The sequence below is a fragment of the Colias eurytheme genome, chromosome 1 (genome assembly GCF_061535395.1).
Source record: "Colias eurytheme isolate Ceu_HAF_F1 chromosome 1, ilColEury1 Martin Lab GWU primary, whole genome shotgun sequence".
In the NCBI taxonomy this organism is placed as follows: domain Eukaryota; kingdom Metazoa; phylum Arthropoda; class Insecta; order Lepidoptera; family Pieridae; genus Colias; species Colias eurytheme.
In genome coordinates, this window is record NC_142980.1 from 11,927,103 (window position 1) to 11,985,694 (window position 58,592).

Sequence of the window (58,592 nt, forward strand, 5' to 3'; positions counted from 1 at the left end):
TTACTGTTTCAATGTTTGTAGTGACATCCTTACGAAGGAGTTTGTATGTAGTTGTACGTATTCGTCTTTAGTACTTTACGTCCAGATTTGTTGGTCAACTAATCATAAGTTGCCGAGCGCCCAAGACAACGCACGTGTCGTTTTCATAGAATACGTCAGTGCAGCGCCATCACTAATAATAATGAGCGATTAGAGCGTGACTAGTTGAGCAACAAATCCGTGGATTTGTTTTTGTTTGACGGCCGTCTCATTACGCACACATGCGCGGCGTTGTGAATCTTGGTGGTGCATTGTAAATACTTTCACAACTTTCAAACGTTTTGAATTTTTAAGGGGCGCGCCATGTTATCGTAGTTTATCTCTAACATTAATGAACTTCCCCAACTCCTTGGTAGTCTGAAAATTTTCTCTATGTGGATTCGAGAACGGTATAAACTAGGGTATAAATTTACATTTTACATCACTTTAGTGATAGTTAATTCACTCCACAAAAAACCCTCAATTACTGGACATAGGCAAAGTCCCTTTACTGGGTGGGGCCATAAACAAAGAAAAAGCCCTCAACTTTCTTGTTTATTTATTTATTTTATTTATAACACTTCATTGTACAAAACAATATAGGAAATTTGGTACAAATTAGTGAGGTACAAAAATTTTGCACAATAGGCGGCCTTATTGCTACACAGCAATCTCTGCCAGGCAACCTGGTAGGAAAGGAAATGTGAGAAGAATAAGGATAGCGCAAAAAAGAAATAAAAGAAAGAATATATTTAAAAAAAAATGCCTACATACTACATAAACTACATATACTGTACATAGATACCACATAGTCATATAAATATACTTGTATTATACACTACATAAACTAAAATATTATATTTAAATACAACAATATATACAAAAATTATAATTATACATAAAATAATTACTAATAAAACTATTGCATGGCTAGATAATGAGCTTTCAATAGGGACTTAAAAGAACTGAGCGTTTGTGCACGTCGGATACTTTCCGGCAAGGCGTTCCAGAGCTGAATGGCACGAACAGTAAACGAGTTGTCATAAAAGTTTGACCGATGGACAGGAGTACATAATAATAAAAGGTTGGAAGAACGAAGAGTGAGAGTGTGAGTAGAGCTAAGATAGTTAAAGTTGTTTTTTAAATAGGACGGTGTTTTAGGATGAAATAAAATACAATACAGGAGATGAAGAATGTGAGTATTCCGGCGGAAGCGAACGGGGAGCCAGTTTAATTTTGTTCTAAACTCAGAAATATGATCAAATTTACGTAATCCATAAATAAATCGTATACAAAAATTTTGAAGCTTCTCAAGGGTGTCTAGTTGGTATTCATGGAGATCTGGATAGGATGAATCGGCAAAATCAAGGAGAGGAAGGAGTAAAGAATGAGCTAACGTAATTTTCGTAGCGATCGGTAAAAAGTTTCGTAAACGCCGTAGCGAGAACGCCGATGAGAAAACCCTTTTACGGACTTGTTTTATTTGCTCATCCCACGAAAAAGTTTGGTCAAGTGTCAAACCAAGATTTTTTACTTGTGTGCTATATGGTATAGATCAGTCAAGATCAGTATAGATACACCATCAACAACGATACTTGGTAAATCGGCCCAGTCGATTTTTGATACGAGCTGCCTGCTTCCGAAAATAATAGCTTTTGTTTTAATTGGGTTAACTGTTAAACCGTAATGTTTACTCCATGAGACGATTGTCGCAAGATCAGCGTTTACTTGAAAAATCGCTTCAGGTAGTTCGAGTAGTGATGCGTGTTTATATAATTGGAAATCGTCTGCATACATATGGTAGGGTGACTCAATATTTTTGGAAATGGTGTTAATAAAAATGGAGAAAAGGAGGTTGTTGTTGTCTAATGTCTGCGTGTGTAAATGGGGGCTCGAGTACTCGACTGTTTCTCTTGCGACACCAAACTTTCCTATGAGCGTGAGCCATTCTATATAGATACGAAGAGTAGAAACATAGTATAAAGAGAACAAGTGGGCCGTCTCCCGGCGTTTAGGAGCGCATGGTACCTAAACTCACGAGGCGCAAGGCTGTGTCACGTTGATATTTTAAATAATGTTCTATGCAGACACCGACCGCTCACAGCAATTGCGCGGCCCTCACGAGAACGCGATCTAACGCAACGGTCCATGTTAAGGAACCGAGCGGCGTTGTTTGCGTGAGTCAAGCTTGCGTACGTACATGAACGGGTGCGTGGCCAAGCGCTCCGTGTACAAACAAACGACGCGATGTACCTTTGTTCTAAAATAACTTACTTGTTCTCTTTATACTATGGTAGGAATCGTTCTTACAAATTATTAAATATCTAAATAGGGAAATAAATTTAAGCTTTTTTTTAAGTTTGAAATGTTTTATTTTAAATCACATAGAGAATGTATAATATTAATAATACTGCTTACTTTTATTTTTACAATCACTATTAAACTTCTTCCTTACAGTAAATTTAAGTTGTTTAATTTTATAAGTAGTAGAATTATACATTCTGATCACACAAACAGTTTTATCAAATAGGGGAAGTACAATCAACTACACATTAAGTATAATTTATCTAAGGAAAAGATTATATCAGCTAGGACAGACTGTAGTCATTACATATAGCATGTTTCTAAATGCTTAGTAGACTATAGTCTTGTTTTTACACCGAAATCTGTAATATAGACATAGGTAGCTTATCCGATAATTCTTAATACCAACAAAATAATGGCAATTATCTGCCTCTACTCACTTAGTTAAATAGAAATATGAAAGATTTTCTCTTACATCCATGAACAACGGATAAACTTGCAGTTGACATCAATAAAAATTAAAAAGCGTGCGATGCCGAACTGTTGGCATCGCACTGCGACAAGGACCGGCCACGGCCCGGCTAGAGAAATAAGCTCCACAAAATTAATTTGTAAAAACACAATCCCGTTTTTACATTAATTTCATGGAGCTTAAATAATACACTGCTTACATGTTAAGTCTTAAATTTTTATTATAAAAATGATGAAGAAAAACATTTACTTATCTTATAAACTTAACTAATACCACAATAGTGTATTCTTATTTTATATTCGCACTAAACAATATCGCTATTATAAAATTTGGAACACACTATATAAGTCTTTAATTGATAGAAATTTTCTGCACTTCTTGAGAAAATTTAATACAAATCTTTAGAATACAACAATAGTGACACATAGAAAATCGCAAAAGTTACTACAATCTCTAACGAGATCTCATTTACGTTCTACACATATTATGATATTTAGTAAGACCATTTATTTAAGTCCTCCTTATTTCAACATTTACATGAAGAACATTATGTTGTTTGATTAAATCATTGGTTCTTTGTCTCCCTACTAAAATTGAAATAAATCAGTCATATTAAAAAAGGAATAGGAAGTAAGTAGTTAGTATAGTAAGTAATTTGTGTCAATCTGTGCATGAGCACCAAGTTTTTTATCTATTGTGAAACAATGAAAAAAAAAGTTCGAAAGTATCCTTTCGAGCACTATAAGGCCTCTCAGAAATCCGCTATAGCAATCGAGTTTATTGTAATTATGTTTTAAGTCTCTTTATTCTTTTCTCCTCTCTAAATTTTTTGATCAAAAATTGCTTATATAAATGCTATTTAATAAAAAGAGAAAATATAATGAATATATTTAGTTATTTAAAATTTAAGTCAAAAATATTCCCTACAATTTGAAATATTCTGTGCGTGTCTGTAACTGGTCATTTTATTTTAAAATATACTCTATGGCATATTAAAGTAAAGTTTAGTTTAGTTAGACTTATGAAATATTGACTTATGCACGGACGTGAAACATGGCAAGTGAAACACATTTACTCAAATGTTTCTTTAGTGCGAATTTATTTACACTTATCTAGCGAACTAACATTGAGATCACAATAATCATGAATAATAATAATCATCACAATAATCATCCTAAACTTAACAAAATATATCAAATATGATCAACACATTTTTATACTAATAGACGACGCAATCATAATGGTCGTATTATTAGAGGTAATCATTCTCCTACATGTATTTTAAATAAAAAAATAGATTAAAAAATTTATAAAAAACAGTAACTGGAGTTCTAAGCTGCACAAAATGTTGCCAGCAACAGTACCATGAAGGGTGTAGTGATATAGAATACAATCGACGTCTACAATCAGACACATACAATATAATCTAATATACTAGTACGGGATCCCTGGTACATTTTTCATCAGTTATTAGTTATTACTAACAAGCTGATTTTTTGTTAGTAGCTTCCTTTTGACTAGACGCCCAACTTTTTTTGCTTACGGTAAATGTTGGTAAATGGTAGCTTTACAGAGATAGCAAGGGTAAAATGTCTTGAATTGACGAATTTTAAATATTTATTACTAACCGAATCTTTATTTTTAAATTATTGAGATAATTATCTAAATAACGTGAAAAAATATTTATTCCTACAAAATATAAGGTTTTGTTAGGGACTCCCCTCTCTCGAATCTCCAACATGTATCATAGACATTGTCATGAAAAATAAGTACTATCCAGATGATTTTTATTTATCAACATATTTTATCCTTGCTATCCCTATTGAACTACCATTGACCAACTTTACTGTAAGAAAAAAAGTTGGGCGTCTAGTCAAAAGGAAGCTACTAACAAAAAATCAGCTTGTTAATAATAATTAATGAAAATGTACCAGGGATTCCGTACTATACAGAATACAATCTAATTCAGGGATGGCACGGCGCACTAAACGCCAGCATTAAAAATACAAGACATCCATTAATGAATGAATATATAGAATAGGTATACAAATATTGTAGCAAAAAGATAACTATAAAACTTTCTCCATATCAACAAAAAAACAAATCCTAAGTAAATGTACATCATTATAGTGAAATTCATTTCACTCTCATTGTCTCATATACTCAAAGTCCTATGCGACCGAGTCGCTTTGTATTTTTGCAGCTCGATCATGATGGCCTTTTTGGTCAAACGCTTAACCACTGACATGCGAACTGAGACACTCGTCTCGCCTAGCAGCAGGTACTGAAAGAATAAAAAAAATGTTGTGTGGTTTTATGAAACCACGGTAAAAGTGAAACTGTTCGAACGGTTCCGAACACTGCTTTGTGTAGCGCATGTCGCGTGTATCGCGGCTGCCGAGTAGGTATACCTACTCGGCAGCCGACCGTCACGCGACATGCGCTACACAGACCAAAAAGTTTGAGACGATGTAATAAAAGTTTCACTTTAACATGAAACCCTAATTCACATAAAGAGAAGTTCTTGGAATCTTGAACAATTCCACACATGTATTTGTTAGTTTCTTTATTCGCAAGTAGGCTATAGGACTCATAGATTATCATAATTAATAACTGAAATACAACATAGGACAAGCTTATAAAGCTCCATAATATGAAATCAATATACCTATGTTAATAATGCAATTATTAATTTAACTTATGAAATAAGGCTTTCCTTATCTTATTTCCGGGTCAACAAAAAGATGTTGACCCGGATATAAGAAGATAAAACCCACTATGCTTTATCTGGAATAATGTTTTCCATCCAAGCTTAACAAGTTTGAAGAACATAAACTATTTATGTAAAAAAAATGTGAGCACAAAATATAAAGAACTCACCAGCAAGCATTTCTTAATGGGCAAAACATTGATGAGCCTCCATAGCCAAGTAGGGCCGTTCTTGTTGAAACTGTTTCGTATATCAATCTGGTCCAACGTCGGTCTGCCAAAGATCAGTTCCACTCGACGACGCATCTCGGGATTCATGATAGAGAGCCAATCTTTAGCCATGGATATAATGCACTTGGCCGATTTTACCAATTCTTCAAATCTGACCCCCTTTTCCTCTATATCATAAATGTTTACAACCCGGGCAAGGGCAAATCTGGAAAAAATTATGCATTTTTATTAAAGAATTCCTGTAAAATACGATTTTTGAAGTTAGCCTGTGATTAGATCGAGCTAAAAGAGGCGCAGCACAAACGCAAATCGTTTTCTTTAAACATTAGTGTCTAGAAATAAAATTTCTTTAACCAATATCTTTATTATGCAAACTTCATAACACTGTAGATCTTCACTAAAATATAGTGAAAGTTAATGGTTAATTATAGTTGACAATTATTAAAAATTATCTCATACTCACCTAGTATTTCTGTATTTTCCCAAAATTCTGAAGCGGCGCACACCTATTCCAGTAACGTAGAACGAGCCATTTGGCAGTTGCACGCAATCCCTTATTTCGATCACCTAAAAAATAATTTTTTTTTTTATTTTTTATGGAAATTTGAGAGAAAAATCTCGCATAATACTATCATAATTTATCTCAAAATAAGTAACTAGAATGTGTATGAAGAAGAATAGTCAATAATTATGGGTTATGAAAACATTGGTTATTCCTAACCATTGTTCTTCACAAAATAATATGTTTAGAGGTGAAAACTTGCGATATTAATTACAAACCTAATTTTATACCCAAATTACCGACAAAGTGAAAAAGGTTCACTTTAATTATCAAAGGCAAAGTGTACATAATGCTTACTGTGCCATAATCTTCATCGTCTTCAAAATCGCCGATTATACCAAATACGGGTTTCGAAGAATTCATTAAGTTGTCCAAAAATTTTCTAGCATTTGGGGAAAACACAATAGCACACAGTACTCTGAAATCAATAACATATATTAAAAACATAATATATATTCTCCAGAACTCTTATAAGAGTGTTAATTCTTTATCTTTCGATCTTTGAATAGAATATTTGTATAGCCTTTTAAGCGTAGAAATTAAAAAAAATAAAAAACAAAATTGGCTTGTTGTGGTAAAAAACAAAATTAAATACTTACTCAGGGTATCCTGAACCAACTGTAACGAGTGGCAATAAATATTCCTTTTCCACAGGTGGTTGGTTGTAGCAGCCCAATAGCGAAAGCATTATCGCCATATACCTGGTCTGGGATGACTGGAAACAGAAGTTTTTATAAATTCCCAATAGAGAAGCATACAGATAAGATAATATTATTATCTTTCTTTAATTCAAGGGCTTTACTTCCGTATATTTTACATTATAATAATTGCTGACATAATGTTTATAAATATAAAACGCTAAGCTTAAAACTCGAGAGCCACTCGACCAAATTAAAGCCAATTTGGTCGAGTGATTTTTAACATTTTTGTGAAGACACAAGGAAGGTTCGTATCCAGAGAAAACACGAAAAAGGGGCAATAGGGTTAATGTCTTAGGCAGCTAGTGCCTAGTCCAACTAATATAATAAATGAGAAAGTTTGTGAGGATGTGTATGTGTGTGTTTCTTACTCTCTCACGCAAATACTACTGAACAGATTACAATGAAATTTAGCACACATATACAGGGTAACTTCAAATTTCTTTATTTGCATGTAGATTTACAAAGATTAACACATAGGATAGGTTTTGTCCCGGAAATCCCACGGGATCGGGAACTATGCGCGGTTTAGGAAAACGCGGGCGAATCCGCGGTCGGAAAGCTAGTAGATAAAGCTCACCTCATCAGCATTAAACTTATTCAGCGGCGCATTGCACAAGGGGCAGGTGGCGCTATAGAACAGATGGCACTCAATGCACAGCTTGCAGAAAATGTGCCCGCACGGCGTGGTTATCGGCGTGGTGAACGTATCCTTGCATATCGAGCACTCCATGTCGGCTCGGTGTATGAAGTCTTGGAATTTTGACAGTTCCGGATCTTTTGTCGTCACAATGCGCACTTTGATCTGGAAATAAGAATTATGGACTCGATTTAGAAAAAAAAAGACGGGTTGCACTCCGGGAGTGCCGGCAGAAGTGATACTTGATTATTAACGTTGAGCATGTTTGATATCCATCCTTCTTACGCTTTTTCGATCAGGTCACGCGTTCAAAATGTTTTAATAGAATGCATTGGAACTCGCAATGGGATTCGAATCCGCGTGTTTCGCTTGCTGTTGCGACGCCTAGCCTCTCCTACCCGTGATTCAGCCTGAGCAGTCTATTTTATTCAACTGATTAACGAATATTTCGCTTTTCGATTTGGAAAATTTCTCATTTATAAAGAATTTGAATAATACAACTAAACATCAAATTGTTAAAATGTGTATATATTGCTAATAATATTGAAGTTGATACAAAAAAAAAGTACTTCAAGTTGGAATCGTATGTATATCAGTCAAATATTTCCTACGCATTGCTCTATGAGACATAATTGATCGAATAAAAAAGAAAATATTTATAGCAATAAAAGAATTGCTAATACTTACTGGATTTACTTTGACTCTTACGACGTATTTAGACCTTTTAATAATTCTTCCCGTCGCAGTAGCTAAAAAAAAACTTTAATTAATAAAAAGAACAGTTAACTTATCAATTAATTATTATCCCATACACCGATGACGGTGATAATGATATCATAATAAATAATTGGTACTTAATATAAAATATTCCTCAATTATAATAATATAATTAATACGTTTAATAATTACATTAAAGTATTCAAATTAAAAATATTATTATCGTATTAACTTCCGGCAATGTTAAAAACTTTTAGGGCCGATTTTTCAATGCTGGATGTGGATAAAACTTATTCGTCGAATAATGTATAAAACTACCATTTTAAAAACGTATTTTAATTGCCTTTATTTGACAGTTTACGTGACATTTTAATATTATCGTGTAATACTTTATTGGACGGATAAGTTTTATCCAAGCATTGAAAAATCGGCCCTTAAATAAATACAACTCTAATTAATAAATTATTTAAAAACATTTTAAAAACTAAGAAGCCCTAACATTTGCAACAGTAACACAGAAAATTTGACCTTCGACTTAGCGCTCTCCATGATATAACAATACTTATGTAACTGTATTGCAATCAAACAACTACAATCGGACATTTTAATAAAATTAAGGCTTTGTCAGACAGGACGCGTACTTAGCGCGCGTCAGAGCGTTAAGTTGACGCCGCGATATGACGCTAAGATGTGTTCTACTACCACCGTAGAATACCGTCAAACAGAGCGCCGGCGCTAGCAGTACGCAACGCTCTGTCGCGGCGTTAGGACGCTTTAACGTCGGGTGTTGTATTTTTTACCCGACTGCCAAAGAAGGAGGGTAATGTTTTTCGAGTGTATGTAAGTATGTATGTATGTCTTTTCCTTTGTGACCACCTGTAGCCTAAACGGCTTGATGGGTTTTGATGTATGAGGTATCGTTAGATTTGTCTTGATTACGGGAGTGTCATAGGATACATTTTATCCTAAAAGTCCCACGGGATAAAGACATAATAATATTTTTTCTAAATTTCCCTTTATTTAGTGTGCAGTCGGGTATTTTGTTTTTTTAATAATAATCTTGTTTACAAATTTTATTTTAGCGTCGGCGTTAATAGGCGTAAAATAATAATAAAATACTGCATAATGACCGAAAATTTGATAGAATTGGTTAGAAAATATCCATGCTTATATAATACGAAGGATAGTTCATATAAACTATAAAGATATATCAATTAAGGCAAAATTGTGGGCACAAATCGGAGAAGAAATTAATGAAACTGGTAAGTAAAAAATTCTTCCGACTCCGGAGTTAATATCGCTGTACCTTGTTTTGTTCGTAAGTAATAATTATGTAAACAACATGCAGCTTTAATAATATCAAACTGTTTCCTAACGCGCGCTAAAGGGTTCTGTTTGACGAAGCCTCGCGCGACGTTAAAACAGGAAGCTGCAGCGCTACTACGCAGCGCTAAAATACGCGTCCTATCTGACAAAGCCTTTAGTGTCCTTACCTACTATTTTTAGTACAACCATAGTTAGTAATTTTCAAAGTTTACTTCATCAACAGGGTATAACTATAACATAATATATTATTATATCGTAAAAAGTACCTACTCCTCAGAAAATATATGACCACATTAACAAACTTGAATGTTCAAACAGCGTTACCCAATGAGCAAGAGTATATAACGTTAAATTTAAAAAGTAACTTATGTCATTCTGCTCTTTAGGTAACAATCGGCATCTGTTAGGCATTAGTTAGGTATTAATGTCTCGGTTTTACAAAATTGCCTTGAGACGCTCGATCCCATTACATCTTGTGTTATTACGGGAAATGGGTATATTGCCCATAATTTTTTATTCAAAACTAATAATAGCTAGGCATATAGGTATCTGTCAAACCAGACTTATAAAGCAATAAAATGATCGAATTACATAATAGCCAGTTGTATCCAACGCTACACCCACGCTATGCCAGCGTTCAACCGACTGTGGTTCAACTGTGACATTCATAATCTAGTAATCATAACATTATATAACATAACCTAATTTTTACGATGTCATGGCCGAATGCTGGTCTAACTCCGCACACCTCTGGTACTCGAAACCAACACAGAAATTATTTTCCCAGCACCCAATATTAATTATTAATATGTAGTTGCAAAATAATATGTTGATCCTAATTCAACCTATTTTTGATAATATAGGTACACTCATAAAAAAACCTTATTACGTATGAATATCCTTTTTACCTTTGCCGACGTATTTTAACAAAAGTACTAAAATAGCAACCTAAATAACAATAAGGATAAATTATAAATAACTTTAATTTCAGTATTCAAGTTCATACTTAAAATTTCAAAGTTATTTTTGACGACGACAGAGAAGCAAGCAATTATTACTTACGACGCACGTCACAGAAGACGATCAACGACGGTGAAGTATTAAAACGGAGGCTATTTCTGTATTTCAGAATAATTGTGTTGAAACTAACTAAAATTAGGTTACATTAAAATAATAGATAGGAAAAAATAAATGTAAAATGTAGATACATAAATTTACAGCTAGAATTTGAAGTTATCTAATTTATACATATAAAAGAGTACCTGCACGGTAGAGTTCGATCTTTCTTGGTCTCGATATTCGCATTTTGTAAATCCTAAAAATAAAAGGAAAATATTACTGATTTGAAATATGTACTAAAATCACCTTCTTAAAAATGCATTTATTTAGGATCGACGGAGATAATTATAATGTCATTCTTTAATTGGTGGCAAGTCTGCACTATTTCTGACCAATTCGTGTACTTACCATTTTTCTCTGAAATGTAGTATTTCTTTCATGATATTTTCAATCACTTTATTGATTTCTAAACGACAATTGGTCTTAAAACCGCAAATGCATGGTTCTGTTCTTGTGCACCTGTAATTATTTTAAATTGTTCATTCGAAATTAATATATATGCTTTTTTTATTTAACAAACAAATGTTATTATAATAATAATTAATAAGCTTACCTAGCGCATCGTGTGTGTCCACAAAAATTTGTGGTTGGTTGTTCGAGAACATTTTTGCACGTGGGGCAAAACATTATTTCGGGAAATGTTCTGCAAAAAAAATGTATTAATGTAGTAGGTAATAATAAACAGACCAAGTGCGAGTCGGACTCGTGCAACGAGGACTCCGAACAAACTTATTTTTTTATTATGTTGTGACTTTAAAATTTATGTTTTTAGAATTTTTTTCCTTTACCTGTGCTATAAGACATTGCTTTTAACTAAATTTCAGGACTCACTGAGTTCACTTGAAGTATCTTGTAGGAGTTGTAGGTTTTGATTCCCTTGCAAGTTGCAAGCAGTTGCGAGTTTCAGAATAAGCGGCATTAAATGTGTTAACATAGAAATTTTATTTTATTACAGCTTAAAGGTATTAATTTAATATTATATGTTAGCATTCGGGAGTAAAGGGGTTGTAACTTGTAAGTTTAAAATTATTAAAAATATTTTTTTTAATACAGTAATGTAGGTGATTCAAAATTCATGTTTTTCGCAATCTTCTTAAATCTGTGTAACAAGACGTTACCTTGTACTAACTATCAAGACTTTGTAGGTTTTGATTCCCTTGCGACTATCGAAATTTGCGAAAATTTTGTTTATTTTTTATAAAATCTAATTATAAATTCATATTTTACGGAATTATTCCGTAGACAGGAGTATTCGATAAAAGGGTGTTGACAGACAGACAGACAACAAAGTGATCGCCGTTCAGCGCCGAGACAAACGTCAAAACGCAAAGGAATAGAATCCGCTATCGATACTAATTGACATAAGCGTATGATATTTTGCTTAGGATTTGTTCACCCTACCAACGACGACGACGACCACGAACAAAATTTTTATACAGTCGCAATTTAACAAAATTGTGCAACACAATTAAAAATACAATATTTAAATTTCCTGTCGTTCTGGTGATTGCAATTTTTTTTTTGAGAACAATGAATGAAAAATACAGATTTTTCGTAGAAAAGGTGGCTCCTAGAAAAAATGTATTTGAAGTTTTTTATAGATAATTTTATGATCTACAATTTTGGTCCCAGGTGATTCTATGATTAACTTACCGTCTCGGCGAAAATCGCAAAAAACCTATCTTTTTATTGATTGACCACGAAATTTTTTTGCTTTCCGAGTACCAGTATGACGGAAAATGATTACCTATATTTTATTTTGAACATGAATAATAAAATAAAATTTTCAGGGTAGCTACCTGATAGATAGAGCAAGTTTTTAAAAGCCAAACGGAAAACTTTTATAGGTGATTTTACGGGCCCTTTAAGTGGTGAACATACTGGGTAATTTTATCTTTCTTGGCATTTAATTCTTTTTTTTATTCCATTCGAAGATCTAACGATAGTAAATGTTACCATACTGAATTGGCCTCTCTTTCAGCTTAGCACACATAAAAAATCAAGCATCTAGCGCAATAATTCACGTCACCATAAATAAAAATCTCATCGTACTCAGAGATAGATGAAAAATTGAAAAAAAATGTCATAACTCCGAAAATACGAAAAATCGCATAACATGTATGGGGGTGATTCGGATAGCCCTCTAGGTCCTCTACCTCCTAGCTTCAATATATCATTACTTTTTGGGACACCCTGTACGTATGTATGTACTACGCATATGAGATTTTTTTAAAGAATAGAAAAAATCTATCACGAGGCGAGATTCGAACCCGCGTCTTCGCCTGCGTATCAAATGTACGTTAAGCAAGTTATGTGAGAAACGACTATCCCAAGAACAACCCCTATAACATTAAAACTATTTTAACGTTAATATAGATACTTAGCAGCTATATCTAATACACCTATATCAAATTACTTCGAAGTCTGTCTATTTGAAGGTAAAATATATCATAAAAGGTAATAATAAAATTCCGACCTTATTCTATTCACTGAAAATATAATTCAATGTACATCTGCATATCTCACAGAAATCAATCATTTGCGACTTGCGTATTGCATAAACACGAATAGAATATGGCGGGCATACCTGATCAAAATATTTTTCCACTATTCAAAATATTTTTGAGCACAGATTCCTAAACCTATTTGATTAGGTGGTATAATATTATATGAAGAAATCTAATATTTCTAATTTAATTTAGGGATCGGATTTTTTTCCAAAATTTTTATATTTTACTAGGTAATTATTATTAAAATAGTATATTATCATTACTTCTTGGGACACCTGTATATGTATACACAATGCATGATCAACCTCAACAATTGCTTTATGACATTGATGAATTGAATAACATAATAATAACTAGGTGGGTAAGTAGACAGCATAACCAGCAAAATTATATAAGAGACATTGAGATCTAAGTAAATGGCTCTAGGCGATCGTATCGTCTGTGACGGCCATCAAGACCGTCGTCACGCAATTACGATTCACCTCTATTAAGTAGCAGTAATATTAAATCCTTATTTTTATATAGACCAATTATTTATATGTACTACATAATACGAAATCAAAAAACGGCATAGCCACTGGCCTGCAGTATCATCTAGATTCTAGGCCATAGTGCCTAAGCACAACTCTATGTTTGCCATTTCAAAATAACTGCTTTTTCAAGTGTTTTTATATATTACTATCACTTCATGATATAAAACAAAGTCGTCGTCGCTACTTATCCGTCCATAAATCTTTAAAAATACGTAACGGATTTTGATACGTACGAATATTTATTAAAGTCTGTCGTTCTGTTTCTATGCAGGAAAAATCCCGTCGCCCTATATGCATTCCAACCTTCAACTAAGAGCTATTACGCACTGTCGACCAGTCGCCGGCGACTGGACTTACTCCTGGACGACTGACGACTAAGTGCGCAAGCCCCTATTTAAACTATAGTAAGTCACAGTCGCCGGCGACTGAGTCGCCAGCGACTGGTCGACAGTGCGTAATAGCTCTTAACGATTTATGGCCGGGCTCACGATTCCTGGTATTTATGTATAGAATATCTGTCAGTTAAATTAATCGAAAAAGAATGTATGAAACTATCAGTGATTTTATATGCAAGTGATTCTGCCACTTTATGGGTGCTCTAGTCAATTATAATCGAAGGAAGACATTTTCAGTTGTAAGAGATAGTCATTTGATAAATATACGCATATTCTATCGCAATTATCATTATAGGTATGCATAATAACTTAAATACAACATAACAATACGATGTACCTACTTGGTTCTTTCTAAATTATATTCAATATAAAGATCCAATCTATACTTATAATCCGGTTATTGACATTTGACCTTCGTTACCCCTAACAATATCAAAGTAATTATATCGTAGTAGGTACATTTATTCCTTTATGTATATTTTATAACGTGTGACTGAATACGTGTGGGTGTAACTTATTAATACTATTTAGTATTTACATAATCAAAACGACATGTTCAAAAACATCCTACATATACTGTCACAATAGCTTTCCGCTCGCGATATTACTTCTACCCACGCAGGCTTTTCATCATATAAAATTATATCCAATACTTCACCCTTCAATTATTATTAAAGTAAAGTAAACAGTAAAGTAAGAAAATAAATTCAAATATTGCCGCGAGCTGACACGAAATGTAAAAAACAGAAACATAATTTGATAATTTGTAGGTATCATCAACATCGTCATCATCATCAGCATACGTTCCCACTGTACTGATGGGACACGGGCTTCCTATGTGGCTACAGGCCATAATCCATCACGCTGGCGCTGGCCAAGTTTGGTAATATGGATTACGTAGTAATTCAAAAATAAAGATAAGCGCGGATTAGAAGGTGTAGTGATTCAAGACTTATAGTCTAGCGCTAGACCTATTTTGTGTATTTTCGTTTGCTACTACTGTAAACAAACAAATGGCTATAGTTTTTTGCGACTGATTATAACCAGAACGCAATATAATTAAAGCGTTCTCTTATATAACACTAGTTATAAAGTATAATTTATTAATTGGCTGTGATCTTAATAAAATGATACAGACGACTTGCAGACGACGTATATTGTGACATTGAAGCTATGCATAATCAGCAAAATTCCTATTTATGTCACGGTTTAATTTTGGACCACTGCAATTAAAGACAAACGCCAGTAAAGCCATGTTACGTCAGCGTCAAGCTAGAGTATTGCTTACAAATACGTTCTTACGCAAAGTGAGGCAAGCGTCAAACTTATATAACACGACCTACTGGCACATTGACTTTATAATACTTAATTGTTAATGCAATCCGTTTACAAAGTTTCTCATGTGTATTTTTATAAAAAATTAAATATATAACAATTTTACATCTGTTCAATAACGCATTATAGGTATTTACATAGACACACGTTTATATGAGATTAAGATTTTGACTTTAAACAGTTGTAGGAACGATTAAGTAACACTGATATACCTCATGTTTGCACGAATTTGCAATATATTAAATATTAATGATAATACTTAATGATTCCAAAGTAAACAAGCGAACATAGACAAAAGTAAATACGCGAAGGCCATGATGTATGAAAATGAACAATGCAGTTAAAAAAGTTTCGCGATATTTTGCGGACATCACAAAAAATAACTGTAAGAAAAAAGAGACATATCGAATAATGCTAATATACATACATATTATAAAATATTATAGAGGTAATCAAAATCTAATTGATTTTTAAATAAATCGCATATTGCAGTGCGCTCGCGCATTTTTTTTTTTACATTTGAGATGGACCTTCATATTTCATAAAAAAATGCTTTATTACATGTTTGCAATCTTATAAAATTATCGCAACATATAGAGGAGGTAGGTAATAGTAAATAACAAAAATTCACAAGTTAACAACAAGCAACAAGTTCTTATTAGATACCTATTAATACAGTATATCATGTATGTGAGTGCATAGGTTCATAGAGGATCAATTGATGACCTACTTTTAAAATATAGCAAGTGCAATGTAGGTAGACGCATATTTATTGCAAGTACCTATGCGTATATATATAACATGTCGCGCAACAAGTTGTTTTAGGTATTAAAAATTACCACTTTATTATTTAGCTAAGTAGAATTAAAACAAACTACATAAGCTGCGATATTTTTAGTACCAAAATACCACATAAATAATAATTAAGCATGTTATTAAAAAAATACACAAAACAACGATAATTTTCCTAATTTCAAACTGAGAATTCTAGAATGTAGTTTGCATTCTGAATTTAAAAGTAAGAAAAAATGAATTCCGAAATACCGCTCAGTTTAAGATTTATTTAGTTTTATAAATATAATGAATTTTTGTATTAATTAAGGATTGTACAGCTATTTATTTCAATCAAAACATTACCATGTGCATGTGATAAAAAAATAACAATTTTTGTTTTACTATAATATGTATTATATAAAATACCTACCTACGTCACGTTATGTAATACCACTAAATAAATTATCATTGTTTTGCCTCATAATCTAGTTTACATTCTAGTAAAGAAAATAACTATAATACTTACTTCAATAGACTACTACGAATCACCAGAGGAGTATCCATGTTGATAGTTGGCGTCGGCGCGAACGTAGAAAACTGAAAGAAAACCAAAGAGAAATGACGATGAAAACTATACCAGCGTTGATAAATAATAATTGACAATTGCTATACTAAAAAAATATAAGGCCACAGACACACGAAAATAAATAAGACGAGTTTACTTCAAGGGATCTTTAATTTTAAAATGATTAAATATAACAATTGTAGTAGGTATTATAAAAAAATTAATGTTAATATTTAATAATACTCTGTTCTTTGCCCTTTTTCCATTTCAATTTTTGATTGGTTATTGATGGTTATTGAAGATAAATATAATAGTAAAAATGTATTTAAATTATTGTAATTTTATATTTACACTGAGTTTAATAATTAATTAAAACATATAATAATTAATTTTCTAATATAATAAAACAAAATAATTAATATTTAGGTACCCAAAACACTTTCTGGACTGTGGTGTTTTTGAAGTAAAAATATTTATAATCTGTTATAAAATGATAACTGCGATAGCTGATTGGATCGCAATTTCCTTTTTTTTTTGTAGCTGTATTCACTATTCTATGCTTGTGAATTATGTATTGTGATTATTGATTGCGTGTCTGAATACAGCTCAAAATCGAGTTAAAAAAAATCTGAAATTTTCCGTAGGCGTGAAGTGTAGTCGCATTCGGATTATATTACAAATATTTTGCAGAACATTATATCTCACCAAACCTTGGACATAAATCTTTTTCATTATACACTGAAATGGCTAATCTGTGCAAATATTATATTATGTTGTTTACAAATTCGCGTGAAATCTTCCTGAACACTTAATTTGTGGAGCAAATTCATCTTTTGAAAACCGGTTGCAATGGCTTACTAAAATAGTGTTTGTGTGCAATGTGCTAAGGCTGGATTTTAAAGTACTGTTCATATAAAAATCATCACCATGGACGACGACGGGGACGATAAAGACGATACCAAAAGGTGAGCAACAAGGTACTCTATAGAACAGAAATAAAACAGAAGCGTTTATAATCAATGTTATTGATTTTGTAGTAAATATTGATTATTATTGCCTTTGTTAGTAGTTCATATTGAAATATTGTTTTTATGACATATTGATGTAGTAGGGTAACAAGTAGCTATGCAGAAACTCTTAGATCAATAACATTATATAGTATGTAGATACATTACTTTTACTGAAACATTCGCAATTCTAATTTTGATTGTATTATATTTGAAATCTGTACATATTATTGTTGATCTTACACAATTTGTAATAGGAGTAAAAATCAAAATTTAAGTATCTGGTATATGTAGCTTGAGTAATCAGTTATATAACATAAATATATAAATAAATGTTTGTATAGAAATGCTATGTATAAAAATATCATTTATCAGTATTTCAGATCTGTAGAAATGACTTCTCTAACCTTTATACTAAAGCCACAATACAAATTTTCTGTTATCCATTTATCATTTGAAACTGGATGCCAACAATGTTCACAATAGTACAATTGTTGTACTGTCGATGCATTAACATTTTTTTTTTATGTTTTTAACAACATTTCTTACATGTTGTTTTCAAATTCAAAATCAAACACACTTGGAAGGCATTACATTTTCACAGCTAAACCACAACACCATTTGGAATGAAACATGGAAATTTTAGAAGACCCAGGTCATTTCTTTTGACTGTGACCCTTTCTTGTCAATATGCTGTAAACAGCTAATCAAGACAGCTAGGCTGGTTTCCACCCTTAATCCTTATATCATCGACATTCCCCCTATACAGAGCATTTTGCTTCTTCAATCATTATTCATACCCATAAAGACACAATCTTCCGACTTCCGTTTTTGCCAGAAACTATAATCTGGATTTATTAAAAAAATGTAAACAGACATTAGGTAAGCATGCTCCATCCAAAACCATGTTGCTTTCCATTAGGCTAAGTATAGAAGAAGAATTTCCGCAATATGAAATGCTAAAACACACCTGTCTCACATATGTCTCGAGAGCAACTGAACAGCGACAAATGCAGTGGTGGCTTGGAAGTCAAATGATTGGCGACAATGTCACGCATTACGACTTCTAGTGTCTTGTTATTTAGATTTCTATGTACCGACTACTTGAAGGCATTTGATAAAATGTCTCTCTCCTTATTAATTCACAAACATCGGGTGGCCGGTATACATGGCGATCTCCTTCTTTGGCTGGAATCATACCTCAGAGAACATAATCAAACTGTTAATATAAAAGGACAAAGGTCAATTGATCTTCCTTCATTCCAGTTACCTCTGGAATACCACAAGGTTCTCATCTAGGTCCTCTGCTGTTCAATATCTTTATAAATGATGTTATTTGTCAGTTTAGACACCCTAATATCTTACTTTATGCGGATGACATGAAAATATTTAGAGTGATCAAAGATCAACGGGATTGCTCTTTACTACAGGAGCATCTTCTTAACTTGTGTCGTTACTGTGCTGTGAACTCCCTGCACTTAAATGTGAATAAATGTAACGTTATAACATTTACTATAAAAATTAAGCCTATATTGTTCGATTACTCTTTGAATGGAACAGCGCTGACTAGGTTGACTGAAGTAAAAGATTTAGGTGTCCTCTTAAATCATAAGTTAACTTTTTCAGTCCATATTAATTATATTACGTAAGTTTTGTTTTAAGAGTTGGTAGGGAATTTAATATGTGTTCAACTTTATACCGAGGCCTATATTTTTATCAACAAGTGACATAGATACAAAGCACTCTGTTGCTTAACAACAAATTGAACCTATATAAATATGAGATTCTGATATGGGGTATTGCTAAGGCTACCCCTACCAATTCCTTTGACTTATATGAGTTTTGCTTAAACTCAATACTAAGATTATGTACTTAAATGGGTTTTATACTTACACTTAAATAATTCTTATTTGTTTTGCTATTATTTAAAAACATACCAATAGATAGAGACTCTATAGCAATCTAATTAAACTTGCCCCCCATCTGATAAAAAAATCTTATATATGTAGATACAAAACAATTTACAGGAAAAGTCTCATTGAAGCCTCATTTTGCAGGTTATTGAATCTGGTGTTGTAGCAAAAAAATGTAGCCTGATTTAAACGATACTTCTACGTCAATAACACTGGTTGTTTGTCAGACTCTGAATTGAGAATTAATTTAACGTTTGAGAAAGTTTATGTGAGATACAGGATAATATTCAACAGAATCAAAAGTTATGATTCTTAACACCCTCATTGAGTGCTCTTAAATTAGTTAAATTTAATAAGTTGGTAAAAAGTAAAAACTACCATAATATTACGTTTTGTATGAGGCAAACGACAAATAAATCTTGAAAATTTTTAGGAGGACTCGCAACTTAAGTGAAAAGAAACGTCGAGATCAGTTCAACATGCTTGTGAACGAGTTGGGTGCAATGGTGTCCACAAACAACAGAAAAATGGACAAGTCAACAGTTCTGAAATCGACTATTTCATTTTTGAAGAACCATAAGGGTACAGTTTTTTATATTTTTAGATCATGCTTAAAAAAATGTAATATTCTCAAAATTTGTTTATAAGGATGCCATCTTGTTGTTTATTACATTTTTCCAATTCACTCAAATCTTTTTTTGTTATACTGGAAATGAGTAATTCAAAGATTTCAAGATGGCAACCTCAGTGCCTATAGCCCTCAATGTAAATCAGTACTGTCTGTTCTCAAAAAAAAATTTGTAATATTTATTTTTATCAAGTCATGGAGTTATCTTTTATTTATTTGAATTTCTAAGCATTATATTTATTAGCCCATTGAGCCCCGAATGGCCCGATCGGTCCACAACATAATAGATTTTCTATTGTGTCTGTGATTCCGGGGCCTGAGTTATTAATGGCAAAGATAATGAGGATAAAGAGATTCATATTTCTATTATTGTTTTAGTTGTGTTGTTTGGATTATATTTAATGTTTCATAATAATAACAATAATTACTCAACAAATTTTTTTGTCCTCTAGAAATAACCGTAAGGTCTCGCGCTCATGATGTACAAGAGGATTGGAAACCTGCTTTTCTATCAAATGAGGAATTCACTTATCTTGTTTTGGAGGCCTTGGAGGGTTTTGTTATGGTTTTCTCGGCAACTGGACGAATTTACTACGTATCTGAGGGAATAACCTCATTACTTGGACACAATCCGGTAAATATATTATACACATGAAAATAATAAAACAAAATTGGTATAAAACATCATACATCTTTTTTATATTTCAAGGTTACCTTCAATTTTAATATTTTATGTAAATTTATTCCAGAGCGATATTCTGAATACTACAATATTTGATCTTACGTATGAAGATGACCGACCGAATTTGTTCAATCTTCTACAGAATTCAGGGCCGACTGTAGATCCAAATCAGCCAATTACAGAAGGTCAGTATCATAATTCATAATTATGTTAAATATTTAGTTGAATTTGTTTTTCATGTGTTAAGTTTTATGGAGAAGTATTAATTGTATATATTTGTATTGTTCTGCTATAAATTGGTCTATTATCACAGGATTATAGCTGCTGCATAGCGACGGTATTTTCTTGTGCGCGCAAAGAGATTATGAGCTACTATTATTATTAGATCTTTCTTAACTAGTTAATAAATGCTATTTATGATTAATTGATTTGCAATGCCGCAATGCGATTGACTTTTATGTTTCTACATGAGCTGTGTGTTTAAATTGTTGATGCGAAATTACATGAAGCTTTAAAACATTGTATTGCACCTACTACATTAAAAATCTTGAGGTTTTCCTATTGTGTAGCTTTTACAAAAATTTGTGTGTAATACTTTCCTTTTATACACAAACAAACTTTGAATTATAATAAAACAATGCAGGGCAAATTTTTATACGGCTTGATTATGTATATGATGTAGGCTGTTTGGCTTGTGAAATAAATGTTTCATATTTCATAAAGTTTTTTGTTTACATTTTATAGAGCTTTGGGTTACGTATAATTGAAAAAAGCGGATTGATGTTGTCTATTGTATTTGCATATTTATCCATACTGGATACTATAATAAATATTGTAAATGCGAAAGTATGTTTGTCATTCTTTACGTCGTACCTTAGTAATTCGTAATGAGTATTAGTATGGTTTTTGTGTCTGGGGATAGCTCCTACCTATCTGGCGAGTTATGAAGGCTACTTTTTATTGCATTGAAACATCTCATATTCATGGGAATTTCCTTTTACCACGAGAGCGAAGCCGCGGGTGGAATGTTGTACAGATGAGAAAGTAACTCTGTCTTTGTCTCTCTCTCTTCCGCACGCCTTGACCACTGAATCGATATAGTATAGACGAAATTTGGTACAGAGATACTTGAGACACAAAGGAAATGGCATAGTTTTTATCTCGGGAACTGGAAATATGCGGATTTTCCTTTACTAACGAGTGAAGCCGCGGGTGGAAGCTAGTAATATTATAATTGCGAAAGTGTGTTCATTTTTTTGTCTTTCGCGTTGCAATGTAGCGATTTTATTGTACGATTTTGTGGCTGGTGATAGATATGAGGGTGAAGAGTGATATTATAATATAAGCTTACTCTTACCGCGGTGAATCATCTCATTTCCATGGGATTTTTCCATTGATCACTTGGGCGAAGCCGTGAGCGGAAAGCTACTTAAATATTATATTTCTTGCTTGCGAATAATTGTCATTATGTATCATTATGTTAAGAAAAGCAGAGGCGAATGGACAATAATCGATAATGAGACATTATATACCAGACAAAAAACCAGTTAGCAGGTTTTACCAGTGTTGTACTAAAGCTTACATGTAGGTACTTTGTAATCATAATTGTGATAGGTATATATAGTTATTACTAAAAGTGTGATTATTTAAAAAATATACTTCATACGCATAGAAATCTAAATAACAAGACACTAGAAGTCGTAAGCGTGCGTGACCTTGTCGCCACTCAGGTGATTTGCACATCACCAGTGCATTCGTCACTGTTCAGTTGCTCTGGAGACGTATGAGTGTATACATGGTGTGTTTCAGCAATTCCCATTGCGGAAATTCTTCCACAAGTTGTAATTATACTTATAAAGGAATAATATTTCATCGGAAAATATATTTTTTAGAAATAATGCCGTTTTTCCTTAAAATTATAGAATATTTACAAGTATTACGAGTGTCACCATAGTAATCGAAATAACAATGAATGACACAGTCGACCATTCTTATTATCACGTTTGTTCGTATTGGAGCAAAAAGTCTCATATACTTAGGGATGTTATTCTAAAATAAACCGTAAATTCGTGCGTTAGGATACATATTCAAAAGCTTAATTTAATAGATAAGTTAGTTTTCACTAAAATCAAGCTGTCCAATAAAAGGCATAGTTTACTTGTGTGTACTGTTTAGCTTTCGGTTTGAATGTGTTGATTTTGGCGACAGCGGTTTTCATACGAATTATGACATTAGAGCACTTCTATGTGTCTTGTTATTTAGATTTCTATGTTCATACGTAATAAGATTTGCATAATACGATTTATTTTTACCTTATTTTCAAGCAATGCAAAAGATATATATTTTTGTTTTATTATATCTTGATTTTGCTATTTACCTGAAATTATAATGAGATAATAGACCAATTTTAACATGTATCTAGACATATTGTTAATTATTATTTTGTTATTATAGGTAGGTACGTGTTGAACTGAATGGGCTTTATGAATGATCGTTCAAAATTCGATCTTATAATCTCTGCCTGTACTTATATTGTTCCTTCCTACTGCATGTTAACTTATTTTATTTTATTCAATTCAACGGTTAGGTATTAAGAAACTATATAACCGATTCTAATGAGTCTTAAAAAATACTTAGGAGAGTTCTTGTATCTATCTCTATACTTAAACATATCGCATACGCCTGAACTGATGCCGGCTTGGATCCTAAATTATTATTAATGGAAAAAAAAAGTTAATTCCGGACAGAGTCGAAGTGAGCAGCGAGATGCAGATAAACGATATCCAAATGTATAATTAAAAAGGCTATGTCAAAGCACGTATTGAACCCATTGTTACTCGTGCATCTTCTAAATATCAGAAATAGATCACAGGTTTCAAATAAAAAAAATATCAAAATCAGTTCACACAGTAGAAAGTTCTGAAACCGTCCCAAAAAAAAAATTCTTCTCCTTTTAAAGTCAGTTGAAAATGTATAAGAGTGGCATCCATTTTAAGTTGTTATATGCAATGGGTGCTTGTTGAGGCCGCCAATGCACACGTAAAAAAAAATAGATTATGTTCCCACTTTTGACGATTGAAGCATAAAAATTGAATTATTTAATACAATTCCAGAGAATGAAATCAAGTTCCAATGTCATTTACAACGGGGCACATTGGATTTCCGGGATGAGATTACATATGAGCTTGTTGAGTTCATTGGACATTTTCGTAAGTAATTACTGTTCTCTTATTGTTGGATGGTATTATTAGAATATTTCACACGCGACATTAATTTTTCTTCCTACCATAAGCATGTACAGTAATTACTGTATACAGTGTATATAGTTGCTTGTAGCTGGTAGCATAAATATGGTAATCAACCACATAGTATTTGTCCATTTGATAATAGGAACACTATGATGTACATACTTCTGTGTTACACTTCAGACTACTACAGAATAACTTTCAGTCTTTCAACCATCTCAGTTTTAAAGTAAGACAATTAGATTTAGACTTTGAGGTCCTACCCATTTGTAATGATGACGACCATAATAAGACTTCAAAATCGGTTTAGCCAGTAGAAATTTACCTAGTTGTTACCTCCCAAAGTTACGGATGAATTCAGAACCTCCTTCTCCTCCTTTTTCGATGTCGGTTGAGGTAATAAAATAAAAGAAACGGTGTTTTATTTTAAATGTGATTTTCAGGTGCCAACACGAAACAAACAGATGGCGACGATATGTACCAACTGGATCCCGACTCTAGGTAAAATGTAACTGTTATCTTCTTCGGATTTATTTTTATTATTTTTTTTACTTTCGTTCAATTCCTCTTTTATTAAAGTGAAACTTTTATTACATCGTCTCAAACTTTTTGGTCTGTGTAGCGCATGTCGCGTGTATCGCGGCTGCCGAGTAGGTATACTCTACTACTCGGCAGCCGACCGTCACGCGACATACGCTACACAAAGCAGTGTTTGGAACCGTTCGAACAGTTTCACTTTTACCGTGGTTTCATAAAACCACACAACATTTTTTTCATTTCGCTTTTTGAGTGATTTGGTTAGTTTAGCAATATATTAATTTTAAAATGCGTGTATTTTTACTAACTTCTCCTTTCTAGGCTGCTATTCATATGCACTGGTAGGTTGTGCACGCCTCAACTGATCCGGGACGTGTCACTGGTTGACTCGAGCCGCAACGAGTTCACTTCGCGGCACAGCCTCGAGTGGAAGTTCCTGTTCTTGGACCATCGTGCTCCGCCCATTATTGGATACTTGCCGTTTGAAGTGCTGGGCACTTCTGGATACGACTACTACCACTTTGACGACTTGGAGAAGGTTGTCACCTGCCATGAAGCTTGTGAGTCAATTTTAAGGTTTTATAAGGTTAGGTAATGGACTTTTCCTGGACCATCGCACTCCGTCACGTCCGTCGAGTCCTGGGCTTACTATTGCTACCATTTCAATGACAAAATCAATATAATAGACAAGAAATAAATAGGAAAATAATAAATTTTTCCTATTTATTTCTTGCAATAATTCGTATTTATTTTTTGCACGATGCCCGTGGTTTTTAATACTAAATAAGTGTTGCTCATTATGATTTTCATATTCTGTCTACGAACTTGGGCTTAATCCACAATTTGACTTTATCTACACTACAACATCTACTGGGTTTATCATATATACATAGACTAGTTTCCCCAGGAATTTTATGAAATTTACCTATTCCTAAACATCCTAATATTTTTCCAGTAATGCAAAAGGGCGAGTTGACTTCGTGCTACTACAGATTCCTAACCAAAGGTCAACAATGGATCTGGCTTCAGACACGGTTCTACATCACATACCACCAGTGGAACTCCAAGCCTGAGTTCGTTATGTGTACGCATCGAGTTGTGAGGTATGTACATGAATTAATGTCCGAATGAAATGTCTTCTTGTATTTCTCCCCTCTTTTCTTTAATTACTGCTACAACATACAATGTAATATGCATAACATTAAAGTTAAAAAATAGTGTTGAAATTTTGCTCAAAGTAATCTCTAATCTTTCCATCATTAAAATTTTAATAGCTAATTAACATTCCACCTTATTCTAGTTATGCTGACATACAAAAGAGCACAAAGCAAGAAATAACAGACATGGAAGTAGCGGATCAGCCAGAAGTCAGTCAGCCGGTTCTGAAGGAGGCTCCGGAAGAAACCATGGTGGCTATGTCACCATCTTATATGTCGGAGACGAGCGAGGCTTATGGTAACTCCTACCATTCACTATCACAGGTAAATATATATGATTTTCGTTGTATCAATTAATTTCCAATATTTTTGCAATAAATAAACTGTATGTTACACTAAACCTATGTGTTGCAGTGTTAATTTTGGTGTGTGCATATTGCACAGACCAAAATTAATACTGCACTGCTTTAACTAGAGTTGTTCTGCTTAAAAAATTGAATTGTGTCCCTTATGCTATATGCATGAACTGCATCTTTCTTATGGGGGACAGATGGGTAATCCATACCCCATAAGAAGGATGCAGTTCCCATGAATTTTTTTACCCGCGTATACTTACTACAATTTCATTTGAAGCGGATGATTTTTTCCATTCATATTTGTTAATTAATCGATCAGTGAAAACAGATGTTTTTTTTACGTCACGGATGTTCACCGAGTGATTTCCCCTTTTAATGGCATCATGCTTCACAGACTACACACTTCAATGTGTATTTTTAAGTATTGTAGTAGTATTGTAGCATATAAGTATTGTATAAATTCTTTTTCATTATCTACGTGTGAGGCTATGTGCCATTAAACGTTTTTTCTTTCTTCTTTCTTTATTTTTGATAATGCATCTATCCCTTACCCCGCTTGGGGACACGGGACTTCAATGTTTGTTAATTGATTATAATTTGTAGCCGCCGTCCTTGAAGTCCGCGTCTCACACGCGCTACTCGACCGGCTACGAGAACAGCATGGTGTCGGCTGACTCGCGCTCGTCGCAGCGCTCCAGCTCGAGAGACGTATGTTTATCTTAATCTAATATTTAATATACATATACATATATTATAAAGGCGAAAGTTTGTAAGGATGTATGGATGTATGTATGTATAGATGTTTGTTACTCTTTCACGTAAAAACTACTGAACCGATTACGATGAAATTTAGCACACATATAGAGGGTAACTTGGATTAACACATAGGATAGTTTTTATCCCGGAAATCCCACGGGAACGGGAACTATGCGGGTTTTCCTTTGCAAACGCGGGCGAAGCCACGGGCGGAAATCTAGTACTATTATAAAGGCGAAAGTTTGTAAGTATGGATGTATGGATGTTTGTTACTCTTTCACGTAAAAACTACTGAACCAATTACAATGAAATTTAGCACACATATAGCTAGGGTAACTTGGATTAACACATAGGATAGGTTTTATCCCGGAAATCCCACGGGAACGGGAACTATGCGGGTTTTCCTTTGAAAGAAAGCCGCGGGCGGAAATCTAGTGATTTGATATTTTTTTGTGTTGATAAAGTTGGTAGATCGCATACAGCTCATGAACATTGGCAGAAGATAAGGATTATCCCTTATTAATCCATCAGGCCCCGGAATCACAGACACGACAGAAAATCTATTGTGTCGCGGTCGGATCTGGCCGTTCGGGGCTCAATGGGTTAAGAAAGGATCAGTGTATAAGAAAACGAGCCTCTGTCTCCTCCACTCATTGTACGAAACTCGTAGCATTTACATGCTACTATTACACGCCGATGTTCTGTGCGGCTGTTTTACCTTGTCCAAATCTCGCCAATATATAGATTGGCATAAAGTCGTATAAGATTTGCATTATTCTATTATAGGTGACAACTAACTGAATGAAACGTGGAAGCGATTACTGCCCATGGTAACTGTTGCGCCCGTAATACAATAATTATTACTACAAAATGGATATCACTCAAATACCTTATTTATTACTTCTGCGCAGGTTCGGGATACCGCTGAATAAATGTAAGGAATAATCTAATTACCCAACAGAGCAAGGCATATATCCCAAAACATATTTCTGCGCAGAATTGGTCTATATCTAGTAACCAATCACCTGATATCTTTAATACAGGTTACCTACTCGGTAACCTAGCATAGATGCCAGTCTCGAACCGTTGATTGATATAACCTATCATTATACAATTACCACCTAAAGCGCGTCACACACGGTGAAGATACTAGAATATTTTATGTTAAGATTCTCTAATCCATACTTCCATACTATAATATTATAAATGCGTAAGTAATTCTGTCTGTCTGTCTGTTACTCAATCACGCCTTAACTACTGAACCAATTTGCATGAAATTTGGTATAGAGATATTTTGATACCCGAGAGGACCTAGGCTACTTTTTACCCCGGGAAATAGGATAGTTTTTGTCCCGGAAATCCCATAGGAACGGGAACTATGCGGGTTTTTCTTTGACTGCGCGGGCGAAGCTGCGGGTGGAAAGCTAGTATAAAATAAACTGTATTATCTTAAGGTATCCGGTATCAGCGTTCTGACCATCATTTTTCTTTTTGTCATTGCGTACTAAAACCCCTGTAGAACCGCCATCTTGTTACAAATGACCCGAAACGCTGACACAAAATTTCTTAATGTTAAAGCTCTAAGGTTAGGTTAAGTTTGATTGAATAAACGAATTTGAATTTAAATCAAATTGTCCAACAGAGCAAAGAAGTCCCGAGCCGCATGGAGGCCCGCGAGGACTTGAACCGCACGATGTTCGCGCACAAGGCGGTGGAGGCAGTGGTGCCGCAGCACGGGATCGGTGCGCAGTACCTGGAACCGGCGCCGTATGTAGGGGTCACGGTGCCCGGCGTGCTGCCGATACTGCCCCCGCTGCCGGTCATCGTGTCCTCCGACCAGGCGCAGATACAGGTGGGTGGGATACTGGACTGGGAGGGAGGTGTGACGTACTACAAACAACGTAATAAAAAAATGTATGCGTGTACTAGTGTACACACGTAAGAAGTGAAACTTCTTTATGAACTTATTTTTCAAAAAAATATTTACTATATGCAACTTTACAGAAATACGTCGAATCACGCGTGGTAGGGATAAGAAAAAGATGGCGCGTAACGGAAAAATGTCACGCGTAACGAAAAAATGTTACACTAAATTTTTTTCCAACCCGGTAAAGAAGTTTCACTTCAAAAAGAGCGTGTGTGCCGAGCACACGTGTGAGAGAAACTTCTTTAGCGAGATTATTAAATACCAAAATTGTCGCAATTCGAAATTAAAGATTTTTCACGGATTTTAAACGCGATTTATTCATTATGTTATTTTCCCGACGTTTCGCACACTGCAGCGAGCGTGCTGCTGCAATGGCGTATGGACATTATTTTACGATCTTTTCATTTGAATCAATATCTCGAAAAATGTGGCTCGGACATTAACTGACGATGTTTTATTGATTTTATTATATTTTTTATTGATTGTGAGGCATGTTGTTTTTAGTACGTCAAAGCCGTTGCGGACGAGGTGGTTGAGCGATTATCAATGGTTATGGGATCTTATTAATTGTACTAAAATTTGTGTGTTCGTGTGTGCGATGGTTTACCATGTAGTCTTGTCGCGGGCTAACTGCTGACAAGGCCGCATGCTCATGGTTTGACATTTAATGCTAGTAAAATTACATGGGTACACACAAGGCTTGCAGTTCATTGGTTGTGGTTAAAAATAATAAGGAAGCATTTACACAGTGGCCTATCTATATCGGATATTTGCAGTTTCAGAAAAAAATTATGGAGACGATTTTATCCACCAAATCTGCAGTATCCAAAATGTGCTTAAGTGGTGGTTGGAGTTTGGGTATGCAGCGGGATATATAAGGGTCATTGTAATGGATTCACAATGGATAATGGTAGTCTTATTGGTGAAGGTGATGTTATGAGTTTAGTGTTTCTCTACTGTGGTCTTTAGAAACATTCAAAATCTGGTCATTAATTTTAATAAGATGGATTTTAATTAATATATCATTTATGGTCTCTACAAACCCACGAATTAGTGAGCAACTTGAGTTACATCAGTGTAATATTTATTAACCTACTTCGTACACGATCTGTGAAATATTTTCACAAAGCATTTTAGATCTGTCATCAGTCATTTTATATCTAACATCCACAACACACACGGCAAGTGTCTCTTAAGGTTAACATACCTTTTTTAATCACCACGACATGTTTTAAAAAGAAGTCAACACATTTTTTATTCATTCAAGCACAGTTGTTCATCATTTTGAAAACACCCAAAACACCCATGCACTTTGTTGTTTACACATTAATGTTACATGCGCACGCAAACCACATAAATGAGCAGTTTGGTTATAACATGAAGATTAAAGGTATTATGTCACCTCATAATTTACCTCATACTTAACACTTTGGTGAGCTATTCACCTTTTCGCACTTATTCATATTCACCCTACAAAATATTGGTAATTCGGACACCTTTAATATGACTGGATGGGCTGGAAACCTAATTTTAAATCATTATTTTTCATATAACATGACCCAATCCATTTCAGTTAAAGTAAGATGCAACTGTTCTTTCGGTCCGTATTATAATATATAATTAGGGAATGCAAATCCGTTTACTTTACAAAATCCGGATTTTGAAAAACGGATTTATACAATAATCCGGAGAATCCGGATTTAGCGGATTTTGAATGAAAAATTTGACTTTTCCGTTTGAAACGTTTATTATTATGTAAAATCAATAAAAAACATGAATCTTAGTTAAATCAAATGTATTTATATTTTTCAATACCTAGAAATTAACTAGACAAACTCTAAAATTCTAATAAAATAAAAACTTTTACACTTTGGTAAAGAAAAAACATAAAGCAGACTCCTTGTCACATCCATCAGACATAAACATTATAACAAAACATTTAATATTTTCTTAGATAATAGAAACAACATAAATTGCAAACAGAGTTTTCATCATATACAAACATATTAAAACGAAACAGCTTCAATTTTCTAAATCAGTAAGCAAAATCCTATTTTGCTTTTTCATTCTTTATAAGTAACTAGAGGTCCGCCCCGGCTTCGCCCGTGGTACATACTTCGCAATAAAAATTTCATGCAAATTGGTTCAGTAGTTTAGGCGTGATTGAGTAACAGACAGACAGACAGAGTTACTTTCGCATTTATAATATTAGTATGGATGATGACAGTCTTTCCATCAGAGTTTTTATTTTTATCAAAATCAGTAATAACAAAATTCAAATTTTCATGAACACAACTACACACAAAGTATAATTTCAATAAACAGGATTCTACAAAGTTAAAAAAAAATACTTATTAATCATAGCTAAAATAAAACATTATAAATGGAAGCTACTCCATTACTTAGCCTGTCTTCACTCGAATACTCGAAGCTGCGTAAGCTGAAATCCAGTCGACGCTTCGAATGGTGATAAATTGTTGTAAACAAAAGTCAACAGTAATGCAATGTGATAAGATCTAAATTCAAACGTATTATTTCTAGGCCCGCTTCGCGACGTGTCGCGATTCGCGCCAAATTCGACTGCTTGCGCGGGAACGGGATGCACCTACAGTGCCATCTATCGTCTAACGCAAGAAACATTAGAACCTATAAATATTGTAATACTGTGCTAATATGTTCGAAAAATCCGGATTCCATTCTTTAAATCCGGATTTAAAAGCCTATTTAAATTCGAGCAAAATCCGAATTTATCGGATTTCGGGTAATCCGGATTGCATTCCCTATATATAATGTATTAGGATAAGCACAGCGATGTTATTAAATTCAAAATAATGGTTTTGAATATTAATTTTATACTGGCAATGTTTCCAACAGTTACTTATATAGCATAAGAAATGATTAGCCGCAATTAAATAATATTTAAGTTTAGTTTTTTCTTCTTCTTTAATATCTAATTTTATTTCATAATATTTATAAGTAGAATAATCTAATTAATCTTTAGAAGTTGTGACAGCAGCATGTAAACTGGCAATATGACCTATATAATTAAATTTCATATTGGCGATCTAATTTAATTTATTATGTCATTTTTGTTTTGTTTATTTTCAATTTATTACAATGGGTTTTATTGACATTTTTATTTCACACATCGTAGAAGGCACACTTTTAATTGCATACATATATTTAAAGTACATATATATAAAACACCTTTGCACCCTATTAGTTCAATATTCTCAATCAAAAGATAATTAAGATTCAGGTTATATCCAATGTGCTGTTCGATAGTTGTGCATACTAACTGCTGCAACTCTCATAGCACGCTTTTCAATCATCGCATGCTTTCATTGTAAAAGTATAAGTGTGGTTATAAGTGCAAAACCGACTTCATTCTTCACTTATTTTGTGGGGCAAAACTTATTGGTAAGAGAGATGCTTGAAGTCGCGGCAAATGGCTACTGTAACACACATGAAATTTGTAAGAAAGTCCACGCATACATCGGACAAGGAAGTGGACTAATATTATTTTGCTATATCTCCGCTCCGCGTCCTTACCTCGCGTCACATAATTGAAACATCATCCATATGAGCCCAAAAATCGGCATCAAAGTGCAGCGATCGATAAAGCCCATTGTAACGTGAAAGTGTTTGGTTACGATGATGCGAGCTAGTGGCCGTGGCAGGAGCAGTTGCAGCGCAAACACGAGGAGTTGCAGCAGATGATCGTGCGCCAGCAGGAGGAGCTGCGGCAAGTGAAGGAGCAGCTGCTGCTCGCCCGCCTAGGGATGCTGCAACCGCTTATCAATGTAAGTTACATTTTTTCCCCCTCACCCCAGGCGCAGTAGGGACGAGGAAGCAGAGACGCCTAGAAGAGTCTTGCTCATTGCCGAGACCCGACGTGATGGCATTGCTATTGCGATCAGGTGATTGGTGTTGTGCCGTCCCATTGGGTAATAAGTCGGGAAATGTTTGAAGGAGATTTTATGATAATACGTCCTGTGTTGACAGTACGTATATAAAATATGTAAACAGATAAAATATTTTAAATATCATGAGAAAAGTCATGAAAGTTGATTTAAAAAGTGTAGTGTAGAAAAAATATTTAAAGATATTTATATCTTATTTGTATTTGAATGTTAGCAAGCAAGCGTTTGTTATTTATTAGCTGTTATAACACGCTTCAAGTAAACTAATGAAGATTATCCAACGATCAACTTATACGTAACTTATTTGTATTTTCAAAAAAGTAGCGCTCAATTGTCCTGAAATTAAGGAATGTTTCATTTCCTGACTTATTACTCCCTTATAAATCTTAGGATATTTCTCCAATAACCTTGATGGTGTTCTAGCACCCGCTAATTGACTTCACTCTACTTCCTTTTAAATAGTTAAATGTGTTGCTTGTAAATCCTGATGACAATTTTTAGGTAAAAATCTTTAAGATTTACATATTTACAAACTGGAGACACTACTGATACACTATTCACCTTCTCTCTTCTTAGGTTAATTTCAGATTTTATTCAAAATTTAATTTTGATTTTTTGTTTTGGTTTAGTTTCAGTTTCTTATTTATTCTGCACTTATATAAACGAAAACTAGCGACGATAGACTAAAATAAAAGCATATCTTTTATCCAGAGTTATTATTCTGAGAAAGTTAACAGTTCTACAGTTTAATCTATACCTTAGCGTGATGGATTTGATATATGAAATAATTGGTACGACCTTCAAAATGAACGGAAAACGAATAGGCCCATACTTCATAAATCGCTGGATATGAGAGAAGGTTCTGGCTCTCACACAAAACCGCGATGCGATGCAATATCGCAGGAACGATCGATGCGAATTGCTGCAATACAATTTCGTGTGGTAAGGGACCGTTCAGGTGACCAAGTCTTCAACGGCATGTAAGTGAAGAGGAAGAATATTTTGGGCAATAAATTTTGTCGCATACATCGACGGCTTTCCCCTACGCTGTCATAGAGCAGAAACAATAGTCACCTAGTGTGACGTGCTTGCAGGAATGTTGCGAAGTTCTAGCACAACATTCGTGCGAGCTGTTGCGAGTGCGTAGACATTCACGATGCGATACGGATTCGCAGTTATGTGTGGGAGCCTTTCGGTCTCTAGCAGGTTGTCGTCTATGGAAACCATATAGGAAAAAATATTGTGGGTAAACAATCGTCTGTCTGGTTTACCAAATATGTACCATAAAATAATGATTGTAGGACAACACTCCGCGGTTTGTTTTCCTCCGGAAAATTTACAACGTTTGTATTTGTGTGTTGTTGATGACGGGAGAGAAATAATCTCCGGAATTATCTGCAACTTATCACCTGCAAATAGCTAACCTACATGATCGACCGAACGCTTGCAGGTCCAAAACCCGTACGGGCCAGAAGACGGGCAGCAGAACCAGCGCATGCCAGCACAAATCATGTACGAGGGGTCTCCGAGCCGCAGCGTGACGTACCCGCAGCCGCCGGGACACTTGCCACACACGCACCCCAACCAGCAGCATCACAATGAGTAATCATCAAATTGTGAGCCCATTTTTCTTTGTCAATTGGGGTTGTTAGCAGATTTTTATTGGTCAATAGAATCTGTATCGTCAATTTTCATTCTGAGTCCATTTTTTGATGGCAATAGCGGTTGTATCACAGTTAAGAGCCCATTTTTGTTTGTCAATAGTCAATACTGGTTGTATCGCCATTTTGAGCCTATTTTATTTGGTCAATACAGGTTGTATCATCATTATGAGCCCATTTTTTTGGTTAATAGGGGCTGCTTCACAATCATCGTCATTTTTAGGCAGATTCAGGTTCAAAGTAGTGTATTAAGTGATTTAAATTGTTTTTTACTATAATTTCATTACGACCATCATTTTCAGCCCATTTTCGTTGATCGATAGCGGCTGCAGGTTCATGGGAGGGTTATGTAATTAATTTATAATGGTTTTTACTATCATTGGTCGGACGGGTGAGATGTTTTAAGTTATGTATTTATGTTTTGGTAAATTTATTAAGAGGATGAAATGTCTCTTAATATTTTTTTCAATGTGATTGAAATCAACTACTACTGCATATTATTGGAAAAAAAGTTATGAGTGGTGACAAATGATGGATGAAACAGACAGTACTACATAAGTACGAACTTTTTGTGTTCAAATTACTTAAAAATCACTATACATTTTGTATTTTATATTTTTCTTTTTATAATTTTAACCACAATTACTGCACCAGATTTAATAATTGAGAATATCTTACCCGTCTTCTTGAAATAAAAATAATGTGGCAAAGCTTTATGAGCTATAAAAAATTACCTATATTTTATTTTAGAGAAAATGTTTTAGATTTTATAAAATTATTTCATTGCTATTAATAACCTTATTGGTTTAATCTGTTTTTATTCTATGTTTTAAACATTTTATATAATTATGACCTCAAAAAATTGGTGATCTTTTATTTTATTTACAGAATTAACTTAGTTATTTTTGACCTATGATATTCAACTATGTTACACTAGACAAGTACTTTAATTGAATCAGAAATTTATAGGTATGAATTTTAAAACACAAAACGTTAATCAATTCATTAAATGGTACATAACCATTACATATTCCCGGGCATGACATTAATATAATATTATGTTAACAATTTTCGATGTTCTTAATGCACAATCGAAGTACGTAAATATAAATTATGACGAATAATTTAAGTACTGGCATATTTATAATATTAATTATTAAGTAAATGTTTTGCATCAGTAGTCTTTCACAAATTAATGATAAATAAATCATTGTGAAGTTACGTGCTATATTATATTTTCTATTATAAGATCTATATTGAAAACAACTAATTACTTTTCTTACCCTTACGGCTGTGCAATGTTTTATTTTATTTATAGTAATCAGTACATTAACTAACCCGAATTGTTTTTTTTGAATTCAAAGTAATGTTACTTATGTGTTACTTTATTAATTATATTATATGCCTTATGTTCATGTTTGTATTAATTGTAAATTAATAAATGATTTATTTTTTAAATAATTTTCTTAATATTGTGTACAGAAAATAATTAATAATTTTATATTTTTGTTTAATATTAAGTAGGTAATGATTTACTGAAGTTATCACATAGATGTATTCTTATTTTGACAATTATGGGAGATTTTTTTATATACTTATATGACATGGCGTGCAATCGGATTACAGTATCGCATATCATTTTTTTATGAAAAAATTATGTTGCATGTTAAATATGAATATTTATTTTACAAAATTTTGCATTTGTTTATAATCTTAATGTTTATTATGTTGTTATTCTGGTTATTGTTATACAGATTGTATTTTTTATATTTTGTTTTCGTAATTAAAGTTACATTTTTATACAATTTCATGAATATGATTTTTTTAACATTAGACCAAAGTGTAGTTTTATCCGAAAATTAATGACGTGTTCTTTTTCTTGTTTTACTTAATATTTTGTACATATTATAATTTATATGTAATTCGTAAACAGTGCTATCAATATATTTTGTCACAATTGATACAAATTTCTTATATTTATTTTAATTAATGCTTAATTTCAATTTTATTTGACGAAGGCATCGATTTAATCCTTTTTCCTGCAGTTTTTCTATTTGTTTTGTTCATTTTATAAGCTGGGTCGATGATAATATGAAATGAATACGGAATTGAAAATGGTAATGTGCCATAACTCTTTCTGGAAATGTATCAGTCAGATACGTTGTTATGAAAGACACGACTACGTAATTCTTTTATAATTATAGATCTAATTGAATTCTTATCGAGACCCATGATAATATAGGGGGCTTCATTCTACTATGCTTGTAGTTGACTCCCCATATTGAGCTAAAATTTCATGAATAAAATCGAGATGGATGTCTTCTTGTATTATGTCTCACTCGATCATGACATGGTTTTTGAGTGACCGAAAGAGACGGCGCTATAGAAAGATCTATCGTCGAATAGATCTCGCCTAATTTGTAGATTCTATTAGGTCTATATTCTATATAAGACTTCGTATACATTATATCCATTTTCTCATAATCACGCACGTCTTTTTTGTCTGTATTCAATATTATGATAGTGTAGAATTAGTCCATATATGTAGTAAGTCGATGTTATAAACATATTATAATATATTTCTTACTTAAGTGAAACCCTGATGTTTATATCGTATCTCTGTCGGAGTATACTTAATTATACTAAAGTATGTTCGCGTATTTTATAAGTGTATGCTAAAATATGTATGCGATATTTTTTGGTACTAATGTAATATATTTCTTTATTCGCTCATTTGATGAATATATTATGAAATTAATTCGAAATGTCACTATCCCTTGATTTAATGTTAAATTAGATTTACTTAACGTATGCGTACGCGTTCAGACTACGGTCAAGTCTAAATGGTTGCGAGTATAAAATGAATTATTTATTTAAACTAAGGGGGATGGCTTTTGGAAGTGATCATCATCATATTTTAACATTTATTGAATAAATTGAAACGACTGAATGCTAGGTTGTGAGGGTTTCATTTGTGTAAGGTAGATGTAGTTTTAATTAATGCTGTAGTGTTTATGTCAGTATCGAATGTAATCAATGTGTTTTATGGTTTTTGTGCAGTGTCTTGGGATCTCTCTTTTCTTTAGTATTCATGAAATATTTGGAAAATCTACTGATTTTATTCGAATTGCAAAATGGCATTTTGATATATGTACAAGATTTATAGATAACATTTTGGCCATTGTTTAAATTCAAAATACGTAACTTCTCTAAAAAAGTTATGTTGCTCGAACCTTGTGATTTAATTATTACTTAAAAATTAAATTCAGAAGCTATTGTATTCTTTTAAAAAAGGCACTGTGCAATACGTAGTAATTTTTTACACATGTTATTTAATAAGGAATCGGTGTTGTAGTAAATATTTGATGTTTAACTAACTTCTATCGATACTTAAGCCATAAGCGTTCAGTGTTTTGTTAATGCTGCAATTTATATTTATTTTATTATTTTTTACAAAATATTGATAGTTGTTTGACTTTATCTTAGGTCTCCAAGAGAATAATTTTGATCATACGTACAGTTCATTTTATATGGCAATTATTGTCTATTCATAAAGATTTTTTTATACATGACTCCGTTGTTATATCTATTATTTAGTTATAGTTTCGTTTAGTGATAAGGCAGTTTTACATTGAGTCAGTAGCTATTGTCAGTCGACTGCCGGGTCAGTGCTGACCTGGCACTGCTATATTGTAAATTGATTTCAAGTCAGTATAGCACTGTCACGTCAGAACTGACTTCAATATACCCGCTTCATATTTTTGGCGTCAGTTCGCTCCCCCCTCCATCCGCGCCAGTGCAACTGACGCCGTCTAAATGCCGAAGTCAGTCGCTGGTCACTCGCTGCCGCTCTGTTTGTTGTATGGTGGCCACGCTGCGTCGCACCGCATCAAAAAATGAGGCGAAAATTGAACGACACGGAAAACTTAAAACTTGTCCAACTATACCGCGATAATGAATGTCTGTTTTTGAAATTTTCTCAGCAAATTATTGAGTTTAATTTTTTGCTGTTTTCGAGAATTCTTTTTTCCGCACTGACTTATAAACGTGTGTACACCAAAAGAAATATCGTCGACTACTGACGAACTATTGACTGCGTGTAAATAGTATGATACAGTTTTCGGCGCCAGCACTGACGACAGCTACTGACTCAATGTAAAACTGCCTTTACGTGGGTATGTTCGGAAACAATTAGATTATTTTTATACTATCTCTATTTGAATGTAAAATACTATTAATTTTAATGGTGCAGATTTATCAGAATTACTTTTATATGACTAAATTTTATTACATAAGCTATCGTTTGACTTGCCATAATCTTACGATTTTGTTAAGTGAAGTTATGCCAAATAGGTGACCATTGATATTATATTTGTGTTATGGTTATGTTGTATATATATAGGTTGCGATATTTTTTTTCTTAATAGATGTAGAAATAGAATCATCGAGACAGGTTAGGGTCTATTAGTATTAAAGAATTTAGTTATAAATTGCGCTCGACGCGTGGTCTTAGCTCTCTAATATAGATAGATCCTAAATGTCTACAACATTTGTTAGAATGTCATTCTCAGTGTAATCGTTCATTAATGTAAGGAACCGATATCCATTTTTGATTCTACGCCAAGTCTTACTGAACCGGTTTCTATATGGTCCATATATAATAAATCTGTAATGTAGCATCATGAAAATGAATTATTTGGTGAAAATTTGGAGCAAAGTATATAGAAACCGGGAGCTAACACATATAAATTATTGACTATGGTAATCCTATTTAAAAAGGCTGTCACCTTTCAAAAATCATTTCTCCTATTTCTCTTATCATATTCTATGGTTATTAGGATTTACAGGAAAAATAAGTTTTGTTTTAAACGGGATTATCTTTTCAAGACTGTCTCATATTTTTTTAACATAATAAATTTTTAAATATTCCTGTTACGATTTCGTTCCATAAACAATTGGGTATACACTCAATGAGTTCATTTCAGTAAGACTTGGCTGTGCACAGTATACGACTTTTCAACGAAGTTACAGGGTAAAGTCAGAAATGGAGTATGTATATAAATTCTTATCTTGATGTAAAATGGAAAAAGGGAAAGAAAAAGTAAACGAACGAAATCACTTGATTGGTTTTATTTAAAAGAAATCGAAATTCTATATTAACGAGCACTTATTACAATAGAAGAATGGCACTTATCAATTTATAATTTTTGGTTACGTTACATTTATTTATAGAGGCGTACTTATCGGATGTTGCGTCGAGCCAATCGAAATAAAACTACTTTTTTATAATAATAATACTATAAAAGATCACTTACTAAAATCTAACATCTTACGAAGCTAACATGAAATTCATCGTAATTAATACTAGTAGTTTACAGATTTATTTTGATTGGTTCACACAGGGTCTTACGCCACGTGTTGGCCTTTGCTCATTCTCCAATAGAAGCCCTTCTGGTTCATTAGTTCTGTGTGAGTGCCACGCTCGATAATTTTTCCTGAAAATAAATTAAATCTATTATATTTTGGTCACTTGATCGATTTATAAAGACACTCGTCACCCATATATTGAATATGTTTTTGAATAACGTAATATTTATAAAAAATTACTATTGAATTAAATAATACCTTTATCTAAAACGCAAATCATGTCAGCATCTTTAATAGTTGTGAGACGATGTGCAATAGTGATACACGTTCGTCCCTTGGCTGCTTTTTCCAAAGCTTCAGACACCGCCTGCAAACACATTTATTTATAATACATACCTATTTTTAAAGTTGTTATTGAATAAGTGAATAGACAAATAAAATTTAAATATAAGAAAAATGTTGTATTTATCCAGAACCTTTCACTTGATCAATACTCTATACTATCTTTTGCTTTATCAGATACATAAATTAAATAAATGCAAGCAAATAATGATAGTAACTGCAATAATTTTTATCTTTCAGATAACATTTAAAAAATACTATATACATACTTATGTATATACTTATGACTTCTAGTTTCTATTTAAATTGCTTAACATCCATTCAATTCATTTGTATTACATCTATGACGTCATAAAATGGCGCTAAATCCTATTCTCATTTGGATACTTTAAAAACATACAAAACTACTATTCTTAGTTGGTTCGCATATAAAAAATAAAAATGAAAAACGTACCCGTTCACTGTTAGCATCAAGGGCTGAAGTAGCCTCGTCCAGCAGTAGCAGTCGTGGGGATCGAATAAGGGCTCTAGCGATACAAACCCTCTGTTTCTGTCCGCCGGACAACTGGGCACCGCTCGAACCCAAATTCGTATCGTAACCCTGGAGTTTGAAAGAACAAATGAGGTTTTTCTATATACCATTGTACCCTCTTAAAGGGTATTAGATAAAGTAAACCTGGCAATTAAGACGTGGTGGAGAAGAGTGAATATTTTGTAAGTCTTGTCTGTTTGTCTGAAATTTACCTTAATATAGATTGCTATTGGAACGGAAACAAATTGTCTAGTTTAGAAGAATTTAAAAACAATCATTATTCCAAATTTAGAGGTATTGAGAGCTGGATGTCTATATCAAAACAAAAAAATTGGCAGATTATTATCAGTAATGCTCATAATCAAATATAAGTTCAAAATCTCTGGCTAGACTACCTTCGGCAAAGAAATGATAAAGTTGTGTATATTCGCTGCTTTAGCGGCCGCCATAATCTCCTGCATGGAGACTTTCCTATTGTTGTCTCCATACGCGATGTTCTCGGCAATAGTCCGGTCGAATAGTACTGGCTCCTGTTGCACCACGCCCAGTTGACGACGCAGGCGTGGTAGGGTTAACCCAGAGTGGATGTCGCGCCCGTCCAAGTCCTGTGAATTGTGGTTATGTGGGCATATTGGCTCGTAGGTATTCATAGTGAAAGTAGGTTTAATATCCTACTAATATAAAAATATGTTTAACTATAGATAGGTACCTGTAGTACATGTGCATGTGTACATGAAACACAGTTAAACCAAGTTCGCTCCAAATACTCAAGTTAAGAATAAATGAAACGATGTTCCTGGAATGAAGTACCTATGTATGTTAAGTAAATGAAATGCTGCTAACATTAAAATAATTTATTTTAATCTAAACGTTATCACTCGATGGCTTTAAGAGGTGCATACAGACAATCACTTCTCTTTAGCAGCTTTTATTCTGATCTCACGCTCCCTCAACCTCCTCTCCCTTTCAAATTCTTTCATTCGTAGAACATAGTCTTCCTTTTCACAATTTAGATAAGCATGTCTCTCGTGATGGCATTTATATAACAGCGGCATGTGTTTATATCTACAAACTTGGTATTCTAAGAGGCAATGAGCACAATAATCCCTGAACTTGGGCGGAATTTTAGCCGATATAAGATGATCTTCTTGGGCGCAAACTTCACGTTTAGCTCTGCTATATTTAAAACCAGCCTTTTCATTGAACGTTGGTTTGTCGTTCATTTTCAGATCTATGTTCCTTGTGAACCAGGTGCCTAATATTTGTCCCATTATTATTAAGTTTGATGAAATATAAAAATAGGACCTATATTATGACGTTACGGGAAGTTTGTAACGTATGTCAAATATTTTAATTTTTACGTCATTAGTGTTTCAAGATTTAAGGAGTTTTAATATGGCATCGAAGTAAAGTATCTATTACCCACAGACTATTACCTAATAATATTATAATCACTTACAATAGTTCCAGTATCGGGATCGTAGAATCTCTGCAAGAGCTGCAATATTGTAGATTTGCCGCAACCTGACGAGCCCACCAAGGCGACAGTCTTGCCGGCCTCCACTTTGAGATCGATTCCTTTCAATATACGTTGGTGCGGACGCGTCGGGTAACTGAATTCCACCTCTTTAATAGAGAAGGCACCGGTTGCTGACTGAAATTATGGTCAGAATAATATTACTAGTAATTAGGTTTGGACACACTTAGATTAATAAAACATGAACATACCCAATCGTTTCTATCCTTCAAGCCGGGTTTGGTTTGCACTTTCGGTTCTCTGTTGATGACTGATAGAATTCTTGCACCACATGCTCTTGCTGAGTTGAAACTCGGAGCATACACTAGAGACTGCCCCAACATGTAAGCGCCGTACATAACTGCTTCATTCACCCTAAAAGAGAATTAATCAAAAAAATCAATTAGGTACTCTACTTAATAATAATCTATGGCTCGCTATGATTTCAGCTGCCTACGAATTGAGATTCTATACTTTAAACATTCGAATTAATACCTGATAAAAACAACGAGTGTCTACAAATATTTAACTCATTTCAAAGCGATTTATTTACCTACGAGGTGCACACAAACAATGACAAAGTTGATTAACTTACAATAATACTATATTGTAGGGAAGTCCTTCAGTGGCCACTAGTACGGTACCATATACTGTGGCCGCGGTGTATGACATAAAGGGAACATAAACCCCCAAACCAAGAACCAAGCCCCTCCATCTTGTCTTTGTTGCTACAGCAGCACAGGAATCAATCAACGCATCTTGGAATTTCGACAGGAACACTTTCTCTACGCCTGGCAATTGATTATAAGTGGATTAAATTCCAAATCTATGTAGTTAGGTACTTGTAGCTTCTAAAAGATAGAAGTGCATACCTAAACTTTGAACAGTTTTGATACTGACGACAGCTTCAGTGGCAATGGCTGTTGCAGATTCCATTGCATCACGTTCGTCTGATTGAGATTTCTGGGACACAATACCTTCTAGCCAGATACTTCCTACCATCTGTGAATGAAAACGAAGCCACATTAGATACCTACTGAATAAAAAATAGAATAAAAAGGGAAAAAGAATTTTTCTCAGTAATATCTTGTGCTATTCCCCATAGAGCAGGCTCCAAGGAGATGTTCGTTTGCAAAAATAGCGGACCTAAATCTGACTTCTGATATATATTGTATAGGTCCCAGACATCCTATAGACAGATGTTGCCAACCAGTTTTGTGGTCCCCCTGCCCGCACCCCGGTAATTAAATATGGCATACAAAGAAAAAAATAAAAATTTCCAAAACATGCCGTGTGGGGTATCAAATGAAAGAGCTTATTGAGTAGATCACGAATATATAGCATACTATATACATTTCTTACACTTTCTCTAAGATTTTTTAGAAAATTTACGAAAATGGTCCATTTTTGAGTTAACTTTAAACCACTATAGATTGAAAACTCATGAATATATTTTTTAAATTATTATTTTAAATAATTAACAATAGTCCATTGTTTATGATTCAATAGTTCGTAATATAATATAAGTGAGCTATGTGGTGGATTTGATGAAAATAACTATATACTATATGAACTTGAAAATATACTCGCCATCTTTGAATGCTCCCCCCACTCCCCCATGCAACTATTTCACTGTACGAAATATTGAATAGTAAACAATGGACTATTGTTAATTATTTAAAATAATAATTTAAAAAATATATTCATGAGTTTTCAATCTATAGTGGTTTAAAGTTAACTCAAAAATGGACCATTTTCGTAAATTTTCTAAAAAATCTTAGAGAAAGTGTAAGAAATGCATATAGTATGCTATATATTCGTGATCTACTCAATAAGCTCTTTCATTTGATACCCCACACGGCATGTTTTGGAAATTTTTATTTTTTTCTTTGTATGCCATATTTAATTACCGGGGTGCGGGCAGGGGGACCACAAAACTGGTTGGCAACATCTGTCTATAGGATGTCTGGGATCTATACAATATATATCAGAAGTCAGATTTAGGTCCGCGATTTTTGCAAACGAAACTCCACTGAGAGTCCGGTCTACCAGGGTCAATCAAACAAACAAAACAAGATAAACTCTGAATTAATAAAGATGTTTTCCTCAATTAAATTTACAGTTTAAAATTAGTCACATAGTATTTTGGATAAAAAAATCATCAATAGTGAAGAAACTTACCAAAGGTAAGAAAGCAGTTCCCACTAAAGTCAATTTCCAGTCATACGCCATAGCCATGATAAATCCTACTAAGACTGAACTCGTTCCCTGAATAATGAGACCTATCCTGAGACCTGTCGCACCCTGCACTTCTGCTGTATCTCCACTGAGCCTCGCGCAAAGAGCACCTACTGTATTCTTCTCTCTATCGTAGTACCCTATTTCCTAAAACAAAGCAAATGTATTGATTTTATAGGTTGGTCTCGATATTGGTATTCTATTTTGATATTAATTGTATTCCAAGTCAAACATAATACAGGTATTTTTTGCCGGAAACTTACTTGTTTGAGTAAAGCACCGAAATATTGATATCTAAGTCGAGTAGTCATTTTCAGTCCAGCACTTGTGAAAGTAGTACTTTGTAGGCACATAGAGAGACCAGCGACAGCCGCCACGACAATAAACATTCCAGAATATAAATCCGCAAGGTATAGAATTTCATCAGCATCCGGTAATATGAAAATCTACAAATAAACTAGTGTTTACGATATAGGAATCTCTTTATTGAAAGTAAATAGATAGAACAAAATTGTTTCACTAAAATCAATTATTTTATACTTTTACATACCCCTGCAGTGTAACCGAATAATAGAGCAAAAACTGGGAAACACGTTCCTTGTGTAAAGGCAGCAATAGCACCAATCACCAAGTATAACCATTCTGGAGCATTCAATTTCAATATCTCCCAATCACTAATAGGTTTGATTTCCTAAGATATTAAAAATAATTTTAGTATAAATAGATTTTTTTTATCAATTGCTTTGTAACAGAACTTACTTCATCATCATCCTCATACTTTTCTTCTTCAGCTTGATATTCAGAATTGTAAACAAAGTTTTGTAGACCGGTTGATACTACTGACGATATAGAACCACGTGGAGTCATCCATTCGTGAGAATCTGGAAATTTAACCGTATTAGAGTATACTGCTTATCCTGTTGGAAAGTGCTTTACGATTTTATAAATTAAAATTGATTAATTTTACCTCTTTTAACGGAATGATGTCTTATAATTCTTCTGTTAGATTTCCTCTTAACATCCAGGCGTGGGGCAAGGGCAATTTCACCATCTTCACCTTCTCCATCTGCTTCTTCTGGTAAAGTCTCAATAACATCAGGTTCCTTATTTTCCTTGCCGGTAGTAACAAGTTTATAGTAGAAACCTAAAAAATACCAAGTATTCTAAATAATTCACAAAAATGCGATAATAACACTATTTATATTTTCTTTATAATGTTAACCTTTAGCCTTCATCAGTTCATCGTGTTTTCCTTGTTCTACAATTACTCCTTGGTCCATGCAAACGATTCTATCAGCATTGACTATCGTTGATAGCCTGAAAACAAAAATAAGTAAAAAAACGACTTCTGACTGTTTATCATTATCAAAGTTTTCTTGGATATTGAAACGAACCTGTGAGATACTGTGACGGTGGTGCGACCTTCACTTGCCCGATCAAGAGCAGCTTGCACTTGTCTTTCTGAATTAGGGTCTAGAGCTGATGTTGCCTCGTCTAAAAGTAAAATAGCTGGCTCTCTTAATAATGATCGAGCTATAGCTATACGTTGTTTCTGACCGCCAGAAAGAGACGCTCCACGTTCGCCTATTACTGTGTCATAACCCTAAAATTTAAAATCATTTTAATATTAAATGTCTGTTTATATAAAACAGTATACATTACTCGGTAGATTTGTTTTATATGTAAACTAGCGACCCGCCCCGGCTTCGCACGGGTGCAATGCTGATACTAAATACACTACAGAAAAACTTTTAACGTTGTATAAAAACATAGCGGCCCGGCCGGCCGGTACCGCCGCAAACGGTACGCCCCGCAATTTTTAAATCTGTAATATCTTCGAAAATATTCACTTAAATCATACGGTGTAAAGGGCCATATAGATCTATATTAAATGAACAATGTATTCAAGGTATTTAATTGGTTAAGGATTAATGCTGTATTGGTTAAAATCGCTTCGAAAATTAGCCATTATTTGTCGTAAAAAGTAAATGACAAAAGAAGTTATTGTGGGTTATCCATAAGAGATAGACATATGCCATCGCGGACTTTTCTGTAGACCTTTTCAATGTGTACAATACTTAGTACATTATTTTGATAAAACTCGTAGGGTTCAGCCTGCGTTTGCAATGTAAGCGGATAAAACGTAATTATTTACGACATTACATTAGAAACCTCAAAAATAACAGTACTTCTCCACTATTTAATGGATGTTATTATACATATAAACCTTCCTCTTGAATCACTCTATCTATTAAAAAAAACCGCATCAAAATCCGTTGCGTAGTTTCAAAGATTTAAGCGTACAAAGGGACATAGGGACATAGGGAAATAGGGACAGAGAATGCGACTTTGTTTTATACTATGTAGTGATTACTCGGTAGATTTGTTTTATATGTAAATACGTTCTGTAATTACTTACGTTAGATAGATTTGATATAAACTCGTGTGCAAATGCAATTTCTGCAACTCTTTGAACTTCTTCCCGGGTCGCACCTGGACAGCCTATAGCAATGTTATCGAAAACTGAACCACGGAACAAAACTGGCTCTTGACCCACCACACCTAAAAATATATATTTCGTTCGTTATGTACATCTTAAAGGTTTTAATCAAATGTATTTTTATATTTTCCTACCTAAAGAAGACCTTAGCCATCCCAGATTAAGATTTTTTACGTTTTTGCCATCAATTTTTACGACTCCAAGATGAGGATCATATAGCCTTTGTAGTAACTGCAAAATTGTAGATTTTCCACATCCTGATGATCCAACAAGGGCCACACACTCTCCAGCCTTAATTTGGAGAGAGAATCCTTGCAGAACTTTAACGTTAGGTCGAGATGGATAGCTGAAGTGGATATCTTCTAAAGATATATCTCCTATAACTCTTCTTGGTGATATTCCTTCTTCTGCCATTCCGTCAATTAGTGGTTCTCTGTCTAAAAGTTTGAAAACACTGGCAGCAGCTCCACGTGCGTTTGCGAATACCTCTACATGAGGGACGCAGAGAGTTATGCACTGAGTCGCCATGTAAACCGTGAAAAGGATCTGAAAAATATGGCATAGATATAGTCGTCACTTCAGCCGTGGGACGCCCACTCCTGGACAAAGGCCTCCCTCAAGGATATAGTAGGGACAAAGAAATATTAAGCAATCATATTTTAAAATATATGCTCACATTGAAAACGTCACCAACGAGATATTCCTTTTCATCAGTGGGTTTGTTGATATCCCGGAGAATTAGCCTAGTGCCGTAAGTCAGACCGATAGCGTTCAGAGAGTACGTTAAGACCCAGTTAAAGCCGGTTCCGAGCCCCGTGTAAAAACCACGCTTTCGTCCATATTTTTCAGCTGGCTCTAATAGTTTACGATATCTGCAATACAGAAGTAAATTCTTATAAAGAGGTAGCTGGACAAAAATAAACCTAAAACATATCTATTAATATCTATCGTAAATTAAAAGTTAAACCACTGACACACAATAAAATAAAAATGTGATGTTATTAATAAAATGACGAAACAATATTTAATTAACTACGTCTATCGTAATTGTTTCACAGAAAGGTTGTATAACATGATCTCAGTAAATAGTGATAAGGAAAGCCATGTGTATTTTGTGTATTTAGTAAGATAAAAGAAGTAATGGCTTTAGATGAGACAGGCGTGGAATTAATCTGCCAACATTTGCAATTCGCATATTTACCAATTATAAGATAAACGTTTGAAGAAACCAACAACCTTTTAATACGAAACTATAATAAGGAACAAGCAATTTTTGTTAGAGAATTAAGTGAACACTTTGTTATTAAATTTATTCATTAATTGGGTACCTTTCTACTTCTGCATCTTCTCCTCCAAAAGCGATTATTGTTCTAACTGACTTTAAAACTTCTTCGGCTTGTTTACCAGCTTGGCTGTAACACCCCATTTCCCTCGTTGATGATCTCGTTTGATACTAAAATATGAAATATAAGTAGTTATGTTTTCATTCCTTATATATTTATACTAGCTGCTCCGCGCGGTTTCATCCCCGTGACTCCACCACTGTTGGTCGTAGCGTGATGATAATTATATAGCTTATAATCTTCCTCGATAAATGGGCTATCTAACACCGAAAGAGTTTTTCAAATCGGACCAGTAGTTCCCGAGATAAGCGCGTTCAAACAAACAAACAAACTCTACATCTTTATAATATTAGTATTGATTTCACTAGAAATATTGGATCAACTGTACTAAGTGCACGAGTGCGAAGTATTTTCGGAATTTAATAAAAAAGGTTTACATTTGTATTCAAGATCGATTTAAAATTAATATAATGAACCACTCATTAAGTCTATAAGATAGGTACTAACGTTTGATAATAAGATAGACGCAGCTAAAGAAAAGGGTACAACAGTGATGCAAGCAAGAGTAAGCTCCCAGCCTTGTGGAAAAGCCTGGCACAGACAGATTATAGCCGTACCAACAAGATTAGCAACAACTCCAATCTTCTCTCCCATACCCTCTTTTAGCTTCATCATGTTTCTGAAAATATAATTCGTTAAGATAACGATATCTATATGACAACAATAACTACGTTAAAAACAACCGACTTTTTATAAATTAATAATTTTTAGTGTACATATTTTTATTCAACACGAATCAAACGAGCCCAAACTCGATAGAGCTGAGGCTCGATTCCATCATCAAATCAGCTCTATGTCATGATAATGTTTCATCGCTATCCAATTTATATGTGTACGTACCTATACAAAATTTCAGCTCAATCAGTTACCGGCAAGTGAATCAAAGTTACTTGCTACATTTCAATTAAGTCATCGAGATCATACAAAAATGCTCATAAAATAAAAACTACTAACATTTTTATGGGACCAATTCTACACCATTCCGCATCAAACAAAAAAGAATCACGTAGATTGGTTCAGATACCTCGGAGTAATCGGTGTACATACATAAAAAAAACATACCGGCCGAATTGATAACCTTCTCCTTTTTTTTGAGGTCGTTTAAAAATATGAAAGATATGAAGGTAATGCAAAAAAGTGACAAAGTTAAATTAACGCTAAAGATAAAGAGCTGAAATCGTTACAGTTTGAGATATAAATATAATGAATAATGTACTGCAGTTATTTTTAAATTATATTTTTTTTAGTTTTATAATTTTAAAATATCTGAAAACTTTTCAATGATAGAGCGTTCAGGGATCTCCACGGCACGCGGGTTCAATTCCTGCCTTAAGATAGAATTTTCTATTTTGAATAATAAGTAGTGATTTATAGTGAAATGGATTATTTCTAAACTCACTCAGACATCTTGGAAGCCAAATTGAACTCTGTATCTGTGTCGAACCATGTCATATCCTGCCGCAAGACGCACTCAAGGAACATGAGACGAATTCTTGTAATCTAAAAACAATTTTGATTTTAATTTCAAATTGTTATCAATAGAAAGGTTAGAAAAGAAGCTCGATAACGGTGCTTGTTTTTTTGTTTTTTAAGCTATTGCATAGCTTCCATCGCGGGCCTTGAGCACGGGGACCGAACCCAGAAATTCCGTAACGAAAATACCTCACGCTCCCCACTCCAACGGGCACGGAGGTGTGGCTTGAAAGTTGAAGGCATGCAATGCTTTACCGCGGCAGTCCTCGAGTGCCACACGTCTTTTTTAGGTAGTGCATTGTTGTCAATTGACAGCGATAGGCAAAGAACCTTGTATTAATATAAAATCTATACTGAAAATTAAGTTTAAACGAAAAATGTTTTTAAAATTGGAAGTCAAATGGGGTGTAAAAACTGAAAATCGAAAATAACTGTAACTGAACGATTTGTAAGGCCATTCGCGGCTATAAAACATTCCTAGGACTGTACACCATAAACTACAAAACAGCATCATGATACTCTGAATTAAAAGCTTGGTATATATATTTACAATACACTATTACAATCACGCAATTCTTCCAATAAAATATATTTGTTTTCGTTTAAAGCATAAAGCTTGCGAACAAGAGACAAGGTCGTCAATTAAATCAATTGCTTTTGTTGACTGTTGCGCAAAATCTGTCTCTAAGTACCAATATAACGTATTAAAATTGGTTATGTAATAGAATCGAGACGCAAATCAATATAAAGAGGCACCTACTGTTAAAAATTGCGATAGGGCAATATTTTTGACATTATACCTAATATGAATCTGGCTTGTCTCATAAGTAAAAATGACTAGTTTTTTATAAACTATTTCATTGTGTATTGACATTATTCGATTACATGTGCTCTAAGCATGTGCTATTATATCACTGCATGATAACTGTCATTCAACTGTACTTAATCAGGAGATTAACTGAGTCTTTACATAAGTACCTATTTACATTTAAGATATTGAAAATACTAGGGTTTTACCAAAGTCTTCAACAGTTTTGAATACTTACTTTAAATCTACAAAACCATTTAACATTGTACAGTGAACAGTTGAACTTAACAACAGTGAATCAATTCTTGAATTATTTTTATTAGTTTTATACGTATAATTTTCACAAGTACTAAATAAAAACTAATAACCAATAACACTATGCCATACAAGTACCTGTCTCAAAGCGCTCCAACTGAGAAGCGACGTTGATATCATACACAGTATGATCGACAATATCACGGATGTGAACCCACCGATTGCCATTGACTTGCCGTCCTCAATCAAAGCTTTCATGTTCTCTTCATTGGACGCGTTTTGTCTGAATTGATGAACATTAATAAATATGACGCCTTCAATTTACTGAGCGCTGAGTAAACCATAATGGATGTACCGCGCACGTTGTATGTACTTTAGCGCTTGGATATTGTTTTATAATAAACAAATTATACAATTATTAAAAAGAAAATTATACGTGTGAAATTATACGCTAAACTTGCAGTTTCTTCTTTCTGGTTATCAAACTATACAATAATAAAAAGAAGTCTTAAAAACAAATTATAATATGAACTGAACTAGAAATCTAGATTATACCTATTGTAATATTTTAAGGTTGAAATAATTTAATGTACATATATAATTGTCTTATACATTTATACTTACAATCTCCTGCCGCCGCCAAATAGCCTCATAAGGGGTAGATAGCTCGAAAGCTGTTCCTGTTGAGATGTCCTCTCCACAAACGACGTGCTGAGCTCCCCAAAGTGCGCAAGACTGTAGCACACACCACCACCACTGAGCAGACCAGCAAGCACTCCAAATAATGAAGCTACAAGTTCGTACCATTTTGCATATCGGAACTGAAAAATGTAATATGACGTTAATGGGCATGATGCTAGGATTCCCAGTGGATATCCTCGTTTAGCTTCTTATCTATCTACTTACTTAAAAAATACAAATCTTTTTAATGTTATACGTTATCTTTATATCTGTATAACAGCGATTCTTAAAGCGAATATCATAATTCGTATGAAAGACGATGTTCTAGAAAAAGAGTCGATACTTTAGACTGTAGGTATGTTTATGCATACCTACCTAGTTACGTATTCGTAAATCATTCACATTAAAATACTAATGTTTGAGTGTATAACTATGATTATTATAGTACTATCATTTCATACAACCGAAAACAATGAGTAAAATCAAAACAAAAAGTTATAATTAAGAAAAAAACCTGCGCAAAATCATGAATTTTCTTACTTTCTTATCTCTAGTTGTGTCTGAGATTGGCTTTATTTCAGACAACAAATTGGCGTCAATGCAAGTCTCAACGATCTGTTATCACATAATTAGGAAAACATTGCAAATAGAGATAAACTTGTTACCGAGCAAACATTTCAGATTATTACTTACGATTTGTAAAAATGACACCGTAGGCTCTTTCTCAACCGCCTTTTTCTTTTTGCTGAAAGTAAATATTCAATAAATAATAGAATAATAGTATGAGTGCGTACAGAAATGAACATTATAATTTTTGCATTTTATACTTTCTACATCTTATACATAAATGGAAACGGTATACTTAAAATATATTAATAAATACTTAGATGTGTGAACATAACATCGTACACCTTAACCTACTTATATAATATTTATGATCTATATTTTGATTATATTAATAATTAATCGGACATAATTGGAAAGCCAAACGTTTCTAATATGTTTTGATTTCTGGCCAATTTTATAAACAATCGCTGAAATATACAAACCTAACATACTGTTATTATTATACATACCTACTAAGAATTTGGTTACACGATACGCACAACATTTTTTATATATTAAGCATACCTACTTACAATAGAAAACAAATATATGTATATGAATGAAAACATACACGATGCATGTTTAATTCACGAACTTATTAATACAAATGAATATTTGCGATATTAATACATCGAAATATTTCCTTTCAGTAATACTGTTTTCTTCTTATAAAAACAAGTATTTCTAGTAAAGGTTTTGCGCCATATAATGCCAAGTATTTATATGGGATATAAAGTATCAATTCCAGATTGCACTCGTTAAGATTATCTAGTTAATTGCCTATGATTATACGAGTACGTATTACACAAGACATTAGTTTGCTTTATAAGTGACACATTGGTATGAATTGTTTTTCATTGTATCATATTCAAGAGCAAGGTAAAATTACCCTGAACAAGTATTTTATTTTGATTGTTTTTGTTCAAAATAAAGTTTCATTTAGTAATAAGCTTTTCTCGAAGGGTTTTCTAATTTCTGCCTTAAGTGCATTTTTTCAATTCAATCTCAGTGGCAATATATTATAATAATAATGCATGGGTGATAGTCTGTAGGGTTGATATTTGTATTATATGTATCGTATAACTATAATCTACGTTAGATTACAAATTGTAAGGCGGAAAAACTGGGCGTTAATGTTTTTTTGAAAATATGGGTAGGAAGCGATTGAAAATGTGCTTGAAAAGTGCTTCGAATTGTTGATATTATGTCAAAACATGCTTTAAAAGCTAATTGGCTTACAGAAAGTTAGGTTCTTCTTTATTCCTTTAATAACTTATATTACTATTAATATATATTACTTTCATTGAATCATTCAAAATAGTTTAGAGTAAATATTCTTGAAAAATATTAACATTATCAGAGAAGCAAGTTCTTAAGGTACCTTATTGCACAAATAATAAGCAATGGACAATGATTAAACCATATATACACTGGTCATCAAAAAAATCGACCCACCTACACTATGTTTGCTATTTATCGATTATTTCACAAATAAGTCGTCTTAGATTGTTGTATTTTGTTGTAAGGGTCTGATAACATGCTAATCATTATGTTTGTCGAAAATTTTACTGCACTTAAAGATTCTTAACAAATTTTTATACAGAAATACTGTACAGTGTTGATTTGGCGGTTTACGGCGGGACAAATTATGCCCGTGTTCCCAGTTCAAAAATGACTTTTTTCGGGATCTCTTGTTCATAACGTTAAGTTTAATAATTGATGCTGTAGTTTTGATAAATTTTGTCTCAAAATAATGGATACTACTCTAGCTGAGGGGGCCCAAACTGTGGCTCTACTAAAACAGGGGTTATGTCAACTTGCCGTGGCTAAAAATTAAAATCTGAGCTGTTTTGCAGTTCGATGAGTTTACCAAAGGTTTCTAGAGACTGGGCAGTATCGATGAAAATATTGATCTGCAAGAAATAGGGCGGCAACTCAAAGGGACGACCCCTAGACAATGTAATCAACTCTACAAAATCGACATCTGTCTGGTGTAGATCTCTAGTGACGCCTGCGTGAAGATAAGGAGGTGGGTATAAATGACAGAACTGTTAGAAGAAGACTTTAGGAGTAGAACCTAAGACCACACAAGCCAGAAACAGGGCCACAATCAGCCACAGCTCATCGACAAACCAGACTTCAATTGACTCGAAATCACGTAAACTGGACTATAGGCCAATGGGAGTCAGTACTTTTGAGTGACAAGATGCGAATGACTTTATATGGTGCTGATAGACGTCTTTATGTCATGCGATGACCAGATGAACGATTTGTTCAGTGCTAGGTAAGAGAAACGGTCGATTAGGATGGACGCTCTGTAAAGTTCTAGAGTGGCATTTCTTTGACAAGACGCACGGAGCTTGACGATAAAAAGATGCTCATTAAATGCTGTTCAATACATTACCGAGGTTTTGGACTATCATATGGTGTAATATGCCGGCTGTAACTGCAAAAACTTTGAGTCTATGCATGATAATGCTCGGAAGCACGTAGAGCGAATCGTGATCCAGTATTTAGAAGAGGTCCGCATTAGAGTTACACTCTGGTTAGCAAAAAGTCTCGATTTTAAACCTACAGAGCACATGTGGGACAATTAAAAAATAAAGCTTAGAGCTCGTTATTCAGCCCCTACAACAATAGGAGACCTGAAAACCGCCATGAGGGAAGAATGATAACGAATTCCTCAAAAGACCATCAAAATCTTGATTATTTCTTTAAAATGGTGAACGCAGGCTATCATTCCAGAAAGAAGAGAAAGTACTGAGTATAAATTCGAAGGAAACGTGATCATAAGTTTCATGATTACAAAATAAACTGCATTTGAAATTAAATAAAGAAAAAAGCTGAAAATTGAGGATTTTGATCTTTCTTCGAAATTGACAATTTTTTTTATGATGTTAATGATTTTATGTGTTTATATTCGTGTAAATATACTTGTTTAATTAATCAGTTCAGTTTCCAAACAAATTTTTTCTTTAGTTTGTGAGAAAACCGCAATTTTCCGTAAAAATGCAGGTGGGTCGATTTTTTTGATGACCAGTGTATATATATTATTTCATAACGAGTTAAATTGTAGAAGAAATTTCATTCTTAAAATACATGCAAACATACAGGTACTTAGGTATTATTCGCGTAAATAAATTCAAAGCATAAAAAAATTATTTTACCTAATTCAGTTTACACAATTAGTTACAGTTAGGTTTCTTAGCAAATAGGTAAGAACCAAACTAACGATTATTTCATTAAAATGTATTAATGTACATTAATTATAATAAATAAATCTAAAATTTGCAAAGCCACAATTAAATCGCATAGCTCACGAGAAAAATTACACAAACAAAAGAAATAGAAACTTAACACTCACTCAGTCTTCTTCTTATATCCCATTTTGGTATATCAACGTTCCCGGGATGAAACTAATATTTCCGAAGTCCTTCTCATGAATGAGGATTCTTTATAATGAGGTTGAATTTAAGGCATCGATGTTGCGCCTCGGCGGCGAACGCATATACTATCTGCCTTTGCGATTCGTCTTTTCTATATAATACCTACTACAGCCAGGCCATATTGTGTCGCTATGTATGCGCTAATAAATAATCATCTCGTACACACACATGCGTAATTGTTCCTTACTCGGTTTGTTTGCACTATTTTATATTTCCGAGTTTAGATTGTTTTAAGGGTGATTATACATTCATTATTTACAAAAGAATTTCTAAATTAAACAATTAAATGTGTGAGAAATTTAATTTTAAATTTATTTATTTAAGTCTCTACCTATCTAGTTCTCAAATAACTGTAGTTGAGTGTGCGAAATATTAATATTTTTTTTTCAAAGTTTTACCACAGGTCAGCGCATTGTGACGGTGGGTAACGTCATTGTATTAGTTGGAATTCATGTTTGTTTCTGTTATTTGAGGCTTATATCGATAATATACAAAAAGGTAGAGTTGGAAAATTTGATTCAATACACGTTGTGTGGTGTCAGGCAATATTGTAATAATTTCCTTGCAAAATTGAAATAATTTTTTTTTTTGCGTGTTGAATATTTGTCCCTAACATTAAGATCATAATATATAAATTTTCAAATATGAGAACTAAAGAAACTCTAAACAACTTGTGTGTAGTTCACGTTAATTATTTATACTATATGAATATGATGGAAACCTAAGGATAGAAGATTGTTATTAATATTAGGCACCTTTTAATAATCCATTTCCTTGTCATCTAATAAAACTTATTATTAAAACTACAAAAGCATCGGGGTTTATTATTACAATGGTTATATTTCTATGTTTGCATGTGTAATGAGGATATAACAATTAACAATAAGGTTTTGGATCTTAAGCTTTTAAACTTAAGATTTGATATCAATTTCTGTGATGATGAATTTTCACGACGGTTGCGAATCTACATCTAAAGGTATAAATTCATTTTGTGAAAAAAAAAAATGTTCTAGGTTAGCAAACTCAATCTATAATACTGACAAATATACCAATTCATATGCCATTGTCTGTCATGGATAAATTGTAAAAAATTGTGCGCGGTCACTAAAAATGGGTTGACGGAACACAGTGGAGTTTTGTCGATAGTCTATCTGTTTTCGTCGTTTTAGCCGTGGGACATCCACTGCCAAAAAATATACACAGATTAAATGTTGGACAAAGGTTTCCCTCAGGGTTTTCCACCACGACCGGTTACTGGTGGCCTGCATCCAGCGACTCCCTGCCACTCAGACCAGATCGTCTGTCAACTTGTGGGCGGTCGTCCCACGCTTCGTCGTCCAGACGGTCCAGTACGTGGTCTCCATTCGACAACCTTTCTTCCCCAGCCCCCAACGTCCATCGGATCTGCAGGCTATGTGCCTAGCATTTCTATTTTCAGTGGGATGGTTTCCTCGAGGGCTTTGGGTATGCGTACACATTTAAGACAAATTATTTTTTAGCTATTAATAACTAGATTCCACGTGGTTACACTTAAAAAAAGGATATTTACGAAACAATTTTACAAAATGTTACGGAGATAGTTTTACTTCAAATCTTTGTTCTAGTGAGCTAATTAATTGATTACGCAATCTAGTGCAATTTATTCAGTTGAATGTATAGGTATCTACTATCTATTATATCTATGATTTTACTGATAAACTTTTAACTTATAGCAAAATGAATACATGTACCTAATTGTAGATCGATACGACGCAAATCACTACATAGTATAAAACAAAGTCGCTTTTTCTGTCCCTTTGTATGCTTAAATCTTTAAAACTACGCACCGCCCAAACCACTGGACGTATCGGGCTGAAATTTGGCATGCAGATGTTAGGACGTAGGCATCCGCTAAGAAAGGATTTCCCGAAATTCTTGCAGGAACGGGGAAAAACAAGGATGTACGTACAAAGTCGTTGGCGGAAGCTAGTTAATATATAAAGTGATTCAAGAGGAAGGTATATAATTATTAGGTTTTAGTCAAAGCGGGCGAAGCCGCGGGCGGTAAGCTATAGTTAAACAATAAATATAAATTTAGACAATTTATGGTACCTAGGTATAACTCAAAACCTTTTGTTTTTATTCAGGATTTACTTTTTTTGTTTAAGTAAAACCCATCTTTGTGTAATTCATATCTAAGTAGAAATCTTATGTCAACATTGTAAAAATTTTTTGGGTATTCCTTAGAATTATCTCACATACTTTAAGATTAACGATTGACAACAATAATTAAAATATACACAGATTCAATGGTTTTCCGTCATCCCAACTCTACATTTTTTTTTAGATGGTACATGTAACATGAATAACTTGTATCTACAGTAACTATTATCTAATCTGTGCAACTACCTACTAATTTCTCTCTATAACTTTAGAGTATAAATACTTTTTTAAAGGAGTTGGAATAGGCTATATTAATTTTCAGTATGATTAATACCATAGAAATCTAAATAACAAGACACATAGAATAGACTAGAGTAGATAATTTTTGAAACAAAAAAAAATCGCAGTCGGATGAAACCCATTAGAAAAGGAGGGGAATATGATGAAAATAAAAGGAAAAATAAATTACGGTCGATCCGAGTTCGGGAAGAGGGAGGGGGGAGCTTTTAAGAGAAAAAAATGGTCTCTCTCGATTTCCGACAAAACTACAAGTCCTACGGAAAAAAGTTCAATGGCAAAGTTG

The 58,592-nt window shown here is 33.6% G+C and overlaps 4 protein-coding genes across 4 annotated transcripts; 1 reads left to right on the forward strand and 3 right to left on the reverse strand.

Annotated features, from left to right (window-relative positions):
- Nucleotides 1-2,366: 2,366 nt before the first annotated feature.
- Nucleotides 2,367-16,982, reverse strand: LOC149911278 (LON peptidase N-terminal domain and RING finger protein 2-like). Its single transcript, XM_090104725.1, has 11 exons — nt 16,870-16,982; nt 11,350-11,439; nt 11,145-11,255; nt 10,940-10,992; nt 8,322-8,383; nt 7,575-7,799; nt 6,896-7,011; nt 6,594-6,714; nt 6,198-6,301; nt 5,675-5,939; nt 2,367-5,078 (listed from the first exon to the last, which is right to left on the reverse strand). Exons 1-11 carry the CDS (start codon nt 16,905-16,907, stop codon nt 4,950-4,952), a joined length of 1,314 nt encoding a protein of 437 aa, XP_089960851.1. The 5' UTR covers nt 16,908-16,982; the 3' UTR covers nt 2,367-4,949.
- A 489-nt stretch (nt 16,983-17,471) lies between these two features.
- On the forward strand, nt 17,472-39,819 carry Clk (circadian locomoter output cycles kaput protein Clock). Its single transcript, XM_090104809.1, has 13 exons — nt 17,472-17,873; nt 20,262-20,410; nt 20,909-21,090; nt 21,206-21,323; nt 24,252-24,347; nt 24,827-24,884; nt 25,242-25,480; nt 25,876-26,023; nt 26,221-26,401; nt 27,037-27,141; nt 28,832-29,041; nt 32,785-32,919; nt 34,490-39,819. The coding sequence occupies exons 1-13, from the start codon at nt 17,836-17,838 to the stop codon at nt 34,643-34,645; spliced, it is 1,815 nt and encodes a 604-aa protein (XP_089960935.1). The 5' UTR covers nt 17,472-17,835; the 3' UTR covers nt 34,646-39,819.
- Nucleotides 39,815-55,986, reverse strand: LOC149911280 (multidrug resistance protein homolog 49-like). Its single transcript, XM_090104739.1, has 25 exons — nt 55,786-55,986; nt 52,509-52,560; nt 51,759-51,955; nt 51,273-51,417; nt 49,998-50,098; nt 49,046-49,217; nt 48,524-48,648; nt 47,872-48,067; nt 47,330-47,741; nt 47,115-47,257; nt 46,090-46,298; nt 45,918-46,012; nt 45,663-45,839; nt 45,455-45,576; nt 45,246-45,386; nt 44,959-45,141; nt 44,639-44,842; nt 43,330-43,459; nt 43,053-43,248; nt 42,670-42,832; nt 42,401-42,595; nt 41,337-41,546; nt 40,864-41,010; nt 40,326-40,434; nt 39,815-40,195 (listed from the first exon to the last, which is right to left on the reverse strand). Exons 1-25 carry the CDS (start codon nt 55,806-55,808, stop codon nt 40,107-40,109), a joined length of 3,936 nt encoding a protein of 1,311 aa, XP_089960865.1. The 5' UTR covers nt 55,809-55,986; the 3' UTR covers nt 39,815-40,106.
- On the reverse strand, nt 41,850-42,251 carry LOC149911281 (NADH dehydrogenase [ubiquinone] 1 beta subcomplex subunit 7-like). Its single transcript, XM_090104800.1, has one exon. It carries the CDS (start codon nt 42,210-42,212, stop codon nt 41,850-41,852), a length of 363 nt encoding a protein of 120 aa, XP_089960926.1. The 5' UTR covers nt 42,213-42,251.
- Nucleotides 55,987-58,592: the final 2,606 nt, after the last annotated feature.

Coding starts and splice junctions, on each gene's coding strand:
- LOC149911278 (XM_090104725.1), bottom strand. CDS start 16,907: ATGGATACTCCTCTGGTGATTCGTAGTAGTCTATTGAA. Junction 11,256..11,349: donor GGACACACACGATGCGCTAG/GTAAGCTTATTA, acceptor AAATAATTACAG/GTGCACAAGAACAGAACCAT. Junction 8,384..10,939: donor GATCGAACTCTACCGTGCAG/GTACTCTTTTAT, acceptor GTTTTTTTTTAG/CTACTGCGACGGGAAGAATT.
- LOC149911280 (XM_090104739.1), bottom strand. CDS start 55,808: ATGGGATATAAGAAGAAGACTGA. Junction 48,649..49,045: donor CGTCTATCTTATTATCAAAC/GTTAGTACCTAT, acceptor TTCATATTTTAG/TATCAAACGAGATCATCAAC. Junction 47,258..47,329: donor ATGGCTAAGGTCTTCTTTAG/GTAGGAAAATAT, acceptor ATATATTTTTAG/GTGTGGTGGGTCAAGAGCCA.
- Clk (XM_090104809.1), top strand. CDS start 17,836: ATGGACGACGACGGGGACGATAAAGACGATACCAAAAG. Junction 21,324..24,251: donor AAATCAGCCAATTACAGAAG/GTCAGTATCATA, acceptor ATACAATTCCAG/AGAATGAAATCAAGTTCCAA. Junction 24,348..24,826: donor TGAGTTCATTGGACATTTTC/GTAAGTAATTAC, acceptor TGTGATTTTCAG/GTGCCAACACGAAACAAACA.
- LOC149911281 (XM_090104800.1), bottom strand. CDS start 42,212: ATGGGACAAATATTAGGCACCTGGTTCACAAGGAACATAGATCTGAAA.